This window comes from Zingiber officinale, chromosome 10A (assembly GCF_018446385.1).
Source record: "Zingiber officinale cultivar Zhangliang chromosome 10A, Zo_v1.1, whole genome shotgun sequence".
NCBI lineage: Eukaryota > Viridiplantae > Streptophyta > Magnoliopsida > Zingiberales > Zingiberaceae > Zingiber > Zingiber officinale.
The window spans coordinates 94,904,851-94,975,402 of NC_056004.1; the positions used below are offsets into that span (position 1 = coordinate 94,904,851).

Sequence of the window (70,552 nt, forward strand, 5' to 3'; positions counted from 1 at the left end):
TATAATCCATCATTTCAATACTTTTACATAATTAAAAAAATAATTAATCAAGTCCGATAATATTATGAATATGAGATGACCAATCTAATCCAATAATTTTTTTCCATCAATTGAATAAATTAGAAAAATATACATAAAAAATTATCCTAATCTACATAATTAAAAAAATAATTAAAAAATGACGTCGGTCATTTCAACGACTCTACATAATTAAAAATAATAATTAATCAAGTATACAATGAAAATATGAGATGACGAATTTAATTCCACATATTTTTCCCATCGATCGATGGAGTAAATTAGATAAATATACATAAAAAAAAATTCCTCATCGTCAACATTCTCGGAGCCAGTCAATAATACGCCTAGACAATAACTTAGAAAAAGTCACTTAAAATATAGAAGCGTATGGGAGTGGTCCTAGACAATAACTTAGATTCTGTAATTAAAAATAAAATCATTGTCTCATTAAAAGAAAAAGAGGAATAAAAAAGGACTATTTCCTTAGACTTTCAAATATTGCCAAAAAAATATTAAATCCAATTAAAATTTAAATACTGCCGACTGGACTCAAAACGCATTGTCCCCACTTTTGAACCACACAAACCCGGCAGCCGCAGGCCACATGAAGCGGGCCCCAGCTGGGTAAGGTTGGTGCACGCGGAAGCTAAGGGCACCGGTAAATCCTACGCGCCGAACTGTACGTCCACTCGACGCATCGGATTGGTGTGGGGTCCGCAGGCTGGCGTTCGCATAGGAAAGGAACCGCGTAGGTTTTGGCCGTCGAGGGTGGGAAGAAGGGAAGACAACGCAACGCCGTGCACAGTTGTTTCGAACCACGCGGCGGCTTTCCTCCTCGTCCTCCTCCTTCGTTTGTCTCCTCCTTCGTTTAAAGAGAAGAGAATCGCCACCGCCTTTCCTCCTCCTCTCTTCTCGATTCGATCAATCCTGTTTGTTCTTATCGGCGATTTTAATCTTTGTGGTGTTGTGGGCGCATTGATGGAAGTTTGCCTTGAGGGGTGAAGCCGGGAATCTTTGCCCTTTGCTCCTAGTTTCTGAATCCGTGCAGAGAGAGCACTTTTCTCGTTCTTCTCGGTGTTTATTGTCCTAACACTTCGATTCGGGGCCTGATTCTCTCGGTCTGGAGGTTGCAATTTTAGTTTTGATTGATTGAATTAGGTAAAGACTGGTTTTTGGGAGGAAAAAAATGGAGAATAACTGGCGGAAGCGATCCAATTTGCAGTCTTTCCTCAGTCGCACAACGCCGGCGGTTCCTGTTTACACCCTACCGAAGGTAAATGCTCTGCCTCTCTTCTTCAATCTCCTTAATCCGATACCTTCTACTGTAAAAATTCGAACTATTTCAACGATATCTTTGATAACTTCTATGAAAAGGTTTGCTTTACCTCTTTCTATTGACCGCATTGGTACCTTGACTCAACTGATGTGTTGTTGAATATCTTGCAAAGTGGGGTTGAGAACGAATGATTAGAGAATAAAAATTAAGTTGTATGAAGTTTCTCTTGTTTTTTTTTGTTATGATATTTGACTTATAATTTTGATATAATTATTCACTGAATTCTGAAGGAAATCTTATTTATGGACATTTGTATTCCTCCATTTGAAGGATCAAAAGATGAAGACTGATAGACATGTGTGGATGTCAAACTTTTGTTCAGTTGCGAATTTTTTTTCCCCATACTTGAAGCCATCTATTTTATTTATTATATAATTTTTCGCTGAATTGTTTATGGCACCATGTTTCAATTTATAGGCATTTATATTCCTCCATTTGGAGGATCAAAAGATGCATAGACGTGTGGATGTCGATTTTATGCAATGGACAAAATGTTATGCTTGCTTTTTCTTGTCAACCTCTTCAACCAACAAGTGTATTAATGTATTGTGCCATAATGTGCTGATATCTTTTTTTAGCATAACCTACTTTTGTTTGGAAATGTCCAAAAGTGGCCTAATAGATAATCTCTTTGGCACAGTGTTTCTGAAACTCATTGATCAAGGCGATGAATCTTCCTCGATCTTGAATTGGGTTTACCAAGTTGTTTTTGCTTAAATTATCTCCAACTAGTCTAATATTTAGCTTCTATTTTCCTTAATATATTTAATATAAAACCTTTCTAGCTTTTGTTGCCTTGGTAACCATTTTGTATCCATCAGAGTGACTTCTTTTAGGTTTCTAACATCAAGCTCTAATAGGTACAGATGAGTTCGCGGGATTTGTACTGGCAGCCTATCCTGCAAAGCAAGGTTGAGTATTTCAATCTTGTAAACCTCTGGGATCAGTACAGCGAGTGGAGCGCATATGGCCTTGGAGTACCGATCATTCTCGATAATTGTGATAGCGTAGTACAGTACTATGTTCCTTACCTCTCTGCCATCCAAATTTACACCAGCAAATCACATTCTCTTACAAGGTGGTTGCGCCCACCCTAATGTTTGTCGATGTTACTTCAAGTGATTTCTTTTTAGGAAATAATAAATAAAGCTTCAATTTTTGCCTTGTACAGGAGCTTGTTGGATGATAGCGATAGGGAATTATTCAGTGATGACAGTGAGAGCGAGAAGTTGTCTAGATCATCTGATGCCGTGTCAGATGACTCTTTCATCGACCAAGAGGTTTCATGGCCGACAAGAAACCTCTTGGGGCAATTGTACTTGCAGTATATAGAATATGGTTCTCCTTATGGGAGGATACCCCTCATCGACAAGGTACAAATGTTTTTTGCTAGGTCTATTGGATTTTCATGACTGATTCCAACAGTCAAAAAATATGCAAAGTAGGTTATTTTGTGCCTCATTATAATTTCTATATTCATAATAATTATCCTCAATTATTGTTAAAAGGTAAGCGAACTAGCACATATGTATCCTGGTTTGACATCACTCAGAAGTGTGGACATCTCACCAGCTAGCTGGATGTCGGTTGCTTGGTATGGCCACACCTCTATTTCATGTAGTTGTTGTGAAACTAAGTTGCTAAAATGTTTCTTGTGAATCCATGAAAGATGGAACAATACCTTTGAATTTTGTATTTATTATTTCTGATCAATTATTCCTTATTAGGTACCCAATCTACCACATTCCATCTTGTAGGAATGTAAAGGACCTGTCTGCATGCTTCTTAACTTATCATACTATCTCTGCATCGTTCCAAGGTATGCACCTCATTATCTTCATGACATGATTCTCTCTCCTGTTGGCTATATCGAAGTTGTTCGAATGTCACTCTACTTACATAACTTAGTATTATTGAAAACGTATGAATTTCTGCAGAGAATAGTGCACCCGAGCAAATAACCGAGAACTATAGCTCTACAAATGTAAGCAATGTGAGGGAGAAAAAGGAAGGAAGTAACTGCATCTCACTTGCTCCCTTTGGTCTTGCCACATACAAGTTGCAGGGTAGCCTGTGGATGAACCCCGAAACCACTGACATCCAACGGATGAGCTTCCTGTACAGTGCTGCATATTCTTGGCTGAAGCAGCTTGGAGTCGAACATCATGACTTTGACTTCTTCACCACTCACTAAATGAAAGTCATGTTCTTCCCCGCTAAGAGTAAGAGTTTTCAATGACATTTCTAACTGCTTTCGACAGGCGTAAGGTGAGTAGCTGGTTTCCATCAACTTCAACTTCGAGTGGTTCTTGGCATTCTAACTATTAGACTGAATCTAATTATGTCGGGACGCTGGTTATGATGTTTCAATTTGCTCGTGGGAAAGCGACTATGAGTAGCATGTCTGTTTCGATATACTGATGTATAATGAGTTGTCTATTTTTAGTGTATCTTTACTCTAACTTCCTATAATGCCTCTCGATCACTTATTCTATCATTTGGTATCATTCGATAGGGACCGAATGGGCTAGCCCCGAGAGTTGAAACCTAGTGCTATGCTACTATGGTTGTACATCAGTAATGGTATCGCGAGAGCCAACCTTTTGTTTTGAGTCAGTCTACTGCCTAAACTCAAGTTCGATCCTGATTCCATTTGGCCCTAGTGATATGGTTTCTGAAATGGCTGTACTAAGTTGAATAGGTGAATCTATAAGTTCCTGTACAAATCTCTACATATCCTCATGAATCCAATTTTCTTTATTTCTATCAAGTTTTAGGGTTTGTTTATCATTATAGTCTCTTGAAAGCCCTCCACTCCTAGACTAACTTTAAGCTTTGGCATTAGAGTTTGACCATGTTGGAGTAATTCTCAAAGGCTGTATATTTGATTTGAATGGCTCTGAGTCAAAGGCTGCTTAAGAGGTCAACCCTGCGTTCCAATGGTTGACCAGGTCGACCTTGTGTTCCAAGGGTCAACCATGTGCTCTTAGTTGCTAACCTCATTCTCCATAAAATTTAAGAAAAATATTAAATTCATAAAAATTCTTTGGATGAATTAACTTTCTTCAAATTCTCAACATTTATTGTAGATCTAGATTTATATTTGAACTTGATGTCACTTCCATTTTTTTTTAAATATTAAAATAGCTTTTTTTTTCTATTCATCTTAAAAAAACTCTTATTTCAATATTTTTTAGTAAGTTTAATCAAAATTATTTTATATATATATATATATATATAATATTATTTGTATTAAAATATTATTTTTCAACTTAATAAAAACTATTTTATTTTGATCAAAATTATTCAAACTTAATTTTACTCCAATACTATTTTAGCAATTTTATCAAAATTATTATATTATAAGAAAAATTTTACATGCAGCCCCTAAGCACAAATTTACATGTAGTCTATTGGTAAAAAATTTTATTTCCACTCCCTATTCAAATATAATGGATATCAATTTATCTAATTGTCCCATATTTTTTAAGTATAAAAAGTTTTAAAATGAGTATAATTACTCTTAAATTCAAGACATTATCTTTAAATAGTATTCAATTGGATGAAAAATATATTAGATTTTCTTTAAATAGTGCTGAATTTAGGAGGAATTATATTAAGCGAAAAAAAATCTGTTCAATTTTTTACTCCCTAACCAAATATAACGGATATTAATTTACCTAATTACCTCTTATATTTTTTTTAAGTATAAAAAGTCCAAAAATGAGTATAAATTTTTTAAAATTCAACGCATTAAAGTACAATCTAGTATATTTTTTTTATCAAATTAAGCAAGACTCTTTTCCACCTCAATTGGATGAAAAATATATTAGATTCTTTTTAAATAGTACTCAATTAGATGAAAAATATATTAGATTCTCCTTAAATAGTGTTAAATTTAAAAGGAATTATATTAAGCGGAAAAAAATCATGTTCAATTTGATAGAAAATATATTTGATTCTAATTTAAAGTGTAGAATTGAAGAGGAATTGTATTCATGTTTAATTTTTTATATTAAAAAATATGAGGGGCAATTAGATAATAATATTTACATGAAAAAATTGAAGCAAATAAAACTTTACATAAAATAAAAAATTTTTAAGGATGAGACTACATTTAAGGATTTTTTTTTTAATTTACCGTTATAATTACTATTTATTATTATAGTAGTTATAGTTAAAATTGATATAATATATTAAAAAAAATTAAATGAACTATTATTTTAATATTTGAAATTAAAATATTTAAAATAATAATAATAAAGGATGTTGTTTTAATTTTTGCCCTAAAATAATAATATGAAATTTTATTATGTTGCCTTTTAAAATTGAATGGCTAGGTAAAGATTTCTCTAAGGAGATTATAAAGAATAAAAAATGAAATATTTAAATTATAGGGGTTAAAATAAGTAGTTGCAGTATGTCGTAAAATAAAATTTCCTCAAATTTAATCTTCTAAATCAGCCACGTGGCTGTCTCCAACTGACTCCAAGTTATTTCGGTGGCGTCGATCGCCCGCCGCCTCCCTTCCACACGCCTATTTCTTCAATTTCTCCTTCCTTCTCCCAATCCCCTGCTCGATCTCCATCTCCATGGCTTCCTCCGCCGCTGCCGTTGCCTCCTCCTCCTCCTCCTCCCTCCTCTTCTCGCCTCTCTCCTCTCTCCGAAGTCCTTCCCTCTCCAATCACTCTCCCTCGTCGCATCTGCGCCTGGGCTTCCGCCGGATTCGCCTCCTCCCCAATTTAAGAACCCTAATCCCAGGTCGGAACGTCCGATTCCATCCCGTCCGTGCCGTGAAGACCGATCCCATGCCCACTCGCACCTCCAAAGACGGCGGCGACAACGAGAATGACGATGCCATCCAGCGCTTCCTCGATCGGGACTACTCCCAGTGGGGCTTCGTCACCGACATCGAATCCGTATCCATCCCCAAGGGGCTCGACGAGAACACCGTCCGCCTCATCTCCGCCAAGAAGGGCGAGCCCGATTGGATGCTCCAGTTCCGCCTCCGTGCCTTCCGCCGCTTCCAGTCCATGCGCGAACCGCAGTGGTCCGACAACCTGTATCCCCCCATCGACTTCCAGTCGATCTGCTACTATTCTGAGCCTAAGAAGAAGCCCAAGCTTGGTAGCATTGATGAGGTCGATCCCAAACTCCTCGAGACCTTCGACCGCCTCGGTATCCCGCTCAACGAGCAGAAACGCCTTGCCAACGTCGCTGTTGATGCAGTAATTGACTCCGTTTCTATTGCGACCACTCACCGGGAGAAACTAGCTGAGAAAGGCGTTATCTTTTGCTCCATCTCCGAGGCCATCCGGGAATATCCGGATCTTGTTCGGCGGTACCTGGGAGAAGTCGTCCCTCCTGGTGATAACTACTATGCTGCTCTCAACTCTGCTGTCTTCAGCGATGGTTCATTCTGCTATATTCCCAAGGATACCGTGTGCCCCATGGAAATCTCGACCTACTTCCGTATCAACGACCGGGAAACGGGACAGTTTGAGAGGACACTGATCGTTGCTGATGAACGGAGCACTGTGTCCTACCTGGAAGGCTGTACAGCTCCTATGTATGATAAGAATCAACTCCATGCTGCAGTGGTGGAACTCTACTGCCATGAGGGTGCTGATATTAAGTATTCGACAGTGCAGAACTGGTATGCTGGGGATGAGAAAGGCAAAGGTGGAATCTACAATTTTGTCACAAAGAGAGGGCTTTGTCAAGGTAAAGGGTCAAAGATTTCGTGGACACAGGTGGAAACTGGTTCGGCAATAACATGGAAGTACCCAAGTGTTATTCTGAGGGGGGATGATTCAGTGGGAGAGTTTTACTCTGTAGCACTGACGAAAAATCTTCAGCAAGCTGACACTGGAACAAAGATGATTCATCAGGGAAAGAATACGAGGAGCAGGATAGTCTCCAAAGGCATATCTGCCGGAAAGTCGAGGAATTGTTACCGAGGGCTTGTTAAGGTTCAACCTGATGCTGATAATGCACGGAACTTCTCACAATGTGATTCTATGCTTATTGGTGACACTGCCGGTGCAAATACATATCCATACATTGAGGTAAGCTGCTCATTATGCCTACATGACATTATTATACTACTCTTATAGAACTTATCAACGGTGAGTATTTTGCCCTGTTCTAACTTCCAACTTTCTTGGGTTGATATGTCTGACTTAGCAGTTTAGCCATTGATATCAAAATGGCTAGAAATGAACTACGTTACTCGGGCTTGCATAGGATATCTAACATGGGTATGGATTCAGACATGTCATGTATTTTTTTTTGAAATATGGACACGGGAGTTGTCAAACACCAAATAAATAACATAGGGAGGGGTGTTGAAATGTTCAATAACCTATTGGCTTACTATTATTATGTTCAAATATTTCATGATCTCACAAATCTCAGAGTCCTCTCCTCTATGAGTTGAGTCCCTCACACCTGCTCACTTTCGTCTGTGCACTAATCTGGTGATGGCTTCCCCTGCTTGTTTGCCATCTACTCCAAACTCCAGGTGACTTTCTCCTATGCTCCTATGCTCTTCTCCTTCCTTTTTTCTTCCTCCACAACTTTCTTAATTTCCTTCTAAGGAGATTATGTTTGATGATCAGACTTATGTTTGATGATCAGACTTGTATATCGAATTTGTATTCATGTTGTGTCATGTCAAAATGGGAGGGAAATGATAATCTCCAAACGACAAAGGGGACCCCTAAATGTAAAGCATAAGTGAGAAATAGTTGAATATTATTGATACATGAATCACTTGTTTTCTATCAAGCAATCCAAATATATGTTTATGAAATATAATGAATGATTTGAAGATCGAAAGTAAGGATCAACTTATCCAAAAATAAAATTAGAGAAAGAAATAGTAGAACAATGTGTTCATATGAACAAGTTATTTCGTGGAATAGCTCAATGAAACTAGGTGTTTCATAACATTATAGGTTTTACACTTTTACTATAAAATTTGAATTTGTGTCACCATTTTTAAGTTACAAAATCACTGGGTGACTCACTAATAAGAAGTTAGCTGTGTTTTCTTGCAATTTGTATTAATGATTATGAATTAATATATTTTATATTTTATTGTGATTTTCTATTTTTATGGTTGCAAAGTGAAATATGATACGTTGTTTTTATGTGTAGTGCTTACTTATTAATTACAACTTATTTATGTGTATTATAAACCTATTTTGACTGATTAAAGATATAGTTATTATATATATGTATGTGTGTCCTCATTCTTTTTTCTTCTCTTTCCTATTTTAATATTATTTTAAAGTCAACCATCTATGCCCCTGCTTAGGTGCCCGTCGATAGCCTAAGTGCTATGCAATGGACTGGTCGCCGAATGTTGAACTGCCTTTCTTTTAAACCTTGATCAAATAGTGTACTTATCTTGAGCATAATGTGCTTGTTTTCTGATGATGGGTCAAACATATGGTTTGATCATGATGATATATAGCTTGTTTTCTGTGGATCAAGGTTATGGTTTGATTGTGATGATATATAGCTTGTTTTCTGTTCTTGCACCCACCTTTTCTGTTGCTCAAACAAGGCCCTTTTCTCAGCTTTCATATTCTAGTAGTGATTTTATCTTCGATGATATTTGCAGAATAGTATGGATTGTAGCAATCCTGTCCTCTTTGGCTACATACCAAAAACTAAAAGTCCGACTAGATATGCTACACAACCAAAAAAATCTTAGTTCATTTCGCCTGACTCCTGTTATAAGTTAGAACATTCCATCCATGAGGTTATTATGCGTAATGCTTTAATGAGCTTTATCATAGGATTTCAAAGTTTTGAGATTCTGAAGATATAACATCATATAACTTGTCAGTTTGGATTAGTTATTCCACTCAAGGTGTTCTTGCTGAACTTCTTTCTACTGTCTATTGTTCTCATTATTCTTCGCAATTAGGTGCTTTAGGAAGTTTCTAAAACCGCCGCTACGCCTAATTGGTATTTACACATGATGCTGTTTATCATTGCGCTTGCAGCTTCTACACATTTATTGGTCAGTAAAGACAATATAATTAGCTGAAAATGCTGAATTGTCGTGATTATGTGAACAGCTCGACATATGTTTAACCAAAAATGAGGCTAGTTAGATACTTGGAAATCCAAATGTGTATATATATATATAAAGTTTATTTTGTTCATTCAAGATATAACACTATCCTTTGTAAAGCTAATTTTCAGTTTCAGCAGCATTAGTCTGGTATTTCTTGATTGTGTGACAGCCAACACATGCAGCATAAACAACTTCAAATTTTCGTCAATTTTCGAACTAATTGCTGTATGGTTATGTGAATGTCCATGAACCAGGTAAAGAATCCTTCGGCGAGAGTCGAGCATGAAGCAAGCACTTCTAAGATCGGCGAAGATCAGCTCTTCTACTTCCAGCAGAGGGGGATCGATCATGAAAGGGCTGTTGCTGCTATGATTAGTGGATTCTGCAGGGATGTGTTCGATAAGCTCCCGCTGGAGTTCGCCTCCGAAGTTGATGCGCTGATGAACTTGACACTTGAGGGTTCTGTTGGGTGAATACCCTTCCTGCTCGTCCTACGGAAACAGAACTCACACATGCTGTTCATAACTTTAGAAAGCCATCTTCCTCTGCGTCTGATTAGCATGTGCAGATCGTATGCCCTCTATGTTTTATCAGTATCGATGAGGGGGGATGCTTCCTAAAGGGTAGTATATTTACAGGTGAATCATAATGTCGATTAGGAAGAGTTTATCGGTTGTCAGTAATAAAAGTTGCTATATATATTCTTATTTTATTATCTATCTTTTGTGCTACCAAGTAAACAAAGAGTGAGCTTCTTGTTTTCAAGGAGCTCCATGTTCATGAAATATTGTAGATTCGTGTGAGATCTTCTGGGGTGTAGATTTATGTGATTCATGAACGAGTACAACAGAATAAAGATGTAAATGCATAAATTAATTGTCTTGTTAAATGTAAAAGGTGATATACATCTTCTATATAAACATAACAATAAACCTCCATGCCTAAGATATAACTGAATTGATTATGCTGATTTATAAAATTGAGTATTGAGGAATTATGCTCCCATGTAATGACTAGTTTCGATTTTTTGATTTACTACCTCTCAATGATATATAGGGCAGTTGAGAGACCGTCAGGAAGATGGATTTCAACTTTTGCAAAATAACAATAAACCTTCACAATAGTTTTGTTAAAACCTTGAAATTAAAAGGTTGAATAATTAGCCTTTCAAGTTAATTATTATAGTAAAAAAAATTGATTATGCTCACCTCAAATGTCTTTCACAACCCCAAATGGTAAAGGGATGGTAAAGGGATGAGAGGAGTTTTTTTTTCCAAAAACAAATGCTTGTCGGGATTGATCCATGTCTCATTATAACAAATAAATTACCCTCTAGTCAACTTAATATCTCATAGGAGGCCTTTCAAATTAATTATGCTCTTTAAGATTCTTATTTTATTTTATTTTTATAAAGAAAACAATAAGTATGCTATTTAATTACTTTACTTGTAATTAGCCTTCATAACAATATTGATTCTAACAAAAAAAAAAAATGGAAATTTTAGGAGGCATTTTAAAAATATTGGAAAACCCTAGGAGCATATTGAAAATTACCACAACTCCCTTGACGAGCAAAGGTCGGTCGGCGACAGCAAATATGATCGGCTCAGCTTGTGGACTTCTCAATCCATAAAATATAATAATGACAATTTACTAAACCGTCTAGTCAAATTTTAATATCCAAAAAACGTACTTAACTTTCATATTTATCAAAATAAGTAGTTGTTTTCTATTATGCTCCTTTATCAGCTATCAACTGCTATGTAGACAATAAGTGCAGACATTTTTAAACTCATTGTACTAGAGTAATTGACTGTTGATAACACATTAGTCGACTGCTAAATTTTCAATGCTCCTATAGTCCTATTATATGACATAATCAGTAGATAGCTCTCAAAATATCACATTTTCGACAAAATAAAATCTAATTTTGAATATTTAAATTACTATATATTTATACCATATTTTCGACATTTTACCATGGGTATCAGGCCATGTTCCATCATAATTGCTAAGCAAGACATCATTTAAGTAAGTAGAAAGCATCCGTGATATATTAGGATTTCATAAATAGCCCTCAGGATAAGCATTTCATCCAGGTTGCTTTGAAACAAATTAAGTTTGTTTGGTGATATAACAAAGACCTGTTCGAAGGATTAGGGCTCCATCGAGTGGGACTTCTCGCTCGAGACTGGATAAGCTCCATCCCACAACTCCCACAATTCATACCTTCTCCAAGAAAGGAAAATAACTGGTCCTAAGGTGGATGGCACCTGCAGTGATGCAACTCATGAGAAGAGAATGTCGAAAGACTTTATATGTTGTGAAGCATTTGGCTCGTAATGGATGTTGATGAAGGTTGGTAATTCTACATTGGGAAACTCACCAGATAAAGAAGCGCCGGTTGAGGTGATTGTGTCAAGATTCCAGCAGACAAGGCGGTAACCAAACCGATTGCATATCCGGAGAGCGCCCACCAAAAATATTTGCTCTCTTTTGAAGACAATGCTTCAGGGGGAATAGAGATATCTCTGCTCTTTCTATGATCGAAACAGAGCACCAAAGCCAGAAGCATACCAGGAATAGCCTATCAAAACAAAGACACATTGTATCATCATCAGTTGACATGGCTCAGTAGATCAATTTTAACATGTCATGGAATGGCACATTATGATGTGAAGATATCAATTTAACTTCACTAGTTTAGAAAAACATGAATAAATTCCAAGAAAAATGTATAGAACAGTTTATTGAAATACTAAAACCGTCTGATGTGTCCGAACCAGCTCCATTGACTCATCGATACGGATCAAACTAATCCAATTGGTCTATTAGAATAATAGAATGTGAAATAGGAAATTTACAATAGATAAGGAAAAAAATATTCTTGGAATAGAGTAAGAAATAATAGTCCTCATTATTTATAAATTTAAAACTACTATTCCATAAGAATAGGAATACATATTTCATAGTCATTTTTGCTACCACACAAGAGTATACAGAGAATTCATAGCAAACGCACGATTTGCTTATGAGGAACGAAGTGAATCGGCATTACCAAGGCTTTCAGCGAAGGAAGAAAAACTTGCTCCAATGAGATTAGGATCTCTTGTCTACAAACACAATGGCGTCCATGTTAAGTGGCCAAATTGCAGCTAACAATCGTAACAGACATGGAGCTACTCAAGTGGGCATGACAAGATGAGAAGGTGGCTTGAAGGTGGGAATCCAATGAGGCTTTTCGCATTGAGAAAACAAGTGAAGATGTTCTCAACACAGGCGAATGACACAGTCAACAAACTGGCTTGAATCTCAGATACAGAGAAATATTAGATTGAAAATTGGATTGCATTATTTATGTCTCATTTTCATACAAAAATAAATATATATCAACTAATCAAACATGATTTATAGTTATTCATATCGACCTGAAGAAAATAAAACTGAACTGATGGTTTGGTTTGGTCTCTTTCATTACAGTTACCTTTGCTGATCAGTTTAGGTCAGTTAATAGATCCAAACAACCATTCTAAGGAGCAGTTTTCTGCACACTAAATCTTTAAAACCTAAGTTGATGTTAAATGACCTCAATTCTATCAACCATTGGAATTAAACAACACAAGTATCTAACATTCTCAAGTTCTTTCTGTTTGCAATTCAGATGCTAAATGTCAGAGATCGCAAGCTTCAAGGCATAAGCTATAGTATGTTACTAGATCACAAACACCAGATCCTGATTTGGATGGAATACGATTGTCAACTGAGAAAGACAAATGGGTAGAGTTGACTGATATTACAGACAACAAATCCAATAATTTAAAGCAAACTAGGATATCTAACAAAGGTTAAAAGAAGTAAGAACAATTGCCAACTTGTGAGTATTAAAACATACCATGTCTCCTAATCCCAGCATCATGTATTCCCCTCCACCACTGCTAGTGATTACTTGCCGACCCATCAAATTTCTTGGGAAAACAAGCTTTACAGGAAGCTCTAGTTTTTTTGTAATCAGCTGCAATCCCGGAAGGCTCAAGCTGGTCGCCACCTTGTGAATTGGGTTAGAGGCCTTTTGTGTCGCAACTGAGACCATAACATTCGCACCAAAGAACCTCTCAGAGAAGAAAACCCAGAAAATATCATACAAAAATAAGCACACAAGAAGCAGTGCACAGATTTTAATATTTGGTAACCGGACATGACTGACAAAGGCAATACATATGCAGATCCCCAAAATATTGTTCAGAATCCAATGCCCTGTGACTAGCCAAGTCGCCACGAGCATTATGCAAAAGAAGAGCAACACCCCTTGGCCGCGTGCAAATGTCTTGGAACAGCATCTAGAAACCAGAGGATCCGTTAACCCAAATCGCGACCTGAGGTAGATCATGTAAGGCGAGAGGCAGAAGTAGAGAGCAGATGCCGATGCAACAGCAGCGAAGGCAGTGATAATTTGGGATACTGACGAGAAAAGATAGAACATTAACAACAAGCTGCAAGAGCTAGCAAGAGGTATCATAAGAGCTTGAGATCGGTCCAACGTAATCGATGCCTCTGAGAAATCCAGGTTCCTTTCCATCTCCTTCCCATGATCCAGGGCTCTGAAAGCCGATGCAAAGGTAACAAAAATCGCAGTCGCAATGAGAGTAACCGATGCTGGTTCAAGTAAGTAAGCAAGCTTCCACAGCGACTCCATTTCACATTCTAAGATAGATGAATCCACCTCAATCGCATATTTGCATAGACCAATCCTTCAAAGTTCTTGGTTTCTCTGCTGCAATCACAAATGGACAGATCTTGCTTCAGTAAGTGAAGACGATCGGATTGAATTTGAAAAGCCAGTCCGTAAGTGCCAGGAACTAGATTAGAATCAAAGATATGTGAAGAAAAACGCAAAAGTAATCAAATAAACGGGAAAAAAAAGGGGGGATTCAAGATGCATGTACCAGTAGATCAACTGAAAGCAAGATCCGCCGCCACCTCCGCGTCGCCAACAAGACGATTTTGGGTGCGAGGAGAGGACTAGCGATGTGATTTAGAGTTTCGGATTAGGGCTGGGGAAGGGAGTTAGGGCACGATCGCCCTCACGAACTGTTCCGGTGGCCAATCGCTGAAATGGATTGACTTGCGTTTGCTTTTGTCTTTGTTACCGTCCCCTTCCTCGGCTTTAAAGCGATGAATAATGACTCCCATTTTAATAGTCCTCTCGCAAATTTATTAAAAAAAATATTTTAAAAATTATATATATATTTTAAAAATAAAGAAAAAGAAATATAAAACCTATAATAAATTTAAAAATATTAAGTATCATATTTTATAGATGAAAAAAACAAATTGTGTTTTTTGAAAAGAAAATTAAAAATATAATGTTTGTAAATGATCAAAATTTTAATTTATAGTTTATTTTTAAAAAATAATTTAATGATAAATTTATACCATTTTAATCTTTATTATTTTTAAACAAAATTACTTTTTATAATAATTTATTAAAATTTATAATTATAACTTTTTCTCTTTATTTTTTTTAAATATAACTTAAATTTAACAGTGTTAAATTGATAAAAAAAAATAATAATCCAATTAATCTGTGTTAAATTGATCAAAGCCACTTAGCCTGCTGGACTTCTATCATTTTCCCAAGAATCTTAAATGTCATGTGATATGTTTATGAAATAATTAGAACATTAAACAAAGTGCGGATTAATGTTCTCAACGCTAGAAAAGCGAAGGGTCATTTGCTTTTCTAGATTTACTTGGTGGCCAATAGAAAATTTTCATGGGACAAAATCGATCACCTTCATTCAAAATTGCAATACAATGTATGTTGAATCAGCTCGCGCAAGAAGCTTTTTACCTAGCATATGCGACCATCCTGCTTTTAGATTTCTTTGAACCTTGAAGAATAGGTTCTAGTAGATCAACCAAGGTGTAACCCAAAGCTGCATAGACTTTCCTTGCATGGGAAGGTTGTTGTAGCCACAAAGCCTCAATCTTAAGAGTATAAATGAGATGCAAATTGAACTTCTCCATGGCATAGCTATTCATATTCAAAGAATGAAATTCTCATCATCAGGGCACTCAAAGAGTTCCATATGACATGCTAAGCAATCCAAAATTGTCAATATCTCATTAAACTGATTGTCTGAACCATCTGTTTTAAACTTATAGACCTTGCCCCCAATTTCAATCCAGGCATATGCGGTACTCGCTCTCAAACCCCTCTCCTTCATCAATTTTCGAACTTTTGCTGAATGATTCCAATACCCTGCACTTGCATAAAGATTTGCTAACTGAAGATAAGTTGCGGCACATTGTGGTTCTAGCGAAAGCCTATTTTCAGCAGCATGGATGCCTATCCAGACATTTCTATGAACCCTACATGATGACAGCAATGAACCCCATATAACAGCATTCGGACGCATGGGCATTTTCTTGATGACATCCAATGCTTCTTCCAACAACCCTGCACGGCCAAGAAGATCAACAATGCATGAGTAGTGATCTAATTCTGGACTTACCCCATGTTTAAGCATTAGGTCAAAGCAAAGTTGTCCTTTCTCCATGAGTCCTGCATGCCGACATGACGAAAGAACGCATAAATAAGAAATAGCATCAGGTGTTGCATTCTGTGCATACATCTGATTCAGCAAATCTATGGCTGTATCAGCAAGCCCGTGTTGTGAGAATCCTGAAAGCATGGAGTTCCATGAGATTTGATCTCTGAATTGCATATTCTCAAAGACAAAATGAGATTCATTGATGCTACCACATTTAGCATACATCGAGATCAATGCATTAGAAACATGAGTATAAGAACCAAAACCCATTTTAAGTTCTAAAGAGTGAACACTCCTTCCAAACCCAAGATATGCAGTAGTGGTGCATGAACTCAAGATGCATAGAAATGTGATGTCATTTGGTTCTATCATTGCTTGTCTCATTGAAGAAAATAGTTGCAAACATGTCTCGACCTCCTGGTACTGTGCATAACCTGCAATTATAGCAGTCCAAGTTACAATATTTCTGACAGGCATCATTTGAAAAATATAATAAGCATCTTGCAACTGCCCAAGCTTGGAATATAAGCTGATCAATGAGCTCCCTGTGGTCAAAGATATTTCACAACCATTTTTAATTGAGAGAGCATGAAGCTGGACTCCAGTGCCAAAAGCCCCAGAGGAAGCACAAGAACTAATGATGAAAGAAATGGTGGGAAAATCCAACTCTATCCCTCTATTGTGCAATTTGAAAAATGGCAAAAGAGCATCTTCCTTTATTTTGTTATTTGTTCTAGTATATAACAAGGATTCTTTGTGACGTCTCGTTTCAACTATATCTTTGACTTTATAGAACAAATTAGTTCTTGCACTCTTCTTAACAGATTTGAAGCAATTCTGTTGATCAACATTGAGAAGATCATGCATGCAACCATTTATCAGTTGATGAAGGCCTGACTTACCTTGAACATCACTGGTTCTGGGGATAACTGAATCCAAAACTTTCAAGGCCTTGTCAACTCCCTTGTCTTTTACCTTTCTATATCTACTAAGAGATGTAAAGGTGCTGAATTGTTCTAGAAGGTCATGTGCTATGGAAAAGGGTTTTATACAATTGAAAGAATGGTTGGAAGAAATATGCAACAACTGAATCCACATAACTAGTATTATCCATGTGATATTCCCTTTCCAAACGCATGTGACCTTCTGTAACCATGAAGCAATTTTACCAGCTCCAGTTTGCCAATTAACTTCTGTAGATACGCAAAATGCTTAGGTGAGTAAGAAGAACAACTAGGGTAAATGGGTCAACAAAAAAGTAGGATTAGTTAGAAAAGGCTAAAACTACTACTGACAGTTATTTATTAATTCTTCAACTCATTGGTGATTGGACAAACATATGATGAAATTTTGGTAGAGTTATAGCTTGATTTGTGAGAGAGTAATGCCCATAAAAACAATCTTCTAGAGAGTTGCAGGAGTTGTCAGAAGCTTCAAAATCAACTACGATGTTGCATAAAGTGACTAATCTTCTCTGCCTTCAACTAAAGATAGTTCTTTTTGGATTGCACATGGAGCTCAAACAGTGAGGAAAACAGCTATCCCAATTCTTTATGTATAGCAATAGTTTGACTCGAATACTATTAGGAAAGTTTCGATATCTCAGGCCGATTCAGCACAGTGCAACGCTTCAATTGAACTTTCGAGATGGACAAGAATCAAGTATTATGAGCCACAATCATGATCAAGATTTCCTGTCAATCAAAATCTTCAGGCTTTATCAAACTTCTTCAAATTTGCTACAGAATTTTGAAAGAAGCCATTATATTTTTGCTACGGTCTCGTTGAGGAATTTCATCAAGCAAGTGATATGCAAATCGAACATGGGTGAATTAGAAGACAAAGAGGAGGATACCTAAGGAAGTAGAGAAGGAAGGCTTCAGGGCTTCGATCTGAGACCGGTACTTGCGTTGTCATCCACCCTGTTCTCTTCTTCAGCGCCTCAATATCGCAAATAGGGGGAAAAAAGTCGGGTCGGATTTAGAGAGAGAGTCCACCCGAAATACAATTAGGGTTTAAAATTTCTATTCTTCTTCTCCTCGTGGATTCGCACTCCTGTAGACTGGCCTTGTTGCCTCTTCCGTCGTCGCCGCCGTATCCTCCTCCGACCTCATCCTCCACCCACACCTCGCTCCTGCCGCCGCCTCCCTTTCGTCGCTGGACTGGACAGACTTCCACCGTCTGACGAATTTCAAATTATTCTTTTAACGGCAATATCTTTACCGGTTATAACTGATAATATAAAATAAATGGATAAAAAATTAATATCCATCATTTATATTTTTGTGAGGTGCCACCTATTTTAAATACTCTTGTATTATACCATATAGAAATTAACATCCAGCTTTTATAGCAGATAAAAATTAACAACTAACTTTTACAAATATATTTTTGACTAGTTATATTTGACATGTAATTTTTAAATTTTTTAATAATTAAAATTAGGCTTATATATAATTTTTAACTTTTTTTACTAAAGATAGATTTCATTAATAATTTTAATTTTTTTAAATTTGTCGTAATTTATTATTTGGCTAAAATTTTAATATAATTTTTTATTGATTAAAATTTAATTTACTAGTCAAAATTAAGATCCTGATTTTTGTTTCTAGAGTCTCAAAATTACTAAGATGGCTTTGCTTGCAAGGTGTATCATAAGTCTATGATGTTCGAATTACTTGTGACAATAGACTGTTTGTTAGGATCCATTTATACTTCTTAAATTTATCCTAGTACTAGTAGAAAATTTTTATAGGCTGAAATGATCTAGAATTAATCGATTTAAAGAATTGTATACTTAGATTAACTAAAAAATCAAATTATGTATCTATCGTTAGCCATCAATAATTCAAGCTCAAATCTCTCAAGGGCGTAACATAGCTAGGGGCACATGATTTCATGATCGAAAGGTCCAGGATTCGATCCTCGAAGTGTCATTACCTGGGGTTAGCATCCCGACTATGCACTTTTAACTATGTACCTGCATTTACCTCCCTCCATATCCATGAAACCGGCTCTAGGAGACCGTTGATGTGACGGTTCCATATTTCTTTTAAATCTCTCCCGCATAATTAAAATGTTATTCAACTAGATGGGAAAAGGCAAAATATCATCTAGCTTGCAAACCAATAACTCTCTACCCTTTCGTTGTCATTATATTCAAATATTCTCATTGATATTAAATTTGAACTTACAAGTGAAGACTATTTAACAAGGTCGGTAGCATTTCATTGTCACCGAGGGACTTGTGAACAAGCTTGTTCGATAAAATTTATACATTATTTAATTAGTTTGATGGAGAAATAAAATATTTGTAATGTGAGTTTCAAATGTCTACAACACACTTTTTTTAAAAAAAAAAATACATCAAATTCATTTGTATATTCAATTTGTATACGTATGTGATGTGTGTTGGCAACTCTTAGAGGTAACGCATTGATTGGCCATGGAAATTTCCTCATAATTCAAATTGTGAGGTAGAAGAAGAGATCCGAGGAATGTGCCCAAGAATATGCTCGATCAATTTGGCTTCTAGCTCGAGCCGAGTATGAGACTTCCGCGAGCCACAGGCTCATGTTGGCTTAGGGTTCAGGAGCTCGTGTCATGCCCAACACGACAAAAGCAAATGTTGAAGTTTGATTTGTAAGTATGTGCCGTCTTCAACAATTTAGCTATACTTAACTAGTACACAAACAATAAAACAAGTACAAAGGAAAGAAATTAAAAAATATACTAAAAAATTATAGATAAGATTCAAGTCTCACCTATGATAAATAATCCTCTCACTTAAGATGCTATTTAGTACTTATTTACTTTTCTTTATCTCACTAGACCGACGAGGAGCGCGTTATCACATTTTTAAAATAAAAAAGTTAGAGAAACTAGCCTTACTCTTAAGTAACAATTTTGTTTGTTATATCTAATTTATTTATTGATTTATGAATTACACCCATTATTCTTTAAGGGATCGTATAGGTGAATAAATAGGTCATATTTATTAATATTATTATTATTATTTTAATTGATATCATGTATTTAATTTATGCTGAGGATGATCGATCTTATAAAAATTTTTTATCAACCACCAGATTAAATTGAAAAATACTCATAGTAGACGATTCATCGATCTATCGTTCTTAGGTCAACCATCCATACGTAAAATTTGAGACTCGATTCTTAAATACTTGAAAAATTGAGAAGACATCATGTTACTATACCATTGTCAATTTGTGATGAGAAAAAAAAAATCAAATCGAGTCGAGTAATATGAAAATATTAATATTTGAATTTGAGCTATAATATATATATATATTCAAAACTCGAAAATATAAATAATTTTAGGTCGAGTTCAATTCAAAATAAAATTCGAGTTGGTGTTCAATTTAAATTATTCGAACTTTCATTCAATCATTTGAACCCTAATTCAAAATGATTTAAATTCGAAATCGATTTAAATTAATTTGAATATATTTAAATTAAAATGATATAAAAATAATTAGAATTCTATTCGAATTCGATTCACGAACAGTTCGTGAACAATTAAATTAAATATTATGAATTTACATTTGACTTGAAGAAATTATCAAACATATTTAAATTCAGCATAATTTTAAATATAAATCAAATATTTCTCAAATTCGTTCCAAAAATTCACGAACTGACTCGATTAGTTTGCACCCATTCGTAAGATCACAAAGGAAGTGATGCAACATTAAAATCAAACTATCAAATCATCCAGAAATTTCCGATGAAATTGATGAAGCGTTGAAGAAAATAATATTATCGCGAGATAAAAATTTTATACATATAAATCAAATTAAAATTTTTATTCTTCTTCAAACTTCTTCGGAATGAATAAGAGGGTATTGCCTAAACTTATTAAAAATAGCTTATAACTTCGTACAGTTTATAAGTTGTTTTAGGAGCTTATAAGTATTAGACACAAACAATCTGTTGGAGATTTTAGGGGTATTAGCTGAATTCAAATAACACTGATTTAAATTCAACTTACAGTACAGATGACCTGAGCGGATAATCTCAGGCTGCCAGCAGGGGCTGGTTTCTGCTTCGAGCCGAAGAATTGCCGAGCAAGAAGATCGGCTGAGCCACTAATCTGTGTTACCGAGCGGGCGGATCGACCGAATAGAGGACAGATCGGCCAAGTAGATCGGTCGAGATGAGGTCGGTCGGTCAGCCGGGTCGGTCGGTCGGGTCGGCGGGTCGGTCGGTCGGCCGGGTCGGCGGTCGGTCGGTCGGCCGGGTCGGCGGGTCGGTCGGTCGGCCGGGTCGGTGGGTCGGTCGGTCGGCCGGATCGGCGTTAGAGTAGAATGACCAGGTCTGTTCAGAGCAGATCTGTAGAACAGAAGACCAGGTCTGCAGAGCAGTCTCGAAAGAGCAGTAAGGTCGGGCAAAATCCCGACCGGGCAAGCTGACCGAGGCCTGCAAGTAGCAGTTTCCTTGAAACAGATTCGCCCCCACCTCCGGCTGTGCTTCGAGACTTATTTGGGAGGTCTGTTTCCCAGGATACAACGGTCTGACCGCGAACTCCACCAAGCACCGGTGGTCACGGTGAACTAAGTGGTACCCGAAAGCTACCGCGGGCAATTTGTCGAGCAGGAGTTGCACGACAGAGAAGGGGAATGAGGAGGAGAGCTTCTGCTTGCTTTTGCTCCGGCATTCGTGTGCGCAGGTCGCGCTTGCGCACGAGTCAACTTGGTTCAATGCAATCCGGGCCCTGGATTTGTACCCCCCTGCGCATCCATGCGTGAGAGAGAGTCTCTCTCCATGCATTTGTTCACATCCTCAATGCATGTGAATCAATATTGCCTTGAAACTTCTAATGTAGGACTAAAGTCCCATTCACAATGGAGCTTCTTCTCTTCCACCTCTTCTCCATTCACACTTATTGAACAATAAGTTGTTAGGTTTTATTTTAAAAATAAGATGTTAAAATGTTTGGGTGAACTTATTACAATCAACTTAAAGATATTGATGTGTTTGATATTATAAGATCTTTTTATTAATAAAATTATCAAAAAAGGTATAATACTATTAATAGAAGTTTTTGAGATTTTTATTAATAGAGAGTTTTGAGCGAATTTCTACACCGGAGGAAAGAAAATTAGAAAGAGGCGTTGGCGGAGAAGATGATACAGTGCTGGAAGAGAAGTCGGCGGAGATATAAGATATTAGATTTATAAAAATTTATGGAGGATAAGATGAGGATTTATGAAATTATATAAGGATATTTTAAAGAAGAAATTATTAAAATAAGATTTTTTTAAAAAGAATAGGGTCTTCCATATTTTTTTTTAAAAATAGCTTATAAACTCTAAAACAGTTTATTTTGACAGCTTATAAGCTATTTGAAATAAATTTTACCAAATAAATTCGAAGAGTTTATAAACTCTAAAATAATTTATAAACTATTTTAGAGAGCTTATAAGCTCAGCCAAATACCCTCTAATAAAGAGTTTAAAGTATGAGCGGCAAAATCTGAGGAGTAAAGTGATAATAATAAAATTATGGGAGTTCATGTAGGAAAACCAATATATTTTTAGGGTAAAATAAAATATTCTGTTAATTTATCCCTGCTTGCTTCGTTTCTTGGCACAAGCGAGGGCGTGCAGTAATTTAAGAACAGTGCTCTACGGTCAACAGAATCGTTAGACGAAGATTTTTGTAGTTTGATATCTCACTCTTGGTCAAGTTCCGTTATCTATAAAGCCTCTGATGTTGTGTATATCAGTATATGGTCACGGAAGAGGCAGGGAAGAGAGCTGCAGCCTGCAGAAGTTGACGCAGAAGAGAATATCCATCAGTCGATGTCAGTTTGACAGATGATCCCTTCGATTCTTCGTTTCCAAGTTACATATGGTGATGTGGGGAGTCATTTTCTCCTTGCAAATCAGCAAAAACTGCAGCTGGAGATGTTGCGCAAGAAGCTTCAAGGAAGAAGTGCACAAAAGGTAGACGACAAAGCTGAGAACGGAAGCTAGAAAAGGAGGAGCGGTACGGACAGCGAGTTCAGAGCAGAATATCGTAGAAAAGGGCCTCCTTTTTCAGTTTGTCTCCCAAAAGCGAAGTAGGGAGCAGAAAAGCGGAGGGGAGAGAGAAAAAGGTACTAGGTTGTCTCTCGCTGTGGTTCAATCATGTCTTGACCTTGGCGGATTAGGGCGATGGAGCGTAGGCGGAGCGGCCATCCGTCGTCGCGCGGAAGCTTGAGGGAGATAGTGGAGGAGCCGAGGGAGTCGCCTCTGCCGGCGGAGGAGGAGGCGGTGTACGTGGCGGTGGAGAAGGAGTTCCGAGAATGGAGTGATAATTTCCTGTGGGTGCTCCGGAACACCTCCAAGGAGAAGAAGATCGTCATTGTGCACGTCCACCGCCCGGCGCACAGAATCCCCACCGGTATGCATTTCCTCCTCCCTCTCCGCCGCTTCAAATTCCAAGAGCCGATTTGTCCACTGTGTTAGTTTTTGCTTCCTGCCCCAATCCCTAAATCGCAGGGATAGAATCGATATATTTTTAGGGATTGTTCTTCACAGTCTAAAGCACACTTGCCCCTTCCTTTGTGAACTAGCCAAAATTAAATGCCATGAAGAAGAAGGGTTCTTGATTTGGGGCCTGTTGTTTGTGAAAAGAAGAGCATTTTTTTTTGTTTGATTCAATTTATTACATATCTCAGATTTTGTGGGGGCATTCTGGTTGATGTCGACATTATCTTCTTGTTCCACTTGCAGAATTGGGATGGCTTCCTGCAAACCAGCTGAAGGAGAAGGAGGTCAGTGCCTACAGAGACGACGAAAGGGAAAAGATGAATCAATGCTTAGATGAGTATGTGAATCTTTGCTCTCGTGTAAAGGTACAAAATACAACTGTTTGTATCTGTAAATGAATCTATGAAACTATATCCTCGAGTAAGTTACAGATTCAGTCCTGTTTTTCCAATTTTATAGGTACATAAAGCTGAGACACTAGTGATCGAGAAGGATAATGTCGGAAAAGGATTGCTAGAGCTTGTTGCTAATCGTGGGATCACCAAGCTTGTAATGGGAGCAGCAGCAGATAGAAACTATTCAAGGTCTGCCCTGTCAATGTGAAATCTTGCTTTTTTGTGTGTATAGTAAAGGATTATACCTTTGGAGTAGTACAAGAGTTTTGTTTTGTTTGCATCTTCAATGAACTCAATTGTGTTCATTTATACATGGCAATAGTTTAGGTTGGACATTTCAATTGACTTTGACATAAAATAAAGTTTATATCGCAATCGGTTACAATCTAGTAAGTCAAAACTGATTTCTTCTGATGAAGTTGTATGATTAATGGTTAAAATGAGACATACAAGGTGATCTGAAGCAACTTATAAATTCATGTGAATGTTATTGCTACTTGTAAGTTTCCCTAAAACCCTACAGTAGTCATAGAAAAATTCCTTGTCAAACAAAGAACACCTCTCTCAAGATGTAAAGCTTCTTTACTATCTGCTGCGCACTAATCGATGACCAGTTGACTTTTTGTTCTTAGTGTAAACTCATGAAATTATCAACTCCTAACTGAAGGATAGTATCGTAGGAAAATGAGGGCTCCAAAGTCGAAGACAGCTCTTTCTTTGCAACAGCAGGCTGATCCATCATGCAAGATTTGGTTTGTCTGCAAAGGAAATCTAATCTGTCCCAGGTAAATCCCAACTTCTCCACTTATTAAAAAAATTATAATTAAATTAACTTTCAATCCACTAATTGGACTAATTGGCATACCATTCTATATGCTTGAGAAACATTTGTATGAACTCATCATCCCAATTTCCAGATGATTTAAACTGAAAACTAATTTCTTAGATTATGATTTAAGTTTCCGATCTGTAAATAATAGTGTTCTTTGCACTGGATGATGTATCTTTGCTTTATCCTTGAACCTACTGCTTCTTTTCATCTCTACTGTTTTGATCATAGCATATTTCACCGATGATATTAAGTGAAAATTTGATCATTATACATCTTAAGTGATATGGTACCTATAATCAACACATGGATGGTCGCACAGTCTTTCTTTCGGTAAACTTTTGCCAAAGATGTCTCAAAATTGTTCAGGTGTTGACTAAATGTGAAAGTTTTAGATAACGAAGTTACTATCTACACTGAATGCATGCTTCTTCGTGGTCATTCTTGTACCTTTGATAAATTTGTTACCTCCTTTGTATCATTTCGCAAGCTATTTGAAATGAGTAAAAAACTTGGTGTTTAGTTTTTTTTTGTTTTTGCTAAAGAAACTATCATAGCTTTACTGCCACTGTCAAAAGATTTTCTCCTACCTTTATTGTGTTCCAACAAAAATTGATTTGATTGCTCAACTCGGAAAATAATCCGTAGGGGATAGAGAATCTATATATCTGATTCGATTTCTAGGATGCTTGCATAGTCTCTAGACAATAACCTTTTATTGTCACATTTTTTTTATCTTATTCACAGGGATGCTTGTCTTGATGAACCTATTATTCCAAAGTCACTTGTGGAAAGCCCAAATTCAGTATCCAACCTACCTGAAGTACGAAGAAGAACAATGTCATTATCTCAAGTGCAGGGCGACCTCACAAACTTTTCAAATCTTACGACACAAGATATATTTACACCAAGGTCAAAATCTGTGAATTTTACTACTTACACAGAGTTGACACTGGCATCTTTGTCTAATGAAGGACCAGCAAGGTCACCAATGTCTGGAGGCAGAGAATGCAATAATTTTGATAATTGGGCTACTATTTTGAGAGGTTCAGATGGTTCAATATGCGATGATGACGTACAAATGATTCCCAAGGATGTGTGCAGAGATGATGAATCAATCATTTTACCCTTGATGCATGATGCCGAAGAGGATTGCCCGGTTCAGTCTCCACAACATGAGTTGGTATAGTTGTCTTTTTTACATTGACTCTACTTTGGCATAGTAACTATATAATCAGGCTTTCAAGGACCTAATTCATTACAAACTAGTTATACATCAGTACATAGATGAGAAATTATGATAGGCTTTTCTTATTGAAAAGACAATCAACATCGACGTTGTTGTATTCTAGTTCATAACAAGGTAGTGGGATTGTCATTCTAAGCTCATTGTATGTTGCAGCAAGATCTTGATGTCGATGATGCTGTGTATAAAAAGTTGCAAGCGGCAATTAGTGAAGTAGAAAATTCCAAACGTGAGGCTTACGAAGAGTTCTATAAGCGACAAAAGGCTGAAAAAGATCTAGCCGAGGCAATGAGAAAGGTGAGATCTAGGTGTTCAAAAATTGTGATATGTGGATCCAAACTGAATATTGAATACGTTGTTTGTTTTGCATCAAATAATCATCTTCGAATTGCTCGTGTATGTTTCAGTAATTGAAGTTCTTACCATCTAACACAACACAATTGTGCAGGTCAAAGTAGCTGAGACTTTGTACACTAGAGAGGCCAAACTGCGAAAAGAAATTGAAGAAGCACTAGAAAAAGGAAAAGGGGAATTATCATCTCTTAAACAACAACAAGATGAAGTTCATGAAGAACTACGACAAGTACGTGAAAAGATGGAAGGGATTCAGTACCAAAAATCTGAATCTGACCAAACTCTCAATGATACTAAGGGGAAATTGTCTGAGGCATATGCTTACATTGACTCAATCCGGCAAGAGCATGAAGTATTGCGTCAAGAGCTAGACGATGCCATTGGAGAGAATGAAGAACTGAGCCAGAAGAAAGGAGATGTAACAATCAGCTCGTATGGAGCGGAAGCCTTCTCTCATTTCTCCCTTTCGGAGCTGGAGCAAGCAGCTGACAACTTTCATTTATCATCAAAGATCGGTGAGGGTGGATATGGATGTGTTTATAAAGGATTCCTTCGCCATACAAAAGTAGCAATAAAGAGATTACATCCTGAAGGAATGCAAGGAAAATCGGAATTCCAGAGAGAGGTAAACCTTTATATCCATGTTTTCATACTTTTAATATCACTTTTAAATCGATGCTATTGTAACTTTGTTTTTTCAGATTGAAGTTTTGAGTAAAGTAAGGCATCCAAACCTTGTCACTCTAATAGGAGCATGCCCAGAAGCATGGACTCTTGTTTACGAGTTTCTTCCTAATGGAAGCTTGGAAGACAGACTAACCTGTGCTGACAATACTCCACCGCTCACCTGGCAGGCTCGCGTGCGCATTGCTTCTGAGATTTGCTTGGCTCTCATCTTCCTGCACTCGTGCAAACCTCTCGGTGTAGTCCATGGTGACCTTAAGCCTGCAAACATTCTTCTTGATGCAAACTTAGTCAGTAAGCTTGGCGACTTTGGTATTTGTCGTCTGCTCGACCAGTCTATCAATAGCACCACCCTGTTTCATTGCACGCATCAACCCAAAGGAACATTCGCCTACATGGACCCTGAATTGCTTTCGTATGGAGAAATCACCACCAAATCTGATATTTATTCATTCGGAGTCATACTGCTAAGGCTCCTGACCGGAAGGCCTGCATTTGGGATTAGCAAAGTGGTACAAGATGCATTAGATAAGAAATCTTCACATGAGATATTCGATCGTTCGGCAGGAGATTGGCCTTATGTCCAGGCGAAGAAGCTGGTGAAACTGGGATTAAAGTGTTGTGAAATGAATAGGAAGAACAGGCCAGATACAAAGGAGGCATGGGAGATACTTGAGCCCTTTGCGAAGTATGCCTCGTTCAAGAGATCATCGACTTCATTCAGATCGATCACAGAAGACATTCCCTCATACTTCATATGCCCAATAGTTAAGGTAACTTGTTCGACACTAAATGCATATGAACATTGTCTTCCACCTGCAACAAGTGCCATGTGTTTCAACTTCTATGACAAACTGCAGGAGCTTATGAAAGATCCACAAGTAGCAGCTGATGGCTTCACCTATGAAGCTAAGGCTATTCGAGGATGGCTTCATAGTGGTCGCGGCACTTCTCCCATAACTAACGTCGAGCTCTCTCACCATGAGCTAACACCCAATCATGCTCTTCGTTATGCGATTCAAGGATGGCTTCAACAGTTTCAGAAATAAAGACTGCAAAAGCAAAAGAAGAAGAAGAAAAATTACTAGTAGAATTGAATCTTTTGTTTGCATAGTCTTATTGTTCATGTAAAAAGTATATGAAAATGTTAGATTGTGATGTATATTAAGTATAGTCTTTTGTTTGGATCTTTGATGTGTCATGTATATTCATTCCATCATTGTTTGATATTGGACACAGGAGAATGAAAATGCCATCTATCACTTTTTATTTTTATTTTAAAAATATATATTATGAAATTTTATGTATCCGAATTTTATGATGTTTTTATTTTTTTTAAAAAAATTAATTTTACAAAATTTATACGGCATTTTAACGAACCATGCAAGCTAATTTATATAAAAAGACAGTCCGATGCATGAATTTTCCGCTATGCGGAGTTTCAAGGAAAGATTCATTATATGTATTATTTTTCTATTTTTTATAATAGATTATTTTTAATATTCGAATCTATCATCTTTTGATCATAAAATAATAATTTTACTATTGAATCAAGCTCCTCTTACTAAGCAAATTTATATATTACCCAAATTAATATCCAAATGATGTTACCATATTTTAAAAATAGTTCATCAGTTTCGGATTTTAAAATCAATCTACTCTTAAAAATCTCTTTAATGTTATCTGAATTTGATAATGTAGATAGAAAGTAATGAATTTTTTAATTTAAATAAGCTTGATAAAATTTATCACAAGTTCATTATAAGACATAAGATAATAATATTCACTAACTAATATCATCGGTTAGGCAAGACCTCAAGCCAGGTTCGAACTGGACATGGCACGGACCCAGAACTAAATTAACTGACTGGATACTAATTGACCCAGTTCTAGTTCAAATAGGAGTCACCCCTTTAGAAACCACCCATCGATGGTTAATTCCCGGTTCAAACCGGCGGTTCAATTTTTTTATTAGACAGTTGGTCGACGGTTCACGACCGTTGGAATTGCTAACTGTTGGGATGAAAAAACAAGGGTTTTTTTTTTTGTATTTTTTTCAATGGTTGAGATTATTTGATCGTTTTTTAATCAATGATTATGAGTTAGTGTCTGTTACTATGCAAACTTTAATTTATAAATAGAGAGCTCATTTCATTATTTTCACATACTTCTTCTCTACTCTCATTCTTAATTCCGCAATCTCTACACGCTTTCAACTCCAATTCTCCGCACTTTCAACTTTCTCTTTTGAGTTTCGACTACAATAGAAGGAGGTTGAGGCCAAGGAGGCTGAGGGCGAGGAGCTTCAAAATCTCGATTTTGAAGGAGCAAGGAAATAGAGAATCTAAACATTCAATTCACGGATGATGAGACTGAGTAACTTCCGAATCCGACTTCGACATTCGAAATATAAGGAAGTATCGATACAATTACTTCTAAGGTTCGAGAAGTTCCTCCTTTAAAATATTCTATTTTTACTATACATTTTGATAATGTCACTCTTTCATCGAGAGAATTGCATGCAAAATGTAAGCACTGTAATGCTTCCTAAAAATTCTAAACCGGCGGTGGCTATGGGTCGTTGAAATGACACTTAGAAGTGAAGCACTCGACAAAATTTGGAATTGACCATGCTTATCTCTTTTCTACTCTCATTCTCAATTCCGCAATCCCTACATGCTTTTGACTCCAATTCTCCACACTTTCGGCTTCCTCTTACAAGTTTCGACTATAATGGAAGGAGGCCGAGGGCAAGAAGGAGGCCGAGGGCGAGGAGGTTCATCATCTCAATCTTGAAGGGGCAAGGAAATATCGAATCTGAACATTCATCCACTGATGATGAGACCGAGCAACTTCCGAATCGACTTTAACACCCGAAACACAAGGAAGTATCGATGTAATTACTTCTAAGGTTTGAGAAGTTCCTCCTTTAAAATCTTTTATTTTTACTAAACATTTTGATAAAATCACTCTTCCGTCAAGAGAATTGTATGCAAAATGTAAGTACTGTAATGCTTCATACAAATTTCAAGCCGGCGGTGGCTATGAGTCGTTGAAACGACACGTAAAAGTGAAGCACTCGATAAAATTTGGAATTGACCGTGCTTAATTATTTTTTGGACCGTTGGCCGTTGGTTCAGGACTATTGGAACCGCTAGCTGCTGGGATAAAAAAATGAGTTTTTTTGTATTTTTTCAACGGTGGAGATAATTTGACCATTTTTTTATCGATTGCTATGATTTAATATTCGTTGCTCTACAAACTTTATAAATAGAGAGTTTATTTCATTATTTTCATATACCTCTTCTCTACTCTCATTCTCAGTTCCACAATCTCTATATGCTTTTGACTCCAATTCTCCACACTTTTGACTTTCTCTTCCAATTTTTGAGTACAATGGAAGGAGGTCGAGATCAAGAAGGAGGCCGAGGGTGAGGAGGTTCATCATCTTGATCTTGAAGGGGCAAGGAAATAGTGAATCCGTACATTCAATCCACTAATGATGCGATCGAACAACTTTCGAATCCGACTTCGACACCCAAAACACAAGGAAGTACCAATACAATTACTTCTAATGTTCAGGAAGTTCCTCCTTTAAAATCTTTTATTTTTACTAAATATTTTGATAAGGTCACTCTTCCGTTGGGTGAATTGCTTGGAAAATGTAAGCACTGCAATGCTTCCTATAAATTCTAAGCCGACGATAGCTATGGGTCGTTGAAACGACACGTAGAACTGAAGTACTCAATGAAATTTAGAATTGACCATGCTTAAGCACAACAATTTAGATTTTCTTCTAGTGAAAATAGTGATTCTAGTTTATTTTTATATTCTGATAATAAATTAAGAGAATCATTAGCTAGATTTATTTTTGTAGAACATCTTTCATTTAGTTTTGGATCTAAATACACTTTTGAATATTTTTGTAAAGAATCTTTTAGTCAATCTGCTAAACGTGTTCCTAAAACTACACTTACAAAAATAATTAAAAATTAATAAAAACAAGGGTAAAATAACTAAAGAATTTAGTAAATTAAATAATAAAGTTTCTTTATATTCCGATATTTGGTGTGATCATTGACAAACACATTCATATATAGGTGTGACTTGCTATTAGATTGATAGCTCCTGAAATATCCAAAAAAAGATTGTTAGCTTATAAAATTTTTAATGAATCATATAATGCTCACAATATCTTATAATTATTATGTTAAATTTTAGAATATGGATTAACTCATAAAATATTTTTAATATCATTTCATAATCCTAATTGTAATACTACTAGTATTAAAGAACTTAAATTTATATGTGAATCTGTTATTGATTAAGAATTTTAATAAATCATATTGAACCAATTAGAAACATCATTTTCTATTTATGGTCACATTCATATATAATGAAATAATGAGATAAATTTTGTAAAATTAATAGAATGAAACCTAAAAAATTTCTACATGTTGTACTAATACGTTGAAATTTAACATATCAATTGTTACACCATTTGTTTCAATATATAAAATTATTATGCTTATTTTTTGTACAAAATATTAATAATGCTAATATATATTTATTTTCATAATAATAGAATATTTGTGATAATATTTGTGAAAATTTAAAAGTATTTAATAATGCAACTGAATAACTTTCTAATTTTTATTATCGTACTTCTCATTTAGTTTTAGAATTTTTTTCAATATATTATTAATTTTAAATGAAAATAGTACTAATGAATTTTTAATATCCACGAGAATGTGAGGTCCTTGAACCTCTAGATTTACTCCTCGGTATTTGACATAGTCGATTTTAGTCGATTGTCGGGACTTCCGGGAGATTGCTGCCGGGAGGAAGCAAATTGAGTTGTCGTCGAGGCTAGTGTTCGACACTATCTCCGTAAAACGATATTGCTCCACTACGATACTCACGGATAGCAGCAATTCGTTCCCAAGATATAACGACGACATCTCGAAATAGTAGCATTTCAAATTTCGAGACCGACGAACATTCTCGTAGGTTTTTTGGACTCTTCTTATGTAAGAGATGGAAGAATGGTTTGAATGTAAATGCTTTTCGAATGAAATGATTTCCAAGAAGGAGAGAGATCTATTTATATTGGGTGAAGAGGTAAGTAACCCTTGGTTTGGACTGATCTGGATTGTTCATTTTGAAAGGGTATAGCCCTTTAAAGGTCTTTTGATCTCAGCCATCAGATTTGAAGAGATATAACTCTTCAGATGACTTTTAATCTCAACCATCAGATCTTAAGAGATGTAACTCTTCAGATTCTGATATGATCTCGTCCCTTGATCTAAAGAGTTATAACTCTTCAGATCTCATCTTAATCTTCAGATTACAACATTTAATCCGACGCCCCAATCCAATCATTGCTCTCTACACAGTCACGTGCCACATAGGCACTGCCTCGTCACCCGACATGCCATGTCACCGCCATGTGGAGCATAAATTAAAGCTTATTGCGACGATGTGAAGTACAAAGTGCGCCAACAAGGCGCTCATTACGTGTGTGGCGGGCTCGCAGGTACAAGCACCTGCTCGCCCAAGGGTAGAGAGCACCTGTGCTTTTGTATTAACAACATTAACACAGCAACACATATAAGGAAATGCTAGCTCTTGCTGGTTAATGATGTGAGACTAAAACTCCATCTTTTTCTTTAATATTAATTTGAGCACATCTATGAATAATTAATTTCTCATTCACCCGTAATCGGTTTTGAGCTAATTAATAATCCAGATTTATCTACGCGAAACGTAGATTTCGATTTTGAAGTCAAACTTAACTTTCAATGATCGATGGCACCAAGATTTTGATTTGCAAAATCGTATTCAACAATACCTCACATGAATGGAAATTAATGCATATAGTGCATGTATGCATGCTGACACTTTACAAGAGTTCAATCGATAAGTCAATGCATCGGGAAAGGTAGCTTGTGGCTTTGAACCTTCCGTAGTGGAATGCTATCGAGCATACTAGGTTGCGCAGTGAACGTGATGTCTTGAACTGCTTAGCTGTTGGTGTATACTAAGACAATAACACCCACACAAATACTTATCTCACCCACTTTTGGTTCTTATTGTTGGTTCTGTTTCGGCCATGGACACCATCTTGGATTTATGAGTGTTTCATTGAAGCGGCCTATCTTCACATTCACATAGGTGATATTTCTATCAAGAGTATCCCACCATACTCCACCTTTATAAGGTATAAAAGTCATTAAAAGCATAAGCTTATCCTCACTACATGTGGTAGGACAACACCAAATCATCCTAGGATTGGGATAGTAGAGATAATCATTTCTCTTGTGCTGTTACACAACTTCTGTAACTTCATTATCCCATTGAACCAAGATTTTGGGATCTCCAGTCAATAATGTTGGGTTATCGCTACAGTCATTTTTAGTTGCAGATTTTTAATCTCATTCCTCTTGATGAGTAGTATACTTGATCTCGACTTACCTCCTTCGTAAGGGGAGCTACCAAATTATCCTTAGATTTGACATAGTCGATTGCAATCACTCCGTTCGAGATCAACTGCCTAATGGTATTATGTCGACGACGTATATGTCGTGACTTACTATTATACATACTACTTTGTGCCCTTCCAATTACTGATTGACTATCACAGTAGATAAGTACGGCGGGCACAGGTTTCGTCCAGCTCGGAACTTCTTCAGCTGCTTTGTCAAGTGCTATAAATTCGGATTCCATTGTTGACCGAGCTATGCACGTCTGCTTAGTGGATTTCCAAGATATTGCTCTCCCACCGATCGTGAATGCATATCCACTAGTGGATTTTGAGTCTTTTGTATCTAATATCCAATTAGCATCACAATATCCTTCCAATACCATAGGTTACTTTCCGTAATGTAATCTGTAGTTCATAGTATATTTTAAATATCTAAGAACTTGTATCAGTACTTTCCAATGGGTGTCATTTAGATTGCTCGTAAAATGACTCAGTTTGTTGACCACACAGACAATATCCGAACGTGTGCAGTTTGTGAGATACATCAAACTACCAATTATCCGAGAATATTCTAATTGCGATATGGGCTCACCATAGTTTTCGCTAAGTGTTGACTTAGATCCATAGGAGTTTTTACAGTAGAGAAATCGTATGTATTGAATCTTTTCAATATTGACTCTACATAATGGGATTGTGTTAAAACTATCCCATCGGATGTCCTAAGAATTTTAATTCCCAATATGACATCTGCTACACCCATATCTTTCATATCGAAATTATTGGTCAATATTTTCTTAGTACTCATGATTACATCATGATTATTTCCCATTATCAGCATGTCGTCTACGTATAGACAGATGATTACATAACTTTCAGGTGTGCTTTTGACATAAATGCATTTGTCACATTCATTTATTCTGAATTCGTTTGACAACATTATTTTGTCAAATTTTTCGTGCCATTATTTTGGCGCTTGTTTAAGTCCGTACAACGACTTAACAAGTCGACACACTTTTCCCTCATTTCCAGGAGCTACGAACCTCCCAGGTTGCTCCATGTAAATTTCTTCTTCCAATTCACCATTTAAGAATACAATCTTAACATCCATTTGGTGTATTTCAAGGTTATAAAATGCTGCAATGGCTATCAACACTCGAATGGACGTAATCATTGTCACCGGTGAGTAGGTATCGAAGTAATCAAGGCCTTCCTTTTGCTTGTACCCTTTGGCTACAAGTCTGGCATTATACTTGTCAATTGATTCATCAGTTTTATACTTGCATTTTAGTATCCATTTACAACCTAATGGTTTAGTACCAGAAGGAAGGTCTACTGATTCCCAAGTATGGTTATTCATGATGGACTCGATTTCATTATTGACAGCTTCCTTCCACAGTGGGGTGTCGGGACTAGAGAGAGCTTCGCTTAATGTTCTTAGGTTCATTTTCGACATAAATGTCATGAAATCAGGCCCGAACGATTTCTCAACTCTAGCCCCTTTGCTGCGACATGACTCTTCGCTTTGATTGTTAATAGCCCTTTTCTGACAACTAAGTTCTGGAACATCATCTTTGTTAGAACTTCCATTGTCATTACTGATCCGGAGATAGTGGGGGCAAGGGAGGGATTAAGGAGAGGGATAAGGGCATTTTGGTCTTTTGGGCGCATTGAGGGTTTGGAGTGCTTTTAAGCACTGTTCACAGATTATGTAAAGGGGGGGAGAAGCTTGCTCGCAGGAGGGATGCTGCCGCCGTCAGAGGAAATGGAGCCACCTCCTTCCTCTCAGGCTCCTCGCCGGCGCCGACGTCGGCCACAGGCCGCTCCATCTCCTCCTCTCCATCTCCCGCTTGTGACATCTCCACTGGAGCAACCCACCGCCGCTCTTCTTCCTCCGCCTCGCGACGCCGTCACCACCCTCCTCCTTCACCTCACTGCGACGGTATGGCTGGACACGCCGTCGCCGGTGGCAAGGCCGGCTGCGGGTCTCCGACCACTGCTCTTCTCCTCCTCACCTCTTCTTGTGGTCGGCATAGCCTCTGTTCTCCTCGAGATGTTGCCGTCGGAGCCGCCTCAGTTCGCTAGAGCCGCCGCAGGCCGCCCCTCTCGCTACTTTCTCTCTTTTCCTCGCCATACCACGCGCCAACTTCCAGCGCCGGCCAGCATCTCACCCAGCAGCCGCCGACGCTTCCCATCACTGCTGTCGCCCCTGGCAGTTGTCACCGTCGCCACTGTCTTCGGCGTTCGGCACCACTGCCTTCGGTATCCAGCTTCGCCACTTCCGGCGTATACCGTCGTCACGGCTTCCAGTGACAACAGATGTCGCTGCCGACATCTCCAGCAGCCGCCATCACTGCTCCCAGCTGGCGCCGCCCTCCGGCGACCACCATCGTCATCCTCCGTCGCTCACTGCAGTCCACAACGACTGCCGCTGCCCTCTCCCGCAGCCATAGCCACTGCTGCCGGCGAAGGGCTCTGGATGTAGCCTACCTTGTTGCTGACAGCAGCATCTCCGCTGCTACACCTCCTCGCAGCGCCACAGCGCCTTTGGCAGCCCGCATCTGCGGCAGCCAGCGCCTCCGGCGTCTAGCGCCGTCACCTCCGGCAGCTCCTGCCGCAGCCACCGACACCTCCGGGCAGCCGTCATCACCCTACAAGTAGCCGTCATACGATGGGCTCAGGTTTGCGTATTCAGGCCTTCGCGCCAAGATTATGTTCGGCTTGTGAGCCGATGTGGATCCGGCCATCGTGCCGTTGTACTTCATTCTTCGTACCATGGTTGTTATCCGGCCTGCGTGTCGTGTGCCGGCCTGTGAGCCGCTGTATTGTTCCGGGCCGCTACGACTCGATTGGCGACACGACCAGCTCATCCATCCATCCGAGGGCGCCCCCTGGGTCAGGGTACGTTCTCGTACCTTTTCTGCATTTAGTTAATTATTCTACTATACTATTATGTGGTTACTCATACATTTGTGGGATTCGCCTCGAGCACCGAGGTACCAGAGACCGGGGGAACCCGGCCGCTGGATACAGGTACAGTTGATCGAAGGAGGACTTCAGACGACTTGGTCAACACAGCGGACAGATCATCAACCGGGTCATGGGGATGCGGTCAACCTTCCAGACACGTCACACCGGCAGGTTCGTTTTCTCAGCTTCCAGACAGGATCAAATTGGCGCCGTCTGTGGGAACGCGCCTGATCTGGAACGTGAAGATGGACGACGCCAGAGAGTTCTGCTATCCTCATGACCTAGGTCAGTCTTTCCGTTATCTGTTCTCGGTTAGTTATGTGATTTGTAGTAGTTCTTCGAGCCAAGGCCCCCGAGCCGTTCGGCCGGGAGGTTTATATCCGAGCCACAGGCTCGAAGACGAAGGCCCCCGAGCCGTTCGGCCGGGAGGTTTATATCCGAGCCACAGGCTCGAAGACGAAGGCCCCCGAGCCGTTCGGCCGGGAGGATTATATACGAGCCCGTAGCTGCTACGGGCTCGATGGCGAAGACCCCCGAGCCGAGCAGCCGGGAGGATTATATACGAGCCCGTAGCTGCTACGGGCTCGTTCGGCTGGGAGGATTATATACGAGCCCGTAGCTGCTACGGGCTCGATGGCGAAGACCCTCGAGCCGAGCAGCCGGGAGGATTATATATGAGCCCGTAGCTGCTACGGGCTCGATGGTGAAGACCCCCGAGCCGAGCAGCCGGGAGGATTATATACGAGCCAGGGGCTCGATGGCGAAGACCCCCGAGCCGAGCAGCCGGGAGGATTATATATGAGCCAGGGGCTCGATGGCGAAGGCCCCCGAGCCGTTCGGCCGGGAGGTTTATATCCGAGCCACAAGACCCCCGAGCCGTTCGGCCGGGAGGATTATATACGAGCCCGTAGCTGCTACGGGCTCGATGGCGAAGACCCCCGAGCCGAGCAGCCGGGAGGATTATATACGAGCCAGGGGCTCGATGGCGAAGGCCCCCGAGCCGATCGGCCGGGAGGTTTATATCTGAGCCAGGGGCTCGAAGCCGAAGGCCCCCGAGCCGATCGGCCGGGAGGTTTATATCTGAGCCACAGGCTCGAAGACGAAGGCCCCCGAGCCGTTCGGCCGGGAGGTAGACGAAGGCCCCCGAGCCGTTCGGCCGGGAGGTTTATATCCGAGCCACAGGCTCGAAGACGAAGGCCCCCGAGCCGTTCGGCAAGGAGGTTTATATCCGAGCCACAAGACCCCCGAGCCGTTCGGCCGGGAGGATTATATACGAGCCCGTAGCTGCTACGGGCTCGATAGCCAAGGCCCCCGAGCCGTTCGGCCGGGAGGTTTACATCCGAGCCACAGGCTCGAAGACGAAGGCCCCCGAGCCGTTCGGCCGGGAGGTTTATATCCAAGCCACAGGCTCAAAGACGAAGGCCCCCCGAGCCGATCGGCCAGGAGGTTTATATCCGAGCCACAGGCTCGAAGCCGAAGGCCCCCGAGCCGATCGGCCGGGAGGTTTATATCCGAGCTGCAGGCTCGATAGCGAAGACCCCCGAGCCGAGCAGCCGGGAGGATTATATACGAGCCAGGGGCTCGATGGCGAAGACCCCCGAGCCGTTCGGCCGAGAGGATTATATACGAGCCCGTAGCTGCTACGGGCTCGAGCCGATCGGCCGGGAGGATTATATTCAAGCGATCATCACCGGTTTCGGACCAGTTCAGCGGACCAGCACATCATATATCTATATCCCCCGTTCGGGGTTGAGCGACCTTCACCGGTCACGGACCAGATTCATGATCATCTATCTCCCCCGTTCGGGGTTGAGCGACCTTCACCGGTCACGGACCAGATTCATGATCATCTATCTCCCCCGTTCGGGGTCGAGCAGTCGTCGCGGCCAGGTATCTATTCGACCGATCGACATCATTCAGGTCGTACGCGCGGCATCGTCCGCTCGGCATCTATTCGACCGATCGACATCATTCCGGTCGTACGCGCGGCATCGTCCGCTCAGCATCTATTCGACTGATCGACATCATTCCGGTCGCACGCGCGGTATCGTCCGCCCGGTATTTATCCGACCGATCGACATTCCGGTCGCACGCCCGGCAGCGTCCGTCTAGCATCTATCCATCCGATCGGAATCATTTCGATCGCTCGCACGACAGCGTTCGTCTAGCATCTATCCATCCGATCGGCATCATTTCGATCGCTCGCACGACAGCGTTCGTCTAGCATCTATCTATCCGATCGACAGCACTTCGATTGTCCGGTTGGTATCTTCAGGGTCGCGTATTAGGCATCGCTCGTCCGCTCGGTCTACCTGTTGTCCAGCGTGTTGCTCGGTCTGCTATCATGACACTCGCCGCTTGCTTGTTGTTTTGGCACTCGCTTGACGTTGTCGCTCGCTCAGCATCTTATGCTCGGCGTCTATCCACTTGATCGACATCACTTCGATCGTCCGGTTGGTATCTTCGTGGCTGCGCACTCAGCATTGGACCGATTACAGACTTGGTCCGCTCTGTATCGTTACCATCTCCTACGACACCATTATTATAGCGACCGCTCGAGCTACATTATATTATTGGTTCAGCGATTTGGCTTTGACATCGAGAGTGGTTCAACTCTTTGCAATAGACTGTCCAGTCAGTCGGACTCACGCCTCCTTCGACTATACTTGAAGGGGAGGCTTGTGATCCGGAGATAGTGGGGGCAAGGGAGGGATTAAGGAGAGGGATAAGGGCGTTTTGGTCTTTTGGGCGCATTGAGGGTTTGGAGTGCTTTTAAGCACTGTTCACAGATTATGTAAAGAAGGGGGGGGGGGGGGGAAGCTTGCACGGGGGAAGGAGGCTGCCGCCGCCAGAGGAAATGGAGCCACCTCCTTCCTCTCAGGCTCCTCGCCGGCGCCGACGCCGGCCACAGGCCGTTTCATCTCCTCCTCTCCATCTCCCGCTTGTGACATCTCCACTGGAGCAACCCGCCGCCGCTGCGACGGTATGGCTGGACACGCCGCCGCCGGTGGCAAGGCCGGCTGCGGGTCTCCGACCACTGCTCTTCTCCTCCTCACCTCTTCTTGTGGTCGGCATAGCCTCTGTTCTCCTCGAGATGTTGCCGTCGGAGCCGCCTCAGTTCGCTAGAGCCGCCGCAGGCCGCCCCTCTCGCTACTTTCTCTCTTTTCCTCGCCATACCACGCGCCAACTTCCAGCGCCGGCCAGCATCTCACCCAGCAGCCGCCGACGCTTCCCATCACTGCTGTCTCCCCCGGCAGTTGTCACCGTCGCCACTGTCTTCGGCGTTCGGCACCACTGCCTTCGGTATCCAGCTTCGCCACTTCCGGCGTATATCGTCGTCACGGCTTCCAGCGACAACAGATGTCGCTGCCGACATCTCCAGCAGCCGCCATCACTGCTCCCAGCTGGCGTCGCCCTCCGGCGACCACCATCGTCATCCTCCGTCGCTCACTGCAGTCCACAACGACTGCCGCTGCCCTCTCCCGCAGCCATAGCCACTGCTGCCGGCGAAGGGCTCTAGATGTAGCCTACCTTGTTGCTGACAGCAGCATCTCCGCTGCTACACCTCCTCGCAGCGCCACAGCGCCTTTGGCAGCCCGCATCTGCGGCAGCCAGCGCCTCCGGCGTCTACGCCGTCACCTCCGGCAGCTCCTGCCGCAGCCACCGACACCTCCGGGCAGCCGTCATCACCCTACAAGTAGTCGTCATACGATGGGCTCAGGTTTGCGTATTCAGGCCTTCGCGCCAAGATTATGTTCGGCTTGTGAGCCGATGTGGATCCGGCCATCGTGCCGTTGTACTTCATTCTTCATACCATGGTTGTTATCCGGCATGCGTGACGTGTGCCGGCCTGTGAGCCGCTGTATTGTTCCGGGCCGCTACGACTCGATTGGCGACACGACCAGCTCATCCATCCATCCGAGGGCGTCCCCCTGGGCCAGGGTACGTTCTCGTACCTTTTCTGCATTTAGTTAATTATTCTGCTATACTATTATGTGGTTACTCATACATTTGTGGGATTCGCCTCGAGCACCGAGGTACCAGAGACCGGGGGAACACGGCCGCTGGATACAGGTACAGTTGACCGGAGGAGGACTTCAGACGACTTGGTCAACGCAACGGACAGATCATCAACCGGGTCATGGGGATGCGGTCAACCTTCCAGACACGTCACACCGGCAGGTTCGTTTTCTCAGCTTCCAGACAGGATCAATTACTTTGAACGTTTCCCTTCTTATTTGGGAACACGTCTTCAAAGAATATTGCATTATGAGATTCTATGGTTGCACCCATATGAATATCAGGAATGTTTGACTTATGAATTATGAAACGATATGCACTACTGTTTTGGGCATATCCGATAAATATCGCATCGAGCGTTTTAGGTCCGTTCTTAACTTGCTTTGGCTTAGGTACTTCGACTTTTGCTAAGCACCACCACACTTTCAAGTATTTGTCCGATGGCTCGTGGCCTTTCCATAGTTCATATGATATTTTATCATTTTTCTTGTGAGAGATTTTGTTGAGAATGTGGTTTGCTAATAAAATGGCTTCCCCCCACAAGTTCTGGGGTAAGCCTGAATTTATCAACAAAGCATTCATCATCTCCTTTAGTGTCCAATTTTTACGTTCGGCAACACCATTCGATTGAGGTGAGTAAGGCGTCGTTGTCTAATGGATAATTCTAGATTATGAACAGAATTCATCAAATGGTGCACCATATTCTCCACCTCTATCGTTACGAATTATTTTAATTCGTTTATCAAGTTGATTCTCAACTTCCGTTTTATAGGTTCTGAAAGCTTCTAGGGTTTCATCTTTACATTTTAAAAGAAAGGCATAACATAACCTCATGCAGTTGTCGATAAAAGTAATAAAGTACTTTTTACCTTATCTAGTTTACACGAATTTTAAGTCACATAGATCACTGTGTACTAATTCTAGAGGAGTCTTCAACTTTTTCACTGAATGAAAAGGTAGTCTCGTCATTTTCGCTTCCACGCACACTTCACATTTGTGTGTTTCATCAACATCGATGTTTGGTAATAAATTTAGTTTGATGAGACATTTCAAAGTATTATTATTGACATGCCCAAGCCGATCATACCATAAATTGAAACACTCAATAACATAGCTGGAATCTTTTATTTTATTACCATTAAAATCACGGTGTACAGTCATTACAACCATCTTGAACAAACTTTGTTCCAAATACTCCTTTCCTACGAAGACACCATTCTTCGTAAGTACAAAGTTGTTGGATTGGAACACTAGTTTGAATCCGGCTTTAACAAGTGTTGATCCAGAAACTAAGTTCTTTATGATGTCGGGAACATAGAGCACATCATTGAGAGTTAACTCTTTCCCAGACGTCATTTTTAGAACTACTTTTCCGAGTCCAACAATCGGGGAAGTCATGGAATTGCCCATATAGAGCTTTCTTCCACTTATCGGGGTGTACTTGGAGAACATCGCTTTGTCAGAACAGATGTGGCGGGTTGCTCCAGTATTGATCCACCACTGCTTCGGGTTGTCCACCATGTTGGCTTTAAACACGACTGCAGTGAGATCCATGGTGCTGAGATTTATGTTAGCAGAAGTTGCGACCTGGTTCGCAACATTTTTCTAACTCTTGGTTATCTTTCTCGGGCATCTGCAGTCCTTGGACATGTGTCCTGACTTTCCATAGTTGTAGCACGTGCCCTTGAACTTCTTGCCTTAAGCCTTCTGTTTCAGTTGCTTCGGCTTCTTGGCTTTTGGTTCCGTTAGGTTGGACATCTCGTCGACTGTCCGCTTCGTTCCTCTAAAGTCAGATAATTTTTTATTATCCTCCTCTATCCGCAACCGCAGGATAAGATCTTCAAGTCCCATCTTCTTTTGCTTCTACTTTAGGTAATTTTTGAAATCCTTCCATGACGGAGGGAGTTTCTTGATTACCGTAGCAACCTTAAACGTCTCATTCAGCAACATTCCTTCGGCGTCCAGATCATGCATTATCAGTTGCATGTCTTGGACTTGAGACGTGACGCTTTTGGAATCCACCATTTTGAAATCCAAAAACTGGCCAACGATGAATTTATTTAGTCCGGCGTTTTTGATTTTGTATTTCTTCTCTAGCGATTCCCACAGAGATTTGGCCGTCTCTATCATGCAATATACGTTATATAGCGCATTGTCCAGCACGTTAAGAACGTAATTGCGCCACAAGAAGTCGTCATATGACCACGCATCGCGAGCAGCCTTACTACCGGAATTATCTTATGTAGCGGCTGACGGGTCTTCACGCAGAAACCGTACAAGGTTCAGCGTGGTTAAGTAAAACAACATCTTCTGCTGCCATCTTTTGAAGTCAGCTCCGTTGAATTTCTCCGGCTTCTCAGCGTGAGGGATGGCGGTTGGTACGTCGTTGATCCCATCCAAATCAGTTTGCCGATATCGTTTTACGATTGTGAGGTCCTCGAACCTCTGGATTTGCTCCTCGATATTTGACATAGTCGATTTTAGTCGACTGTCAGAACTTCCGGGAGATTGCTGCAGGGAGGAAGCAAACTGAGTTGTCGTCAAGGCTAGTGTTCGACACTATCTCCATAAAACGATATTGCTCCGCTACGGTGCTCACGGATAGTAGCAATTCGTTCCCAAGATATAACGACGATGTCTCGAAATAGTAGCATTTCAAATTTCGAGACCGACGAACCTTCTCGTAGGCTTTTTGGACTCTTCTTATGCAAGAGATAGAAGAATGGTTTGAATGCAAATGCTTTTCGAATGAAGTAATTTCTAAGAATGAGAGGGATCTATTTATATTGGGTGAAGAGGTAAGTAACCCTTGGTTTGGACTGATCTGGATCGTTCATTTTGAAAGGGTATAACCCTTTAAAGGTCTTTTGATCTCAGCCATCAGATTTGAAGAGATATAACTCTTCAGATGACTTTTAATCTCAACCATCAGATCTGAAGAGATATAACTCTTCAAATTCTGATATGATCTCGTCCCTTGATTTGAAGAGTTATAACTCTTCATATCTCATCTTGATCTCAGTATTACAACATTTAATCCGACGCCCCAATCCAGTCATTGCTCTCTACACAGTCACATGCCACATAGGTACTGCCTCATCACCTGACATGCCACGTCACCGCCACGTGGAGCATAAATTAAAGCTTCTCGCGACGATGCGAAGTGCAAAGTGCGCCAACAAAGCGTCCATTGCGGGCTCACAGGTGTGAGCACCTATTCACCCAAGGGTAGAGAGTACATGTGCTTTTGTATTAAAAATATTAACACAGCAACACATATAAGGAAACACTGGCTCTTGCCGGTTAACGATGTGGGACTAAAACCCCATCTTTTTCTTTAATGTTAATTTGAGCACATCTTTGAACAATTAATTTCTCATTCACCCGTAATCGGTTTTGAGCAAATTAATAGTCCAGATTTATCTACACGAAACGTAGAGTTCGATTTTGAAATCAAACTTAACTTTCAACAATCGTTGGTACCAAGATTTTGATTTGTAAAATTGTATTCAACAGAGAATTCTCAATTTCCAATAGGAACTTGAGAATTATTTTATGACTTCTTTTGATTTTAATGAAATATATTTTGATGTCCTAAAGTGGTGGTCATAGAAGACTCAAAACTTTCTCGTCCTCTCCATGATCGCCAAATAAATTTTAACTTATCAAGTGCCAATAGTTACTGTGGAACAAATATTTAGTGTCGGCGGTAACATATTGGATACACGACAATCAATTTTATCTCCCGATTTGTTGGAAACCCAAGTATTACTTGACGATTGGATCAGAGTCGAAAAAAGAATTCAAGGAATGTAACTTTCAGATGATGAAATTGAAGAATTTGATAAAGAAAGAATAATACTATAGGAATGAAAAATTAAAGTGAATAACAACGCCACTTCTTAAAGTAAAATGACAAAAAGGTAAGACAATTATGTTGATTTTGATTCCCCTATACTTTAAGGGATACATAGACAATTTAAATAAGTATAATTTTTTTAATATAATAATCTTGAACTGTGGTAAATCATGCACGAATTGTAAACCGTGGCGAATCATTCCGAACCGTGAACCGTAAGTTAAGGTTAAGGGCCGACCACTCAAAAATCGTTGAACCGACAATTTCAAACCGTCAAACCGTCGATTACAAACGGGATGAAATCTACCACTAATGAGATCCTACAACCTCCTAACTCAAAAAATATCAAAATTTTAAATTTTTTAATAATATAGGACAATTTCATCCAAAATTAATTTATAAACTCTGAATTATTTTAAATTAAAATTAATATACTTCTAAAAAATCTCGTTAACATATTTATATCTTATCTGTATTTGATAATACAATTCAAAGTTCTCTCAATTTGAGACGAAATTGACTCATGAACTTAGGAGAGGGTATTTTGAGAATATAATATGATTTGAATATAGATTTGGATGATACCGAAAATTACATACGCGGTTTGGTAGAATACTGAAATTTGAATATAAAAAAAAATGTACATACAGTCAATGGTTCTCTCAACATCCAACGATTCAACGGCTGGAATTCTCCTGCTAGTCAAACAAACGTGAGTCACGTGACCAACTCAGATTCAAATCCTGCTATATTTTTGTTTTGTTTTGTTTGCAGTTGATTTATTGATATTATATATTAGATTCCATGGCCAATATAATTAATTGCCATATATTTTATTTTAATTATTTTTACATAGTTCAAAAGTATATTAAAAATTAGTTTAAATATATTTCGGAATAAATGAAAACGACGCTCTTTATTTTCTTTTGCATGAAAAGAGTGTCGCTGTTAAAAAAATATATATATCAAAAAAGCATCCGTATTATTATTTTTCATCCCAAAATATCTTATTCCAAAATTGTTATAATAATTTTAACTAAATTAAAAATTACTTAAATATTAATTAAATTTATTTTAATATTAATTAAAATTAATTTAGTTTAATTAAAATTGATCTAACTTGGACAACGTAAATCCAATATTATTACAATAGTTATATCACAATTTGTGGTAAAAGGTTAAACCAATGGGTCTTTCCTTTGGAAGGAAGTAAATCATAGAAAAAATTGACCTTTACTCTATTGTTAAAAATTACGACTTTCTAATTAAATTATGATTTTTTAATTAACTGAGCAGGGACAGTAAAAATATTACAATTATATTATATAATAGTAGTTTTAATGAAAGCCACTATAATAGACCAAAAAGTTATTTAGGTATAAAAGATTTGATAAAAGACTATTCTAATATTTTTTCTTCCATAATAATAAAAATTAAAAGACATTGGGTTTTGCAAAATATTAAATATATTTTTCTAAGAGCATAAATTAAAGAGACACTTCTAATGCGACATTTCTTCTTTTTCTTTTTTAAAAGAAAAAAGGCCCCCATCATATTTTTGATATAAAAAATATATTTATTTTATTATTGTAACAAATAGGAAGTAGTTGCTAAAAAATATAAATTAATTCAATTTAGTCAAAAAAAATTATACATAAAATATTTTTATATAATTTTTTTATAATTTGGTTAAAAATATTCAAACATTATTAAAATCATTTTAAAATAATCAAAATTTAAAATATTCTAGTAACCTTTTAAATTACTACTAGAAGTCTAGAATATTGTAATATTATAGCAACCAATTAATAAATACAATACTATTAGTATAATCATTAATTAATTAATTAATATATTATTATAGTGGTCATTTAGATGGTTGCTTTAATTATAGCCGCCCTTAAATAACCATTAAATATTATATTTTTATTATAATAATTTTTCACTATGTTGAAGTTATTTTAATTATGTTTATTTTTTACTTAAAATGATAAAAAAATTAATCTAAAAAATGTTCCTTTGTATTGATATTTTAATTTAATTAAATCAATTTATTTTTATAATTATAGTAACATAAAATAATAATATTTTTAGAATATGACTATTTTATTAAGACTAACTAATTTTAGTAAAATTTAAAATAAAATTACATTAATGTTATTTTTTTACAGTAAAAATAATTTTAAGTTTTATTAGTAATTTTTAAAAATATATCAGGGATAAAGTTCAAGACTCAGTTACGGTATATTATTAAGACTTTTTTCATTAATCAATCGATAATTTAGAGTTGGAGACTAGAGTATTGTTAGAATTTTTTACTGAATGAATAAGCTACTATAAATATCTTGGACCGAAGAAATTAAAAAACATATTTTTCTTAATTTTTTAATTAATATTAAATATGATGTTAAATTAATTTTTTATAATGTCTAGTTCTAATTTGCTATTAGGATTTTCGAATGTATCCTAGTATTGCAAAACGTGTGCACGTTTTTTTATTTTTTATTTTTTTTAAAAAAAACACGCTTTTCACAAAAATGATGATTGAAAATACCTTTTTATATATATATATATATATATTAATTACTGATTAATTGACGAAATTTAAATATTCAGTAATTATAAAGGTTTGTGGATAGGTAGTTGAGGGTCCAGTGCTCAACAACACGTCTCTCCCAATGATCGGAGCGAAGACACAAAGAAACAAAAAATAAATAAAAATCCCTTTTTTATTTTGTCCTTTCAGAGATAATCGATCGAGCTCAAGAATTCCTCCTCAATTTCTCGATTTGGAGTCCGGAGATCGAGAACAGGTAGCGGTGGCTGCTGCTCTCTTCCTGTAATGGAGGAGAAGGTTCAGATGAGTGAGGTGCTTGCCCTCGTGATAAAAAGAGTCTATATAGTAATATGAGATTGGTGCGATAATTTAATAATAATTTTTAATGGTATAAGTTATTATTGATGAACTCGAGTTGGGTGTTCGGGGCGAACACGGGAAGCTCAAGTTCATCGGGAGACCAAAATCAATTCCTCCTCTCGGTCCCTGTCGTAACTCTTATTTATAAAGTCTTATACTCACTTTCTTACCCATCCTTAGGTGACCGACCAAGCCTAACTTGGAGCCCAAGCTAGGGCCGGCCAAACCAAGGCTTGATAGGTAAAGTGGTGGCCGACACTAGCTTGAACTCAAGCTTAGGTGGCCGGCCACAATAAAATAAAAGGGGAGTTTATTTTAAATCTTTCCTAATGTGGAAGACATGATTTTAAAGGAGAGTTTTAAAATTAAATCTTTCCTTTTATAGTTTCTACAAAGGATTAAGAGAAAGATTTGATATCTTTCCTTATTTATAAATTAAAAGGAAGATTTTAATTTTGGAGAAAACTTTCCTTTTTTTTTTTTGTAATCATTCACATGTTTTAAAAGAGAGATTTTAATTTACAAAAGTTTCCTTTTATAATCAACCATGAAGGGACTTTTTAAAAGAGAAATTTTATGTTAAAAATTTCCGAAAACAAATTAGGACGTTTTAATTTTGTATTTAAAACTTTCCTTAATTGGAGGACTTGTAGGGCCGGCCATGTAAGGATGAAAAAGGAAGTTTTAATTTTTTGTTTTAAAACTTTTCCTTTTAGTCATTGGCAAGGAATATAAGGAAGTTTTAATTATGTTTAAAACTTTCCTTATTTGCCAAGACCAAGGAATATAAAAGAGAGGGTAGATGTGTCTCACCTCATAATATATCATCTATTATTCCTCTCTTCTCTTCCTTGGTGGTGGCCGACCCTCATCCTTTCTCCTTCTCCTATTCTTCTTCCTTAGTGGCCGGCGGCATCTCATCTCAAAGAGCTTCGTGGTGGCCGGATCTTGTTACAGGAAGAAGGAGAGATAGGAGGCATTGTTTCTTAGCATCTCTTGGAGCTTGGTTGATGGCCGAAAGTTCATCATCTCTTGGAGATTGTTGGTGGTCGAAACTTACTTGGAGAAGAAGGAAACTTGGGTGGATTCTCGTCTTGGTAGATCATCGCCCACACAACGTCCGAGATAAGAAGAGGAATACGACAGAAGATCGTGAGGTCTATAAGTTACAAAAGCTATAACTAGTTATTAGTTTCCGCATCATAACTAGTTCATCTTTTTGTTTAAATCTTGAAATACCAAACATAAGAGGCTAATGGTTCTGGGTTTCAGATTTGTGATTCAAATTTGTGTTTCTTTTGTTTTTTCGATCTTGTGATTCGATTGTTCTTTTTGATTAAACCTAGGGTTACTATAAGGAGATTAAATATTGAATTTCGTTGAAAGACTTTGTCTAGGAAGTGGTGGATGATCTCATACCCAAGAAGGCCTAGTGCGTCGCCATGTTTAACCTGGAAGCCGATCTCTAAAATAAATATTTAATCAAATTTGTAACATGAGTGGATTTGGATTTGGATCAATAATGTTAAGCATCGTTAGCGATCCAAGTCTAAACCTCTAAGAACAGATAAGTTAAATTTAGAATCAATAATGTTAAGTTCTGTTTGCGATTCCAAGTTTAATTTTTATAGAACACAATAGGTTGTTAGGAAAGGTTCAGGACTTGTACAAAATTTTTGTACAGGGGAACCGATACGATATTCCGAGTAGCAACCAACAGAGACTGAGTAACTTCCGAATCCGACTTCGACACCCGAAACACAAGAAGTACCGATGCAATTACTTCTAAGGTTCAGAAAATTCCTCCTTTAAAATCTTCTATTTTTACTAAACATTTTGATAATGTCACTCTTCCATCGGGAGAATTGGATGCAAAATGTAAGCACTGCAATGCTTCCTAAAAATTCCAAGCTGGCGGTGGCTATGGATCATTGAAACGACACATAGAAGTGATGCACTCGACGAAATTTAGAATCGACCATGCTTAATTTTTTTTTTGGACCGTTGGCCGATGGTTCACGATCATTGGAGCCACTAGACATTGAGATTAAAAAACAAGGGGTTTTCTTATATTTTTTTTAATGGTTAAGATCATTTGACCATTTCTTGATCGATGGCTACGATTTAGTATCCATTACTTTACAAACTTTATAAAGAGAGTTTATTTCATTATTTTCACATACCTCTTCTTTACTCTCATTCTCAATTTCGCAATCTCTACACGCTTTCGACTCCATTTCTCCACACTTTTGGCTTCCTCTTCCGAGTTTCGACTACAATGGAAGGAGGCCGAGGGCGAGGAGGTTCATCATCTCGATCTTGAAGGGGCAAGGAAATAGCAAATCCGAACATTCATCCACTGATGATGAGACTGAGCAACTTTCGAATCCGACTTCGACACCTGAAATACAAGGAAGTATCAATGTAATTACTTATAAGGTTCGGGAAGTTCCTCCTTTAAAATCTTTTATTTTTACTAAATATTTTGATAAGGTCAATCTTCCTTCGGGAGAATTGTGTGTAAAATGTAAGTATTGTAATTCTTCCTACAAATTTCAAGACGGCGGTGACTATGGGTCGTTGAAATGACATGTAGAAGTGAAGCACTCGATGAAATTTGGAATTGATCGTGCTCAATTTTTTTTGGGACCGTTGGCCGATGGTTGAGGCCCATTGGAACCGCTAGCTGTTGGCATGAAAAAACAAGGTTTTTTTTTTTGTATTTTTTCAATGGTTGAGATCATTTGATCATTTTTTGATTGATAACTCTGATTTAGTATCCGTTACTTTACAAACTTTATAAACAGAGAGTTCATTTCATTATTTTTCACATACCTCTTCTCTATTCTCATTCTCAATTCCATAATCTCTATGCGCTTTCGACTCCAATTCTCCACACTTTTGACTTCCTCTTTCGAGTTTCGACTACAATGGAAGGAGGTCGAGCGCAAGAAGGAGGTCGAGGGCGAGGAGGTTCATTGTCTTGATCTTGAAGGGGCAAGGAAATAGTGAATTCGAACATTCAATCCACTAATGATGAGATCGAGCAACTTTCGAATCCGACTTCGACACCTGAAACACAAGGAAGTACTGATGCAATTATTTCTAAGGTTTGGGAAATTCCTTCTTTAAAATCTTTTATTTTTACTAAACATTTTGATAAGGTCATTTTTTCGTCAGGAGAAATGTGTGGAAAATGTAAGTACTGCAATGCTTCCTATAAATTCCAAACTGGTGATGGCTATGGGTCATTGAAACGACACATAGAAGTGAAGTACTCAATGAAATTTGGAATTAACCGTGCTCAAATACAATTATCTAGATTTTCTTCTAGTGAAAGTAGTGATTCTAATTTATTTTATATTCTAATAATAAATTAGAGAATCATTAGCTAGATTTATTTTTGAAGAACATCTTTCATTTAGTTTTGGATCTAAATGCACTTTTGAATATTTTTGTAAAGAATCTCTTAGTCCATCTGTTAAACGTGTTCCTAGAACTACACATACAAAAATAATTAAAAGATTAATGATCCTGTCCGAACGCTAAATCAACGAACGCTGGGCACGTGGCGCTCTCCGTGCTGCTGACGTAAATCCCCGACCGGTCACACGGAGCTCCGGCGAACCTGCAAAGAAGTCGGGCCGGGAGGTGGTTCCGGCGACGACCCTCCGACGCTCAAGTCAGGCAAGTGGACAACAAAGAAGTGGCTCCGAATATCGTAGAATGCGTACCTACGGCGAAGTGTGAGGCTCCTTATATAGAGCTAGGAAGGGGGCTCACGCACAAATACCGAGGTGAATACGTGTCCTCAGTCCATACCTCAGTATGGACTTGTCAGCAAAGCTTACTTGACACCATATTGCTACAGTCCAAGCACATCTCTGATGGGACAGTGGAGCCCTTTGCCATAAGATCCTACGTATGGCCTCCTCGTCGAATATATCCGCTGTCAGAAGATGTTCCCTTGTCATTTTCTCCTTTTACTCCATGCCGAGTGGCCGGCCGGTCAGCAGTTCCCTCGCGTCCGACCGGTCGTATGTGCTGGTCCGCTCGGGAGATTCCCGGTCCTGTGCTCTGTGAACTGTTCGCAGTGTTGCTACTTTATGCCTTCGGCCGAGCGGGCTACCCGCTCGGCCATATGACTCTGTTCAACATGAGCGTCGGAACCCCGACTCCCCGCCGGGGTGTCTTTGCTTCCGCTCAGAACATTCGGCCGGTCGCCCCAATATTCATCTGCTCGGCCAAACCTCTGGTTGACCTGTTACCTTTCAACCTCCACGTGGCGTTGACTTCTCTCAGAGGGGGGTCCCTGTTCTTACCGCCGGATCAATTAATAAAACAAGGGAAAAAATAACTAAAGAATTTAGTAAATTAAATAATAAAATTTCTTTATATTCCGATATTTGGAGTGATCATTGACAAACACATTCATATATAGGTGTAACTTTGATATTAGATTGATAGCTCCTGGAATATCCAAAAAAGATTATTAGCTTATAAAATTTCTGATAAATCACATAATGCTTACAATATCTTATAATTATTATGTTTAATTTTAGAAGAATATAGATTAACTCATAAAATATTTTCAATATCATTTGATAATTCTAATTTTAATACTGTTAGTATTAAAGAACTTAAATTTATATGTCAATCTATTGTTAGTAGTTTATTTTTTCATATTCGTTGCGTTTGTCATTCTTTAAATTTATGTGTTCAGGATGGATTAAGAATTTTAGCAAATTATATTGAACCAATTAGAAATGTCATTTCCTATTTATGGTTACATCCATATATAATGAAACAATGAGATAAATTTTATAAAATTAAAATAATGAGAACTAAATTTTTTTTACATAATGTACCAATACGTTGGAATTCAACATATCAATTGTTACATGATTAGTTTCAATATAGAGAATTATTATGCTCATTTTTGCACAAAATATTAATAATGCTAATATATATTTATTTTAACAACAATAGAATATTTGTGATAGTATTCGTAAAATTTTAAAAGTATTTAATGATGCACTGAATAACTTTCCAATTTTTATTATCGTACTTCTCATTTATTTGTAGGAAATTTTTGTAATATATTATTAGTTTTAAATGAAAATAGTATTAATGAATTTTTATCTTCTTGTATATTAACAATGAAAACGAAATGAGAAAAATTATTTTTTCATATTCATGAAATTTATATAGTTGTATTTGTTTTAGACCCTAAATCTAAATTAGAAGTTTTACAAAAAAAAAATGTAAGGTTTATAGTATGACACTTTAATTCTATTTAAAGATTATCCAAATAATAGTATATATAATATTAGAAATTATTTATACGATATTTATAAAGAATATAGTATAAAATTTGGAATACAACTTAATATTTTTTAAATATAAAATACTTGTAATAGTAATTTAAAATTTATAGAAGTACAAATTTTATTAAAAGAATGGACGAAATACCCATGAAGATCCTTAAGTTCCATGAGGAGCTTGAAAATTATTTTATGACTTCTTTTGACTTTAATGAAATAGATTTCGATGTCATAAAGTGGTGGTTATAGAAGAGGTTTAAAACTTTCTCGTCCTCTCCATGATCGCTAAAGAAATTTTAGTTTATCTAATGTCAATAGTTGTTGTGGAACAAATGTTTAGTGTCGACGGTAATATATTGGATGAACAACAATCGACATTGTCTTTCGACTTGTTGGAAACCCAAGTATTACTTGACGATTGGACCATAGTCAAAAAAAGAATTCGCAACTTTCAGATAGCGAAGTTGAAGAATTTGATATCGAAGGAATAAATACTACAAGAATGGGAAATGGAAGTGAGTAACAACACCACTTCATAAGATAAAATGATGAAAAGATAAGAGAATTACATTGACTTTGATTCCCCTACACTTTAACGGATACATAGGTAATTTAAATAAGTACAAATCTTTTATTTTTAATGAATTTGTATTTTTTTTAATATAATAATCTTAAATCATGGTGAATCATGTACGAACCGTGAACCATGATGAATCGTTATGAACCGTGCATGAACTGTGAACCGTAATTGTATTGAACAGTTAAAGTTAAGAGTTGACCGTCCAAGAATAGTTGAACCGACCGTTCTAAATCATTGAATTGTCGGACTATCAATTTCAAACAGATCATATCTACCACTAGTGAGTTCCTAGAACCTCCTAACTCAAAAAATATCAAAATTTTAAATGTTTGAATGATATAGGGCAGTTTCATCCGAAATTAGTTTATAAATTCTGAATTGTTTTAAATTAAAATTAATATATTTCTGAAAGTCTCTTGATATATTTCTGTCTTTTATCTGCATTTGATAATGTAATTCAAAGTCCTCTCAATTTCAGACGAAATTGATTCGTGAACTTAAAGAGAAAAAAGGAGGGGTATTTTGAATATATAAAAAAAATGTACATACAGCAAGCAATTGTTCTCTCAACATCCAACGATTCAACGGCTGGTATTCTCCTTCTAGTCAAACAAACGTGAGTCACGTGACCAACTCCGATTCAAATCCTGCTATTTTTTTTTGTTTTTAGCTGATTTATCGATATTATATATTAGATTCCGTGGTCAACATAAATAATTACTACATATTTTATTTTTCAGAAATGTTTTCTTTCAATTGTTCAAAAGTATATTAAAAATTAGTTTAAATATATTTCGGAATTAATAAAAACGACCCTCTTTATTTTCTTTTTCATGGAAAGAGTGTCGCTCTTAAAAATATATATATTTCAAAAAAGCACCCATATTATTATTTTTCATCCCAAAATATCTTAGTCCAAAATTGTTATACTAATTTTAACTAAATTAAGATTTACTTAAATATTAATTAAATTTATTTTTATATTAATTAAAATTGCTCTAACTTAAACAACATTAATCCAATATTATTACAATAGTTATATCACAATTTGTGATAAAAGGTTAAACCAATCGGTCTCATACTATTTAGAAGGAAGTAAATCATATAAAAAAATGATCTTTTACTCTATTGTTAAAAATTACTACTTTCTAATTAAACTATGATTTTCTAATTAATTAAGTATTATTGGACAGTAAAAATATTACAATTATATTATATAATAGCAGTTTTAATGAAAGCTACTATAATAGACCAAAAAGTTATTTAGGTATGAAATATTTGATAAAAGACTCTTCTAATACTTTTCTTCCATAATAATAAAAATTAAATGACAATGTTTTTCTTTGCAAAAAATTAAATATATTTGTTTAAGAGCATAAATTAAAGAGACACTTCTAATGCGACATTTCTGTTTTTTTTTTTAAAAAAGGGCCCCATCATATTTTTGATATAAAAAATATATTTATTTTATTATTGTAACAAATAGGAAGTAGTTGTTAAAATATGTAAAAATAAATTAATTCAATTTAGTAAAAAAAATTATACATAAAATATTTTTATATTTTTTTTTATAATTTGGTTAAAAATATTCAAACATTATCAAAATCATTTTAAAATAATCAAAATAACCATAAAAATATTCTAGTAACCTTTTTAATTACTACTAGAATATTGTCGCAATCAATTAATAAATTAGTATAATCATTAATTAATTAATATATTATTATAGTGGTCATTTATATGGTTGCTGTAATTGTAGCCGCCGTTAAATAACCATTAAATATTATATTTTTATTATAATAATTTTTTAACTATGTTAAAGTTATTTTAATTATGTTTAATTGTTTAATTAAATTGATAAAAAAATAATCTAAAAATGATCTTTTGTTTTGATATTTTAATTTAATTAATTAATTTTTATAATTATAGTAATATGAAATAATAATTTTTTGAGAATATAACTATTTTATTAAGAATGTATTCCTTTTACTAATTAATTAGTAAAATCTAAAATAAAATTATGTTAATATTAATTTTTTTCATATCGAAAATAATTTTAATTTTTATTAGTAACTAGTGACTATGTGCATACGTTGCGTAGTTAGTCCTCTTATATAAGATGAGCTAATGTAGAGTGAAATTTGAAGAAGAATAATTGACTATAAAAAATAGTTTTAATTTATAGTCAACTATGATGTATTATTAAGAATTTTTTTATTAATCAATCAGTGATTTATAATTTGAAATTCAATTATAAGTATGATATATTATTGAATTTTTTTTTTCAGTCTTATATCTTAAAATTAACAACGTGGTTAAAAAAGTTACTATAAACATCTTAGATCGATTACGTTACAAACTAATTTTTCTCTTATTTTTTTTTTTAGCTAAAATTAAATATAACATTAAATAAATTTTTTATAACGTGGAGTCCTAGCTTGCTAAAGGGATATTCGAATGTTATCCTAACACTACAACGCGTGTGCACGCTTTTCACAAAAATGATAATTAAAAATATTTTTTTTAATATATATATATATATATATATATATATATATATATATTGATTACTGATTAATTGACGAAATTTAAATATTCAGGAATTATATTGTGGACAGGTAGTTGAGGGTCTAGTGCCCAACAACACGTCTCTCCCACTGATCGGAGCGAAGACACAAAGAAACAAAAAATAAATAAAAATCCCTTTTTTATTTTGTTCTTTCAGAGATAATCGATCGAGCTCAAGAATTCCTCCTCAATTTCTCGATTTGGAGTCCGGAGATCGAGAAGAGGTAGCGGCGGCTGCTGCTCTCTTCCTGTAATGGAGGAGAAGGTTCAGATGAGTGAGGTGCTCGAGGCCCTCAAGAAGGCTTCCAAGGACATTGAGGCCAACCCCGGCAAGGGCGGCGGCGGCGGCGGTAGTGATTTTGCTTCTCCTTCCATGAAAGTTCTCCTCGAGCTTTCTACTGGCTCTGACGATCTCCTCTCCGGTGATCCCCGTCTCTCCACCCTCTCTGACCTCCTTTCCAGCTTCAAGTCGCTCGTTTTTTCCCTTAAGTCTGGTTCGTGCCAGAAGGGTAAAGGTGGGATTTTGGGATCGATCCTCCGCCGGCGACCGAGCAAGAGCGACGAGATATCGAGGGTGGCCGGATCCATCGGCGCCGAAATCCAGTCGTGGATCTATCGGGTCAACGCGGATCGACTCGTCTCCGCTCTGCTGTCCGCCGAGAAACGCGACGTGGAGGAGCAAGCGCTGCTGCTTCGCGCCATGGAGTTGCGCGTCTCCCAGGGATTTGACCGCGGCCTGCAGGAGGTGCTCCTCCGTTACGGGGTCTTCGCCGCCGTGGAGTCCGCTCTCGCCGACGCCCTGGCGCCGAAGCTGGTCCGGGAGCGAGCGGCCGCGGCGGTGCTCGCTCTGGTCCGCTTCAACAAGGCCGTCTTCGTGGGCCCTGTTCTGATGGGCCCCACGGTGGACGCGCTCGTCTCCATGTCCTCTACCTCCGCCGCCGCGCTACGCGCTCTGAACGGGCTCATCGCGGCCATACGGAGCCCGCTGGTGGACGAGCTCCAAGCCCGAAGGGCGATTCCGCGGTTGGTCGCCCTCCTCGGCAGCGGGGAGGGCGGCGCGGTCAGCATGGAGGTGCGCGTGCTGGCGCTCGACTGCGTTCTGGAGATCGGCTATTTCGGCCGGAAGGAGGCCAACGACGCGATGCTCGCCCAAGGGCTGATCAAGCGCCTGGCGGCGCTCCAAAGGTCGGACCTTGGCGGCACCCTGCTCGAGATAGACGCAAGCGGAGGCTGCGGGGTGCCCGTCGGGTGGCTGTGGTACGGACGGGCCGGAGCAGACGAGCGGCGGTTCCTGGAGACCCGTCCGTTCGCCAGCTGCGTCGCGCGCTGGGCGGTGCAGGTAGAGGTCGGCGAGGGGCTGCGGCAGCGGGAGAAGCGGGAGATAAAGCGACAGGTGGTGGAGAGGGTGAAGGAGGCCGCCGCCTCCGAGGCGGAGTCGGCCACATTGCTGGCGGAGGTGCTGTGGGGTTCCACCATATGGTAAACAACAAAGCACATCACATTGCACCTGTAGAAATGGCGGTAGGGTTTGATTTCTCTTCCATGATCTTGGCTTCTTCCTTAGTTAGCTGAGTGGATCGAACCCAATGGCGTAGAAAAATCGACAAATGGGATAAAGATTTGATTGTTGTTGTTGTTGTAGGCACAAGCAGAAAGCTCGAGGATCATAATAAGCTCAAGGATTGGAAGATAGACTAGTACAAGTTTTTGCTCTCAGAATTTCCTTTTTGATCAGCCATCTTCCATGACATTAACATTAAGATCTCTGTCAAACTCTCTCAGCCCTAATGTAGGGTTTCAGTAGAACAGAATGGGGTTTACATCCACCATGAGAATCCAGAAAGCTACCAGTCATGTGTTAGGCTCTTCCTATCTCATCTTGAAGCTTGCACTTGCCATTGTTGAGTTGGCAAATTGCTAAAGAGCGGCACAGGGAAAATTCGAAAGAACTGTCTTTGTCGACGGCATGACAACGGTTGGTCCATCGCCAGATTCAAAGTGAAGCATTGCATTTGATGAAAAACTCTTGCACAAGTATGAATCCAATGACTATGTCTGTATCATAACCTGTCAGTTTTTGGCCCTTATAATGTTGTTCTTCATTATTCTCTGTTTTCTTCGTTTCAGAAACATGATCAGTGTAGTCATACAAATATGAATCCGATCATGTACACTTACAATTATGTGCAGTTTTTGTTCTCCAGATTGGATCAGTGTGGACTTTTTATGATTTCGGAAGAGTGACCTTAAACTTTGCATCTTCAGTTCACTGAATGAAACATGCATCAGTTTATATGTATCCTCAGTTCTATCATTTTGGGAAAGTTGCATCGAATGGTTCTCAGTTTTAAGGTCATCGTCTTGTCGTGCCATTTCCTTACCACGAGCATATGCGAAGGTTAGATCTGCTTTACGAGCGAAGGGCAATTGAAACATGGATCATACTGAATGCCGGTGCGCAGAATTAGTGTGAAGGAGATCTTCACACTCTTTTTATGTGAAGAGCTGCTTAGAATTGTTGAATTGTGTTGAAAGAAACTTCATGCATTTGAATGTGAAGACTTCTTTTGCCCTAATTTTATCCTATTTATGAGGAAAATGTCCGGCACGGATAGTAATCTTTGAAACTTGATCTAAACACCATTCGACCTTATTGTAATAGTATGTGTTGAATCCATTTATCTATAATACGAATGAAAACCTTGCTTTACTTGATTTTTTCGATCTCTAGTGGTTGCATCTATTCTTCCTCTACTCAAACCTAAAATGAAGGGATTTTGAGCTCTCGGGTCGGGTTATTCAGAGAGAGCTCATGTTCATTGGATCCTCTCTTATGTTTCATCTATTTATACTGATCCGGTGGTAAGATAGGATCCGGCCGGCAGGAGGTCAAAGTGGTTAACGTTAGATGGGTGTCCGATCGGACGAATTACCTCCGTGGTCAGCAAGAAGAGTAGACGGTCTGGCAGACACCGAGCTTCCGACGCTCATGAAGCTCAACCAGGGAGGCACGAAGGCCGAGCGGCCATCTCGCTCGGCCAAACAGTGGATGCAACCTCGACCTAGTAGACAAGGCTCCCTCGCTCGATGGGGGGAGCCAACCAACAGAGCATTGGCCGAGCGGACGCTCGGCCTGACTATTGCATCACCCGGACGGCAGATTGGCCGAGCGGTTCTCCCGCTCGGGACGCTCGGCCCGACTGTTGCATCACCCGAACGGTAAACTGGTCGAGCGATTCTCCCGCTCGACCCAATAACAGATAAAGGAGCAGTTGACAATATCTTCCTAGGGATCAGTGTTATCGACAGACGACATGGTCGACGACGTGGTCAGACAGAGGATCGTACGGTGGAAGCTTCCACTGTCATGTCAGGGATATGCTCGGGCTGTTAAGGTATGACGTCAAACACGGTTTTCTGACACGGCCTTTCCAGGTATGCTTGGGGAAGCGTGCACGCTTCGGGAAGCATGCACGCGCCTCGTAGGAGCTCTATATAAGAAGCCCCAAAGCTTCATCGGAGGTATGCTTTTTCATCATTGTAGCTACAGTCACGTTGTTGCTCCTTTCTTCTCTACTTCATTTGCTTGTCGCCGGTAGCTGACTTGAGCGTCGAAGGGCCATCACCGGGAACCCCTCCTCAGCTCGGCACTAACGACTCTGTGGTTGCAGGCTTAGCTCGTTGGAGGTCCGCATCACCTTCAGTCGGCATCCAGTCAACGTGAGCGTCATCTTCCCAGCGTCCGTCTACTCACACTCGGGTAGGATCAAATTTGGCGTCGTTTGTGGGAACACGCCTGAATCCGAGCTGAGGAGATGGAAGAAGCTGGACGTCTCCACACCGTGGCACTCACTCCAGAGGAGCTCGATGCGCTCATTCAAGTGCGGGCGACAAAGATAGCCGAACAGCAGCAGCAAAAGACACTAGTCGATCGTCTGGTGCAGCAAGCGACGTCGGCCTCAAGGGGCCGGGCTGCGTACGAGGATCGATTGGAGTAACTTTCCATCTGGGGACAAAACAAGATGCCGACCGGCACTCCAGGAGAAGTTCCACCAGCGACCATCCCGTTTCACCGGGCGTTATTTCAGACACCCTCAGAAATCGCTCAGGCCAACCAGGACCGGGGGTCTTCCTCGGATGAGGCTCCTGCGCGGGACGCAAGAAAAGGCAAAGCGTCCCGAGCTGATTCGTCACCCGAGCGGGTCAACTGACAATTCTCCGAGGTCATTCTACAGGATCCGTTGCCGAGGCACTACGCTCCCTTGGAGATCGGCGAATATAATGGGTCGACTGACTCGGACGACCATCTCGGTAAGTTTGATAACGCTGCCACTCTGCATCAGTACACAGATGGAGTCAGGTGCCGAGTCTTCCTTACTACGCTCTCCGACTCGGCACAGCGGTGGTTTCGAAGGTTGCCGGATGGGTCAATCAGAAGTTTTAAGGACTTCCAAACGACTTTCCTTCACCACTTCGTGAGCAGCAGACGTTATCAGAAAACAAGCGTCAGCCTGTTCTCCATGAAGCAAGGTCAGAGGGAGACTCTCCGAGCCTACATCCAGCGCTTCAACCAGGTGGCAATGGATATCCCCTTGACCTCGTTCGAGACCATGATGAACGCGTTCACGCAAGGGCTCGTTGACGGGGATTTCTTCCGATCGCTCGTCCGGAAGCCGCCACGCGACTACGACCACATGTTGAAGAAGGCCAATGAGTACATAAGCATGAAGGAAGCCTAGATGGCCAGAAGGAAGGAGGCTCCATCCGAACCATCGGCGCTAACCAAGCAATGGTCGCCGTCCAGCCATCAACCGCCGAGAGGGCCACGGGCCGAAGGAGTGTGACCACACCAGGAAGCAAGGTCTCACGCCGTCCATCATGTTGCCGCAGAGCGGCCGAAACCCAAGGGGAAGGTATGGACCCTTTTGTTCTGCTCGTTCCATCAGTCTGTAACTCATAACACCCGTGACTGTCGCAGGTTCAACTCGGTCGCCCAACCCGCGCCTAGGAGTTATCGTTGTCGATCCCCCTCTCCTGACCGACGACACGAGTATCATCATTCCGAGCGGAGAGAAGAAGCAAGGCGATCCCCGAGGCCACCTCATCGGAGGAGCGCAGAGTCGGCGAAAGCCGGGCGAGAGCGAAACAGGTCGTCCGCTCGGGAGGAGGAGAACAAGACCAATGCTGCTCGAGGGGAGATCAACATCATAGCTGGCGGGCCGACCGACGGAGATTCCAACCGAACTAGGAAGTCACACTCTCGACGGTTAGAAATCCATGCGGTGGGCTGCAGTCGAGAGCAGGCCAACGAACTCGAGATCAGCTTCGGTCCCCGTGATCTCGAGGGAGTTGAAGTGTTGCACGACGATACACTCATTATTTGAGCGGTAATAGCTAATTGCACTATTCATCGTATATTCGTTGACACAGGCAGCTCGGTCAATATCATTTTCAAGAAAGCATTCGACCAGCTCCAAATTGACCGAGACGAGCTGTTGCCAATGATGACCCCTCTATACGGGTTCACCGGCAATGAAGTCTTGCCGATTGGCCAGATCAAGATGGCCATCTCACTCGAGGAGGAGCCACTTCGGAGGACGAGGGCCACCAACTTCATCGTAGTAGATGCTCCCTTAGCCTACAATGTCATCTTGGGTTGACCGACCCTCAATGAATTCCGAGCAATTGTCTCAACCTTCTTCCAGAAGATCAAGTTCCCGGTGGAGGATTGGGTCGAAGAAGTAAGAGGAGATCAGTTGGCTGCTCAGCGCTGCTACGTCGAGATGGTCAAAACGGAAGCGAAGTCCGCTCGGAAAACGCCCCGGATGGAGGTAAGTGTCATAACTGAGAAGCCTCCCACTTTAATTTATGAGGAAAAGGAAGAAGTACAGATACATCCGGACCGAGCAGAGGCGACGACTTTCATAGCGTCTGACTTGGAGGCCAAGCAGAAGGCCGAGCTGATCAGATGCCTTCAGCAGAACCATGATGTCTTCGCATGGTCAACACATGAGCTGCCCGACATTTCCCCGAGCGTCGCGCAACATGAGCTCCACGTCCGACCGGACGCTCGGCCGGTGAAGCAGAGAAAGAGAGACTTTAGTGTTGAACATAACCTGATTATCCGGACGGAGATTGAGAAGCTATTGGAGGCCGACCACATACGTGAAGTTCAGTTTCCGAGCTGGCTCGCTAATGTGGTGCTGGTCTCCAAGCCGGGCAATAAATGGAGGGTCTGTATCGACTTCCGGGATCTTAACAGGGTGTGCCCGAAGGACTTCTATCCCTTGCCCAGGATCGATAAGATGGTAGACTCCACGGCCGGGTGCGAGCTGATATGCATGCTAGACGCATATCAGGGGTATCATCAAGTGTCGCTCGCCCGTGAAGACCAAGAGAAAGTCAGCTTCATCACCGCTGACGGTACCTACTGCTACAACATAATGCCGTTCGACTTAAAGAATGCAGGAGCCACCTACCAGAGGCTGATGAACAAAGTCTTCCGGTGACAGATTGGCCGCAACATGGAAGTATATGTCGACGACATATTAATTAATTCCCTTCGAGTTGCCGATCTTTGTGCAGATATTAAGGAGACCTGCCAGACCCTCCGGACATACAGAATAAAGTTAAATCCTCAGAAGTGTCTGTTCGGCGCTAAAAGTGGGTGCTTCCTGAGATATATCATCACCGAGAGGGGCATTGAGGCAAACCCTAGCAAGGTAAAAGTACTTCAAGATATGCCACCATCAAGAAACTTGAGGGAAGCTCAACGCCTCACCGACCGAATAATAGCATTATCACGATTCATCTCTAAGTCATCCGACCGGAGCCTTCCTTTCTTCAAGATTCTGCGCCGAGACACCAAATTTCAGTGGGGCGAGGAGTGTGACCAGGCCTTCGAGGAACTTAAAGTATATCTGAACTCACTACCTGTACTAGCTAAGCCTACTGCCGGTGAACCGCTCCGGATCTATTTGTCCTCGACCGAGCACACTGTCGGCTCGGCGTTGGTTCGGTAGAACATCGAGGAATAGCCAGTGTACTTCTTGAGTCATATATTAAAGGATGCTGAATCTCGCTACACCGGTCTTGAGAAGCTCGCATTTGCATTGGTACTCGCCGCTCGGAGGCTTCGTCCTTATTTCCTCGCTCACACTATCGTGGTAATGACCAACAGCCCTCTGGGAAGAGTCCTGCTTAACCCAGAGGCATCTGACCGGCTGATCAAATAGATAACGGAGCTCAGAGAGTTCGATATCCAATATCAGCCCCGAACGACCATCAAAGCGCATTCCTTAGCCGACTTTGTCACGGAGGTACAAAACCCTGAACCCGACTCGGTTTGGAAAATATATGTGGATGGGTCGACTAGCCGGCAGGGTAGTGGGATTGACATACTGCTTATTTCCCCACAAGAAGAGCGGGTACAGTTGTCTGTTCGACTAGAGTACCGGGCAACTAACAACGAAGCCGAGTACGAGGTTCTTATAGCCGGTCTACAAGCCGCTCGGCACGTCGGTGCTGGCAGGGTGCTTATCCATTCTGATTCTCAATTAGTCGCTCAACAGTTGGTGGGAGCATTCGAGATCAGTAATGTCACGCCCCAGAGGAGTCTCTGTCCGAAGAAATTTCGACAGCATCTCCCCTGTACGGCGGACAATATGAATCTTTCTACATCTCACATATACATCAGCCACAGGCGGCTGGAATGATAACAAAAATAAAAAAAAAACAAACACCACGCAGTTTATAAAGATGTTTAGCCTCTGGCTGTCACAACCACGCAGTTAATAATAGTAAACAATAACAATAGGACTCTGACTCGAAATCCACCCTACTCCATTACACTCGTAAAGCTCAAATCCAACGAACTCACCTCTTCTGCCGTCCAGGCAGGCACGTAGTAGAATGAAATCCAATATCATATCAAAAATCCATCAAAAGGTATCACTCCATACAATATCCATAGTAAAAATCCAAAGACAATGCTAAAACAAAGTCTGATATAGAAAAAGGCCAAAATAAAACAAATAACGAACTAGTAGAGAACTGGCTCTACGTGCAGATGGGGGGCCAGCGACTGGAACTGCTCCGGACAGCTTCAATCCAACACTCGGCAGGTACAACTGATATGCATAATAAAACAAATAACAGACAACACTAATCATGCGTCTCCTGAATACGAGAATGAATAAATGCAACTGAAACGAAATCGGAGATAACTGTACTAACCAGGAATCAAGGTAAAAAGGTAACTAGACCGAAGAAGTCATAATCCTGTATGCATGTCAATCAAATGCATCCATACAAATGCAGCATATAAGTGCGACAATCACAACAATAAAATGCAATAAATGCATATGGTGACCGTGCACTCGGACATCACTTCTCCTGACAGTGATTGAGTGGACGGAATCTTCCTGTCCTCTGTCCCCAAATCATAAATGGGAGAGCTCAATGCTCTCATCTCCTAGTACAATGACGGGAGGATATCTCTGCCGGCCACCACGCTCGACCAACGGAGCCAAACAGAGTCCACCATCTGCCGGCTACCACTACACTAAATGCCAGCGAGCCAAGCAGTGGGCGGCTACCACTGAGTCACTTGACCAGCGGAGCCAAAGCAGTGAACCGCCACACTCCCCGGATATACAACTAATCCATGGGTGGTGTGTGCGGTACATGTACTGGCGATGTGCTCAAGCGGATGCATGCATTCCTGACATGCAATCATGATGCATGTCACTAAAAACATGGCATAGTCCATATAACTAGATACAAGTGTGTACCACTGGAAGAAGTATCAAATAGAAGGTACACCAATAAAATAGGGTATCAAATAAACCCTAGATCCAGAACATATCATAGCATGTGGTTGGTTCACTACCTAAAGCATATGTGATCAGGTAGATATCATGCAGTGCAGCATAAATAAACAAACAAACATAACTAATCATGTAGCGAGCAAAACAAACAAACAGATAACACAATTATTGTTATATGTTAAACATATTATCATGCATATCAAAAGACATAAGTCAAAGTACCCGCCTCCAATAAAGTGGTCCAATTCGTCCAAATCCGGACGTCGAGATACTCGTCTCGCGTCAAGGTCCTGTGTTAAATCGCACAGTTTAGCTAATTTAATTATAAACAAATAGCTAAACTAATTTCTAACCCACTGACTAGTTAGGGTTAGTTTCATGAACCCCAATCACACAGTTATACAACTTATAAACCTAAATCAACACATGAACAACTATCTAACATAATTGAATCAGCCCATGATCCATAGCATGTATAAAATGCTTAACTCCTTACCTTATTCCTCAGCCTTGTTGATTTCTGGAACAAGGGGTGCTACTGTAAAAAGGGAATACTGAATGGTTGCTGCCGAAACCAGGAACTCCCCATAGTACACAATTCCCGCTTGAAATTTTCCCCTACAGTTCAGTTCAAGGTGAGACCAAGCTAGTGATCATGAATGCATCAACCTAATCATCTTACCTCTTCCTTTCCACTGGTCGGAGGTGATCAAGGATCCGCTACTGTGCTAAGGCATGGCCCAAGAACAAGGAGTCGACGGCTCTGCTCTGCCGGAAGAGAGGAAAGGATGGGAAACAGGAACTTGACTGGCGTCGACAATTAACAGATAGGAAGAGGGCTCGGCAGTGGAGAACCGGGCTGATCAAGAGAGGGCTTGATACTCCCTCTTCCGGCCAAAACTCGCTGACAAAAAGGGGCGGCGATCTGAGTCCTCCACGGCGAGAGGCGACGGCTGTGATCGGTGTCGACTAGGGCACCAGGGGTTTTGCGGCGTTGCTCCGTGCGTCGCCGGCGGCTAGGGCATAGGCCGGAGATGGCTCGGCTGAGGCTTCGCGCGGGCACAGGCACAGAGAGGAGAAAGAAATAGGGCTCTGCGGCGGAAGAACAGTGGCGTCGGGCAGAAGAAATGAAGAAGAGGAGAACCGCTGGGCCAGCGGTTAGGGCACGGAGGAGATCGGGCGCGCGGCGAGGGCTCGGCAAGAGTTGTCGCGCGTGGAAAAGAAGAAACGGCGAGGCTCGGGCACAGGGTTTTTCAACGAGGCAGAGCAAATAAAGAAAATTAAAAGAAAAAAAAAATAAAAAGAAAAGGAAAAGAAAATAAATCTTTTCCTCATTAAAACAGGGTAACCTAAACAGGCCTTTCCCGGACCCTGTTTTTGTCCCCGTTAACTTGTCCATACGAGCTCCGAAAAATTCCCGAAAAATTTCCAAAAATTCTGGAAAATTCCTTTATTAAGATTCGCCTATTTTCCGGTATTTTACATTCTCCCCCACTAATAAAAATTTGGTCCCCAAATTTTGTTATCTACCATCAGCAAGTACTAACAACAGATATAAAGTATAAATGCTGAACGGTAAATTAAATCACATACCTCAAGTGAAAAGATGGGGATATCGAGCTCGGATAGTATCCTCGAGCTCCCAAGTAGCCTCCTCGTCCGAATGATGCTGCCATCCGACTTTAACCAGCCGGATAGTCTTGTTCCGTAACTGACGCTCTTTCCGGTCGAGAATCCGTACCGGAACCTCCTCATATGTAATGTCAGGCTGAACTGGAACTGGGATATCTGCCAACACATGCGTCGGGTCGGGCACGTATCTCCGCAGCATAGATACGTGGAATACATCGTGAACGCCTGACAGGGACGGTGGTAATGCCAGTCGGTAAGCTACTGCTCCGATCCTCTCCAAGATCTCGAAAGGACCAATGTACCGCGGAGCTAGCTTACCTCTGATGCCAAATCTCTTCACCCCTTTCGTGGGTGAAACTCGCAGAAATACATGATCGCCAACAGAGAACTCTAGTGGTCTGCGTCTCCGATCAGCGTAACTCTTCTGGCGATCCTGCGCCTCTGACATCCTCCGTCTGATAGTACGGACCAACTCTGCATCCTGCTGAGCTCTCTGAGGTCCCAACAACTGGGCCTCTCCAACCTCATCCCAGAGGACGGGTGTCCTGTTAGAGTGTATACTAAAAGCCTAGCTTTTGGTATAAACATTTATCTAGAAATAAGAATCACATTGGTCAAATGTCTACATTTATGATAAATGTAGTTGTTCAATTAATTTATATTGTAGATAACATGGTGTGTGGTGTCACACACAGAAGATCATGTTATCAGTTTCCTTATAAATTATAAACAGTAGCTCACGACTAAAATGGAAAAGAACAAACCATTGGAAGGTCGTAGTGTAATTATGTATTAGTTTATCTTAACTATATAATTACACTAGTACACTTAGAGTGTATTGAGTAGGACCATTAGAGGTCGTTTCTTTTATACTGACTTTATAAAGAAACAAAGACCTCAGTTATTATGGAAGTGTGTGCTCTTAATCCTAATATAATAACAAGCACATATATTTGATATTTATTTCTTTAATTTATCAATGGGTGAGATTTAGTTCGATGAATCAATAAACCCGATAAGTTGGGAAATGGTATCACTTATAGTGTGTGTTGCTGATTTTAGAAGGAAACTGTGTCCTAGAGATACTAGGTTGATAATGTTCCCAAGAGGAGCTCATAAGGATTGTCATGTTAAACCCTGCAGGTGGACTCAGTCCGACATGACAACAAGGTTGAGTGGTACTACTCTTGGACTTAGATATTAATTAAATGAGTTGTCAGTAACTCACTTAATTAGTGGACATTCGATATCTTAAACACAGGGAGACTAACACACTCATAATAAGAAGGAGCCCAAAAATGTAATTTGGGATTGGTGCGGTAGTTCAATGATAGTTCTCTAGTGGAATGAATTATCATTGATAAAATTAAGTTGTGTGTTCGGGGCGAACACGGGATGCTTAATTTTATCGGGAGACCAAAACCAATACCTCCTCTCGGTCCCTATCGTAGCCTCTTATTTATAGAGTTCTATACCCACCTATACCCACCTTCTAAACCTACCCAATAGAAACAAGCTAGGGCCGGCCTAGGTATAAAATTGGGTGGCGGGCCCTAGCTTGAACCCAAGCTAGTAGGGCCGGCCAAACTAAATTAAAAAAGAAATTTAATTTTAATTTTTATGTGGAAGATATAATTTAAAGAGAATTAAAATTAAAATATCTCTCTTGTAATAGATCTACAAAAGATTAAAGAAACACTACAAAAAAATACAACTTTGGGGACAAACGTTTGGAACGAAAAAAATTCGTCCCAAAATTGGAACAAATTTCGGGTCGAAAATAAATTTCGACCCAAATAACCAACAAAACTTGCAACAAAAAAATTTCGTTTCAAGTTTGCAACATAAAATAATTCGTTGCTAAATTCGTCCCCAAATCTGGAACGAAAAAAGAATTTGTCCCAAATTTAGGAACAAATACTGGATTCGTCCCAAATTTGGGAACGAATCGAAGATTCATCCCAAATTCTGGGACAAATCTAGGATTCGTCCCAAAATTTGGGACGAATCTAGAATTCGTCCCAAACCTAAAATTATTTATAAATAATTAAAATGAAACACGTAATGCTTAAATATGGACCTAGAGACCTCGGAATTTGATGAAACAAGTTTCTATGCATTCGTATCGTTGAGCTGATCGTAAATACATCATCATCCATAATTTTTAAATATTATTTTCAGTGATTTGAATTTTTAACACCAAATTAGGTCAAATTGGGATTAAAAATATATTTGGTAAAAATATTTTTATTGATATATTTATGATCATGACAATGAGACGAGCACATAGAAACTTGTTTCATCAAATCGATGTCTCTAGGTCCGTAATTAAGTCGTCCAAGTTTGTTTATTTTTAAAAAAATGATTAAATTTTTGGGACGAATCTCTGGATTCGTCCCAAAATTTGGGACGAATCCAGAGATTCGTCCCAAACTTTGGGATGAATCCCTGGATTCGTCCCAAAATTTGGGACGAATCCAGAATTCGTCCCAAACCTAAAATTATTTTTAAATAATTAAAATGAAACACGTAAGGCTTAAATATGGACCTATAGACCTCGGAATTTGATGAAACAAGTTTCTATACATTCGTATCATTGAGCTGATCGTAAATACGTCATCATCCATAATTTTTAAATATTATTTTCAGTGATTTGAATTTTTAACACCAAATTAGGTCAAATTGGGATTAAAAAATTCCAAATATATATATATTTGGTAAAAAATATTTTTATTGATAGATTTATGATCATGACAATGAGACGAGCACATAGAAACTTGTTTCATCAAATTCCGATGTCTCTATGTAGATATTTTTTAAAAAATCTATAAATTGGGACGAATCTCTGGATTCGTCCCAAAATTTGGGACGAATCCAGAATTCGTCCCAAACCTAAAATTATTTTTGAATAATTAAAATGAAACACGTAAGGCTTAAATATGGACTTAGAGACCTCGGAATTTGATGAAATAAGTTTCTATGCATTCGTATTGTTGAGCTGATCGTAAATACGTCATCATCCATAATTTTTAATTATTATTTTCAGTAATTTGAATTTTTAACACCAAATTAGGTCAAATTGGGATTAAAAAATTCCAAATATATATATATTTGGTAAAAAATATTTTTATTGATAGATTTATGATCATGATAATGAGACGAGCACATAGAAACTTGTTTCATCAAATTCTGATGTCTCTATGTAGATATTTTTTAAAACATCTATAGATTGATACTAACTAAAAATGTGTTGTGTACTGAACATTTATAAATTAGTGTCCGAAAGCTTAAATAAGGACCTACAGATCTCGGAATTTGATGAAATAAGTTTCTATGCATCCGTATCGTTGAACTGATCGTAAATACGTCATCATCCATAATTTTTAAATATTATTTTCAGTGATTTATATTTTTAACACCTAATTAGGTCAAATTGGGATTAAAAAATTCCAAATATATATATATTTGGTAAAAAATATTTTTATTGATAGATTTATGATCATGACAATGAGACGAGCACATAGAAACTTGTTTCATCAAATTCCGATATCTCTAGGTCCGTATTTAAGCCGTCCAAGTTTGTTTATTTAAAAAAAAAATGATTAAATTTTTGGGACGAATCTCTGGATTCGTCCCAAAATTTGGGACGAATTCCTGGATTCGTCCCAAATTTTGGGACGAATCCAGAATTCGTCCCAAACCTAAAATTATTTTTAAATAATTAAAATGAAACACGTAAGGCTTAAATATGGACCTAGAGACCTCGGAATTTGATGAAACAAGTTTCTATACATTTGTATCGTTGAGCTAATCGTAAATACGTCATCATCCATAATTTTTAAATATTATTTTCAGTGATTTAAATTTTTAACACCAAATTAGGTCAAATTGGGATTAAAAAATTCCAAATATATATATATTTGGTAAAAAATAATTTTATTGATAGATTTATGATTATGACAATGAGACGAGCACATAGAAACTTGTTTCATCAAATTCCGATATCTCTAGGTCCGTATTTAAGCAGTCCAAGTTTGTTTATTTTAAAAAAAAATGATTAAATTTTTGGGACGAATTCTGGATTCGTCCCAAAATTTGGGACGAATCCAGGAATTCGTCCCAAACCTAAAATTATTTTTAAATAATTAAAATGAAACACGTAAGACTTAAATATGGAGCTAGAGACCTCGGAATTTGATGAAACAAGTTTCTATACATTCGTATCGTTGAGCTGATCGTAAATACGTCATCATCCATAATTTTTAAATATTATTTTCAGTGATTTAAATTTTTAACACCAAATTAGGTCAAATTGGGATTAAAAAATTCCAAATATATATATATTTGGTAAAAAATATTTTTATTG

The 70,552-nt window shown here is 39.2% G+C and overlaps 7 protein-coding genes across 14 annotated transcripts; 5 read left to right on the plus strand and 2 right to left on the minus strand.

Moving 5' to 3' along the window:
• Positions 1 to 799: 799 nt before the first annotated feature.
• Positions 800 to 3,829, plus strand: LOC122027936. 2 transcript variants are annotated; one of them, XM_042586949.1, is made up of 6 exons: positions 800 to 1,294; positions 2,218 to 2,435; positions 2,529 to 2,730; positions 2,866 to 2,951; positions 3,085 to 3,176; positions 3,295 to 3,829. In XM_042586949.1, the coding sequence occupies exons 1-6, from the start codon at positions 1,208 to 1,210 to the stop codon at positions 3,549 to 3,551; spliced, it is 942 nt and encodes a 313-aa protein (XP_042442883.1). In that variant the 5' UTR covers positions 800 to 1,207; the 3' UTR covers positions 3,552 to 3,829. The 2 variants fall into 2 exon arrangements, with proteins under 2 accessions (XP_042442883.1, XP_042442884.1); XM_042586950.1 differs by having other exon boundaries at positions 2,224 to 2,435.
• A 2,055-nt stretch (positions 3,830 to 5,884) lies between these two features.
• On the plus strand, positions 5,885 to 10,254 carry LOC122026881 (UPF0051 protein slr0074-like). Its single transcript, XM_042585608.1, has 2 exons — positions 5,885 to 7,425; positions 9,704 to 10,254. The coding sequence occupies exons 1-2, from the start codon at positions 5,950 to 5,952 to the stop codon at positions 9,920 to 9,922; spliced, it is 1,695 nt and encodes a 564-aa protein (XP_042441542.1). The 5' UTR covers positions 5,885 to 5,949; the 3' UTR covers positions 9,923 to 10,254.
• Positions 10,255 to 11,446: 1,192 nt separating this feature from the next.
• On the minus strand, positions 11,447 to 14,618 carry LOC122027610 (signal peptide peptidase-like 1). 2 transcript variants are annotated; one of them, XM_042586602.1, is made up of 4 exons: positions 14,393 to 14,618; positions 13,342 to 14,220; positions 11,836 to 12,036; positions 11,447 to 11,722 (listed from the first exon to the last, which is right to left on the minus strand). In XM_042586602.1, exons 2-4 carry the CDS (start codon positions 14,140 to 14,142, stop codon positions 11,606 to 11,608), a joined length of 1,119 nt encoding a protein of 372 aa, XP_042442536.1. In that variant the 5' UTR covers positions 14,143 to 14,220; positions 14,393 to 14,618; the 3' UTR covers positions 11,447 to 11,605. The 2 variants fall into 2 exon arrangements, with proteins under 2 accessions (XP_042442536.1, XP_042442535.1); XM_042586601.1 differs by having other exon boundaries at positions 13,342 to 14,305.
• Positions 14,619 to 15,062: 444 nt separating this feature from the next.
• On the minus strand, positions 15,063 to 18,209 carry LOC122027785 (pentatricopeptide repeat-containing protein At2g37320-like). Of its 5 annotated transcripts, none has more exons than XM_042586792.1 (3): positions 17,859 to 18,209; positions 17,299 to 17,742; positions 15,063 to 17,196 (listed from the first exon to the last, which is right to left on the minus strand). In XM_042586792.1, exon 3 carries the CDS (start codon positions 17,099 to 17,101, stop codon positions 15,494 to 15,496), a length of 1,608 nt encoding a protein of 535 aa, XP_042442726.1. In that variant the 5' UTR covers positions 17,102 to 17,196; positions 17,299 to 17,742; positions 17,859 to 18,209; the 3' UTR covers positions 15,063 to 15,493. The 5 variants fall into 5 exon arrangements, with proteins under 5 accessions (XP_042442726.1, XP_042442727.1, XP_042442725.1 ...); XM_042586794.1 differs by having other exon boundaries at positions 15,066 to 16,437; positions 16,906 to 17,742; XM_042586793.1 differs by lacking the exon at positions 17,299 to 17,742.
• A 4,519-nt stretch (positions 18,210 to 22,728) lies between these two features.
• Positions 22,729 to 28,282, plus strand: LOC122027193 (U-box domain-containing protein 33-like). The gene is made up of 9 exons (XM_042586106.1): positions 22,729 to 23,410; positions 23,743 to 23,864; positions 23,959 to 24,083; positions 24,575 to 24,679; positions 25,471 to 25,906; positions 26,126 to 26,266; positions 26,418 to 26,948; positions 27,025 to 27,780; positions 27,868 to 28,282. Exons 1-9 carry the CDS (start codon positions 23,182 to 23,184, stop codon positions 28,054 to 28,056), a joined length of 2,634 nt encoding a protein of 877 aa, XP_042442040.1. The 5' UTR covers positions 22,729 to 23,181; the 3' UTR covers positions 28,057 to 28,282.
• An 11,033-nt stretch (positions 28,283 to 39,315) lies between these two features.
• On the plus strand, positions 39,316 to 39,978 carry LOC122026807 (lysine-rich arabinogalactan protein 19-like). Its single transcript, XM_042585520.1, has one exon. The coding sequence runs from the start codon at positions 39,316 to 39,318 to the stop codon at positions 39,976 to 39,978; it is 663 nt and encodes a 220-aa protein (XP_042441454.1).
• Positions 39,979 to 55,766: 15,788 nt separating this feature from the next.
• Positions 55,767 to 58,436, plus strand: LOC122027219. 2 transcript variants are annotated; one of them, XR_006124317.1, is made up of 3 exons: positions 55,767 to 57,247; positions 57,369 to 57,760; positions 57,917 to 58,436. XR_006124317.1 is itself a non-coding variant. In XM_042586143.1 (2 exons), the coding sequence occupies exon 1, from the start codon at positions 55,980 to 55,982 to the stop codon at positions 57,207 to 57,209; it is 1,230 nt and encodes a 409-aa protein (XP_042442077.1). In that variant the 5' UTR covers positions 55,767 to 55,979; the 3' UTR covers positions 57,210 to 57,247; positions 57,369 to 58,025. The 2 variants fall into 2 exon arrangements, 1 of the variants encoding a protein (XP_042442077.1); XM_042586143.1 differs by having other exon boundaries at positions 57,369 to 58,025.
• The last annotated feature ends 12,116 nt before the right edge of the window (positions 58,437 to 70,552 follow it).

What these genes read in the sequence shown, in the direction of transcription:
- LOC122027193 (XM_042586106.1), top strand. Translation starts at nt 23,182, where the DNA reads ATGGAGCGTAGGCGGAGCGGCCATCCGTCGTCGCGCGGAAGCTTGAGG. An exon ending in GGCGCACAGAATCCCCACCG is followed by an intron (nt 23,411 to 23,742) that starts GTATGCATTTCC and finishes TTCCACTTGCAG; the next exon opens with AATTGGGATGGCTTCCTGCA. An exon ending in ATCTTTGCTCTCGTGTAAAG is followed by an intron (nt 23,865 to 23,958) that starts GTACAAAATACA and finishes CCAATTTTATAG; the next exon opens with GTACATAAAGCTGAGACACT.
- LOC122027785 (XM_042586793.1), bottom strand. Translation starts at nt 17,101, where the DNA reads ATGTGGATTCAGTTGTTGCATATTTCTTCCAACCATTCTTTCAATTGT.
- LOC122026807 (XM_042585520.1), top strand. Translation starts at nt 39,316, where the DNA reads ATGGAGCCACCTCCTTCCTCTCAGGCTCCTCGCCGGCGCCGACGCCGG.
- LOC122026881 (XM_042585608.1), top strand. Translation starts at nt 5,950, where the DNA reads ATGGCTTCCTCCGCCGCTGCCGTTGCCTCCTCCTCCTCCTCCTCCCTC. An exon ending in ATACATATCCATACATTGAG is followed by an intron (nt 7,426 to 9,703) that starts GTAAGCTGCTCA and finishes TCCATGAACCAG; the next exon opens with GTAAAGAATCCTTCGGCGAG.
- LOC122027610 (XM_042586602.1), bottom strand. Translation starts at nt 14,142, where the DNA reads ATGGAGTCGCTGTGGAAGCTTGCTTACTTACTTGAACCAGCATCGGTT. An exon ending in TGCTGGGATTAGGAGACATG is followed by an intron (nt 12,037 to 13,341) that starts GTATGTTTTAAT and finishes TTGTTTTGATAG; the next exon opens with GCTATTCCTGGTATGCTTCT. An exon ending in AACCGGCGCTTCTTTATCTG is followed by an intron (nt 11,723 to 11,835) that starts GTGAGTTTCCCA and finishes GCATCACTGCAG; the next exon opens with GTGCCATCCACCTTAGGACC.
- LOC122027936 (XM_042586949.1), top strand. Translation starts at nt 1,208, where the DNA reads ATGGAGAATAACTGGCGGAAGCGATCCAATTTGCAGTCTTTCCTCAGT. An exon ending in AGCTGGATGTCGGTTGCTTG is followed by an intron (nt 2,952 to 3,084) that starts GTATGGCCACAC and finishes ATTCCTTATTAG; the next exon opens with GTACCCAATCTACCACATTC. An exon ending in TATCTCTGCATCGTTCCAAG is followed by an intron (nt 3,177 to 3,294) that starts GTATGCACCTCA and finishes GAATTTCTGCAG; the next exon opens with AGAATAGTGCACCCGAGCAA.
- LOC122027219 (XM_042586143.1), top strand. Translation starts at nt 55,980, where the DNA reads ATGGAGGAGAAGGTTCAGATGAGTGAGGTGCTCGAGGCCCTCAAGAAG.